General features: G+C 45.2%; 5 protein-coding genes and 1 pseudogene across 5 annotated transcripts in view; 3 read left to right on the forward strand and 3 right to left on the reverse strand.

Annotated features, from left to right (window-relative positions):
• Positions 1-14,022: 14,022 nt before the first annotated feature.
• On the forward strand, positions 14,023-15,512 carry LOC124704786 (annotated as a pseudogene).
• Positions 15,513-15,995: 483 nt separating this feature from the next.
• On the reverse strand, positions 15,996-19,550 carry LOC124685011 (39S ribosomal protein L47, mitochondrial). Its single transcript, XM_047219282.1, has 3 exons — positions 19,379-19,550; positions 18,262-18,419; positions 15,996-16,273 (listed from the first exon to the last, which is right to left on the reverse strand). The coding sequence occupies exons 1-3, from the start codon at positions 19,548-19,550 to the stop codon at positions 16,166-16,168; spliced, it is 438 nt and encodes a 145-aa protein (XP_047075238.1). The 3' UTR covers positions 15,996-16,165.
• Positions 19,551-20,478: 928 nt separating this feature from the next.
• On the reverse strand, positions 20,479-26,803 carry LOC124704802 (nucleolar protein 10). Its single transcript, XM_047237018.1, has 16 exons — positions 26,656-26,803; positions 26,443-26,541; positions 25,863-25,954; positions 25,106-25,206; positions 24,554-24,644; positions 24,181-24,239; positions 23,974-24,094; positions 23,799-23,867; positions 23,229-23,281; positions 22,660-22,768; positions 22,385-22,555; positions 22,142-22,300; positions 21,776-21,868; positions 21,502-21,684; positions 21,169-21,350; positions 20,479-21,016 (listed from the first exon to the last, which is right to left on the reverse strand). The coding sequence occupies exons 1-16, from the start codon at positions 26,801-26,803 to the stop codon at positions 20,479-20,481; spliced, it is 2,268 nt and encodes a 755-aa protein (XP_047092974.1).
• Positions 26,804-38,559: 11,756 nt separating this feature from the next.
• LOC124685010 (LIMR family protein Os06g0128200) lies at positions 38,560-42,783 on the forward strand. Its single transcript, XM_047219281.1, has 14 exons — positions 38,560-38,931; positions 39,043-39,128; positions 39,755-39,873; positions 39,981-40,091; positions 40,303-40,401; positions 40,541-40,663; positions 40,948-41,010; positions 41,089-41,153; positions 41,242-41,351; positions 41,458-41,572; positions 41,658-41,723; positions 42,038-42,148; positions 42,280-42,346; positions 42,436-42,783. Exons 1-14 carry the CDS (start codon positions 38,582-38,584, stop codon positions 42,481-42,483), a joined length of 1,533 nt encoding a protein of 510 aa, XP_047075237.1. The 5' UTR covers positions 38,560-38,581; the 3' UTR covers positions 42,484-42,783.
• A 2,276-nt stretch (positions 42,784-45,059) lies between these two features.
• LOC124685009 (protein DWARF AND LOW-TILLERING-like) lies at positions 45,060-46,916 on the reverse strand. The gene has a single exon (XM_047219280.1). It carries the CDS (start codon positions 46,914-46,916, stop codon positions 45,060-45,062), a length of 1,857 nt encoding a protein of 618 aa, XP_047075236.1.
• A 3,978-nt stretch (positions 46,917-50,894) lies between these two features.
• LOC124704818 (BTB/POZ and MATH domain-containing protein 1-like) overlaps positions 50,895-52,000 on the forward strand; it is a 6,212-nt gene continuing 5,106 nt past the window's right edge. Inside the window, exon 1 of the mRNA XM_047237019.1 lies at positions 50,895-51,994. Coding sequence (XP_047092975.1) covers positions 50,895-51,994 — 1,100 coding nt within the window. The remainder of the gene's footprint in view (positions 51,995-52,000) is intronic.

Here is a 52,000-nt window from a genome sequence, read left to right on the forward strand (position 1 = left end):
TGAAAGGATCTCCACAACTGACTGCTTCCTGCAGCGTGCCTTCGGTAGACCCGGCTACACAATGTGCAAGTCCAAGTGCACTAAACTGAGTATATGCTAGTACTGAATCACAGAAACACCACACGTGATGCTGTTCCATGGGGTGTCATACAGCGGAAAGTTCCTGCAATTATTATCCTACATTGCCACCATAAAAATGTTGTATCGGTAATAATGAGAAGTACACGCTATCATATACACTCTTAGACTGACAGCAAGGACGGAGCATCCGTTTTTTTTTTCGAATCAATACTTGCATTACTCAAAGAATATCAGAGATTACAAAATCTTGGTAAGTGTATGCTAATCCACCCGGATCAGAAAAATGCCACACTTCCGTATGCCTGTTTAACCTAGTATAATTGGCCATAAAATTACTACTAGTATTCCAAATTCTCTTAATATGAGTAAAGAAAATTTGACGATTCTTCAGCAAAGATTTAATATCTTCGACCAGAGTCGTATAGACTGACTGGTCCATGTCTTTATTCCCTAGCATTTTGACTATCGCCAAACAGTCCGTCTCCAAGATCAAGGGTTGGTTACACCACTGCATCGCCAAGGATAAACCCTCCCTTAGAGTGCTTAGTTCAGCTTCAAGTGCATCTATACAGTTAGGAGCATCCATTCGTCAGCTCTCAATTCCAGAAGGTTTGATTGAACATTGTGCAAACAAACAACTGTATTGGTTTCCGTGGTTATTGATCAGGGGTCATTAATGTCATTTGCGAAATCATCACATATACCCAAAGGATAGTAGCTGGTCTTAAACATTTTCTTGGGGAGACAAGGTATAACAATAGGGAAGCAAGTTTCTTTCTAGATGCTAGTGCTCATCGGCTTAGTGACCTTAAAGCGGGCTTGAGTTGATCAGATGGCATTGATCATCCGCTTCATCTCCGCAGTCCTCGTATCAAGACGTGCTTTATTAGGCATATGCAGTTCATTACCTGAAATTACGTGGGGAGGCAATGAATGTCTTATTCCCTCCACCCCGGTTCATAGGACCTGCACGCATCACTAGATTGTTAATTTGATCAACATGATATAAACTATGTAACACAAAATTATATTATTAGAAAGTAGAACATCTGAATTGTGTAATGACATATAGTTTGTAATATATATCTTGTATTACGGCGGTGAAATTTACAACCTAGGTATCCGTGTATAACCTATAAACCGGATGGAGGTAGTAATAATCCTTTCCTTATTGCAGCCTAAGAAAATTAAACAAAAAATTGGCATGCCGATAATACGTTGGGGAAGGGGTACTCCCGATCCCGAGTTTTGAACTAGCCCACAAAAGAGGAGTGTTTTATAAGTTTCAGAAAATTTTGAGATACATAATGCACGTACATATAGCGTTGATACTTATATGTATGTGTATCAATTTTCAGTGAAAACAATGTATGTGTGCGGCCTCTAGAAAAAAGATAAATATGCAACTTGCGCACTAAAATCCTTTAACTTAGACTGTTCAACTATTCCTTTGTTTACATCCGTGGAAAAAAGATCTCCGGCATTTTAAAATAGTAATGCAACAAAAAAAAGTGATTATGTAATAAAAAAAATCATGAAAGAATGTTACAAACATGCAAAAATATTCGCATCATTTTGAAAATGTAATGCAACAAAAGTTTTTATGCAACAATTTTCTTTGCTCGGCATCAATTTTCTTTGCTCGCAGCAAAAACGTTGGTTATGGAAAATTCACAAAACAAATGCCAATGTTTTTATCACCTCACGAGAACCTTTGAAACATTTAGCAAAAGTTTGTAGCAAGGCTAAGAATCTTTGCAGCATCTTGATTATGTATTCACAACAAAACCACACGAGTGTGGGGAAAGTCAGGCAAACATACTCAGCATCAAAAATAGAAAACTTACTAACATCGTACAGTCATCCATGGCGGCTCCTATTTCGTCGATTTAGCGTCGTTGGTCACGAATCTGGCTCGCCACGCTAGATCGATCCAGCGACCTCGAGCATGTTCCCATTGATCTACAGTATTCCTAGGCTTGGCACGGTTGGAGGTCTCAGATCTAGGTCCCCACCATGACCACGGCCATGGCCATGGTTGTGCTTGACTTGTGGATTATGGAGGAGACGGGCGAGGAGTGTAAGGGTGGTGGGGTGGTGAAAAGCAGTGGAAGGGTCAGCAGTGGCCGCCGGTGGGCAGGAAAGAGAGCGTGCGAGAACATAAATGACGTGAATGGTGTAGAGAGACGCGAGCGGACGAGGCGACCGGTCACATCGTGCAATCGGTTGCCCAAGTGAAAGTGTTTTCCATAAGTGACATAATAGTAGCATCCATTCTAAATCCAAACTCCCCTTTCAATAAATCTTAATGCAAGATACACTAATCATTTGATGATTCACCAACTCCCGTATAATTGTACTATTGCATGAATACCTAAGACATGCATTTGAATTGTAGCTAGCTAAGGAGCATGCAAACCATAACTAAAGGGGATAAACGCTGAGACATAATTGTAGCTAGCTAAGGAGCATGCAAACCTTAACTAAAGAGGATAACCGCTAAGACATAATTCATTATATAACATGTTATTTGACCATCTCGAATCACATGCAATACCTACGATAAGAGGATATTATCAACCATTGTGTATGCCCCAACCCTTCATAGTCAACTCTTTCACGCGTACGGTTTTTTTAAAGAAACTTCACGCGTACGGTTTCTGTACCTGGCTCTTGTGGCTTCTTTTTCTTTTTGACATAATGCTCTTGTAGCTACTAGCATTACTACCTCCATACCGGATTATATGCCTATTACGCATTTGGAGAAAAACTTCAACTACAAATTTGGTCAACAAAATATGAGATATATGATACAAAAATTATACTATTGGATTCATATTCAAAAGAAGTTTCCAATAGTATAATTTTTATGATACATATTTCATATTTTGTTGACTAAATTAGTAGTTGAAGTTTTTCTCGAAATAGGTAATAGGCCTATAATCCGGTATGGAGGTAGTAGTTAAACAACACCGACTTGTTAGTTATGGACAAGAGAAGTTACCATATCATGAAATGGTTTCAGATGCTATATAACTTCTCCTATAATTGAACAACCACGATAAGTTCAAAGGGATAGATATACTCCCGTCGAGTCTCTCTCTCCAATTCTTCATATATCTCATCTAATTTACGATCTTGTTGCTATATATATCAAGGAGTTTATTTGATAACATAATATGCATAATTGAGCAGGATAAAGCTGGCGAGCATTCGACATATAATGTTTTTTCGATAAAGGGAATATATTAATATCAAAAAGATACCAATTACACCCAGCCTCTGCAACAACGCACCACCCTAATGGCACTACGGATGCACACGGCCAAAAAAAAGGAAAAGAAAACTAAGAAATAAAAGTTTCGCTGCAGTATCTCGGGCCTAACAACAACAATACATCCACCGCCAAGACAACACCTGAAATACAGACTCTACAAAAACGACGTCTCCAAGAAGGGAACAGTGCACTAACACCGTCGTCGTCCAATCAAAGATCTTAGGTTTTCACCCTGAAGATAGTCCCCGCTCTCAAAACAATGCCTCCAACAAGGTCATTGCCAGGCACAACCGAGTTAAGGCCGGACCTTGGGTTTTCACCCTGAAAGGTAGGACTCGAACTTCACCTGTGTTGTCGCTCCCACTTTCATACCGCTTGCTGTGAAGCCCGGAACACCAAGCAAGTCTCTCAACAGCGCGTAGACTTGAACCTCCCTTAGCTAGTACTCCCCTCCGGCCTTCATGAAATTCTCTTCTTCCGACTTTCATCATGGATCCATAGTCACTTGATGTCAACATAGAAAAAGAGCTTCGCGTTGCTCCCTCCAGAACCAATCGGTCGGAATAAAAGCATGGGTGCGCACGACCGAATACCATCGATCCAAGCAAACTCCGGGCAAAAAGCATTATTACATTCACCGGCGGAGCCTTCCGGAACTCAACACACCGGCCGGATCACGAGTCCGGGCCTCCGGTAGGTCTTCCTCTTCACGCGAGAGAGGCCCTAGAACCGCCAACGTATCTATAATTTCTGATATTCCATGCTAGTTTTATGACAATACCTACATGTTTTGCTCACACTTTATAATGATTTTATGCATTTTCCGGAACTAACCTATTAACAAGATGCCGAGGTGCCGGTTCCTGTTTTCTGCTGTTTTTGGTTCCAGAAAGGCTGTTCGGGCAATATTCTCGGAATTCGACGAAACAAAAGCCAAACATCTTATTTCACCGAGACGGACCGGAACACCGAAGGGGAGCCGGAGAGAAGACCCGGGGGACCCACACCATAAGGTGGCGCGGGTGGCCCCCCGGCCGCGCCCGGATGTGGGGAGGAGCCCCCGGCTCCCCGACTCCGCCTCTTCGCCTATAAAATCCCTCGCGACCTAAAAACCCTACAACAATTGACGAAACTCCAGAAAGGGACGCCGCCGCCATCGCGAAACTCCGTTTCGGGGGACAGAAGTCTACTGTTCCGGCACGCCGTCGGGACGGGGAATTGCCCCGGAGTCATCTCCATCGACACCACCGCCATCTTCATCGCCGCTGCTGACTCCCATGATGAGGAGGGAGTAGTTCTCCCCCGAGGCTGAGGGCTCTACCGGTAGCTATGTGGTTTATCTCTCTCTCCCATGGTGTGATCTTTATGTGATCATGAGCTTTGTATCACTATTAATCTACGTGCTACTCTAGTGATGTTATTAAAGTAGTTTATTCCTCCTCCATGATGTAATGTTGACAGTGTGTGCATCATGTAGTACTTGGCGTAGGTTATGATTGTAATCTCTTGTAGATTATGAAGTTAACTATTACTATGATAGTATTGATGCGATCTATTCCCCCTTTCATAGCTATTGTTGACAGTGTATATGATATGTTAGTACTCGGTCTAAATTGCAACGGTCTATTATGCACTCTAGAGGTTACTCTAATAAGAACTCCGGATGTTGTGGAGCTTGTTTACTCCGGCTTGAGGTGTGCTTTTGTAGCCCTACACAATGAATGGTGTTGGTTATCCAACAAGAGAGTGTAGAAAGTAGCATTTATTTATTCAGTTATGTGATCAATGTTGAGAGTGTCCACTAGTGAAAGTATGATCCCTAGGCCTTGCTTCTAAGCATTGAAACACCGTTTCCAACAAGTTCTGTTACATGTTTGCTTGCTGCCATATTTATTTCAGATTACAATTGCTACTTATAATCATCCATATTACTTGTATTTCACTATCTCTTCGCCGAACTAGTGCACCTATACATCTGACAAGTGTATTAGGTATATTGGGGACACAAGAGACTTCTTGTATCGTAATTGCAGGGTTGCTTGAGAGGGATATCTCTGACCTCTACCTCCCTGAGTTCGATAAACCTTGGGTGATTCACTTAAGGGAAACTTGCTGCTGTTCTACAAACCTCTGCTCTTGGAGGCCCAACACTCGTCTACAGGAATAGAAGCGTGCGTAGACATCAAGCTATTTTCACGCGCCGTTCGTTGGGGAGGTAAGGTAAAAGGTATTCACATCCTCCGACTACTAAGCTATTTCCTAGCACTGTTGCCGGTGTGTGAGTGCTCGAAGCTATTTCCTTTAGAACCTGCAATTGCATCTTTTTGTTTCTTGTTTTTATTTTTCACTAGTTAGGCATAATGGAAAACAATAGTGAGCTTTTTAATCTATTTCCTGAAATAAGACATGAATTATGTGATGCGAAAATTAAAAAACCTATGGAACCTTATTTGCATGCTAGTAGCAATGTTATTAGTATGAACGCAATTACTGCTAATGCTATGGAGAAGTCTAATCTTGGGGAAGCTACTTTTTATGATCTTTTTAGCTTCCCATCTTTAGGGGAGAAAATTTGCTCTGATAATACTTTATCTCCCATATGCGATAACTCTAATGATGCTTGTGATATTTTAAATCCACCTACTGAAAGTATTCCTTTCAAGATACCCATGAAAATTATTGAACGTGTTATGGATAACCGCTATGAAGGGGATGGAACTGTTCATCATGGAGATCATTTCTTGTTTCTACATGAATTATGCGGGTTATTCAAGTGTGCGAGTATTTCTATGGATGAAGTTAGGAAGAAATTATTCTCTATGTCATTGTACGGTAAAGCGGCGCATTGGTATAAACTGCTGAAGGATGGGCATTCTCTTGATTGGAAGGATATTGTGCCTCTATTTTATTCTAAATTCTATCCTCCAAGTGAAATTCACAAAGACCGAAACCGCATATATAATTTATGGCCTCATGATGGAGAGAGTATTGCCCAAGCATTGGAGAGATTGAAGTCTTTAATGCTCAAATGCCCCATTCATGAGCTTCCTGGTAATATCATCATTGATAATTTCTATGCAAGACTTTCTTTTCAAGATAAAACCTTGCTGGATACTGCTTGTTCTGGATCATTCACACACAACAAAGAAGAGTTTAAATGGGACCTTCTTGATCGGATTCGGGAGAATACTGAAGGATGGGAGAACGACAAAGGTAGAGAGTCAGGTATAAATTATGATTATGAATGCATTGAAACTTTTATGGATACTGATAAATTTCTAAATATGAGTGCTACTTATGGTCTTGACTCTCAAGTTGTTGCAAATCTTTATAAAGCTTTTGCCTCTCATTTTGAATTGCCTAGGAAGAATTTTGATAAGTATCATGAACCTTTTAAAGACAGTTGCATGAAGGATGAAACTGTTATTAATGATTGCAATGAACATGTTCAAACTTCTAAAAATGCTATTTCCTATAAGCATGTTAATTTTTGTGGAGTTCATAGACCTTGTGAAAAGAATAAAACTGAAGAAGAATATTGTATCCATCACAGGAATGAAAAAACTAGAAAGTGGTCTAGGGCTCTAGATGATCTTGGTGAAAAAGTTTGTGCCCTCCATCCTTTTATTTGTGAACTTTGCCATAGAGTGGGTCATTTTAATTTTCAATGCTCCTCCAATGATAATTCGAACCTTATGAGTGCTCCAAATTTGTATTGTGATGATGAAATCACTCCTAATCAACATGATGAACTTACTTTATTTTTGGTGTGTGAAGAGTTATTGAGAAAAACTTCTTTGGTGGATATGAGTGCTCTTGATATTAATAGTGACTTGCATGGGTATCTTTCTTATTGCATTGATAATTGCCACACAAATACTTACATACAAAATATTTTAGAAGATGACACTTTGCCCAAATATGATAGGACCGCTGTGTGTTTCGAACTTATTAATGAAAAGGAGGAATCCTCCCAAGTTTCTTCTATTGTTTCTGGAAATAAATCAGGTTATGTGGAGAAGCCTCCCTTCAAGCCTCTTCCTCCTAAAGAAGGGGACGAGGAGAAGGAGAAGAAGAAGAAGAAGGGAACGAAGAAGAAGAAGAAGAAGAAGAAGAAGAAGAAGAAGAAGAGGGGGAATAAAAAGAAAGAGGTAACGGCATATCCTCGCGTGTATGAGATAACGATAGGTAACCATAAGTATGTTGCTCCTAATGATTATTATGATAATGAATCTGAGTACAATGATCTTCCTATGCCCTTTACCTACATTAGTGATCATGATTTGAAAGAGCACACTACTTTTGATATTGAAAATCTCTGGGAAACTAATTCTGAAAATGATGATGTTAATAATTGACATAGTATTAGTACTATCCATGCTTCTTCCCATAATGATATAGAAAGCTCTAAGCTTGGGGATGAGGTGTTTGAAAATCCTTTTGCTACTGATGATTATATGTTTGACACATCTCCTTCTAGTAACAATGATGGTATGGTTACAGATGAACATACTGTGGAAGATAACTATTCTATTTCTTATGATGACACTATGCCTCCAATCTTTGAAAATTATTATAAAGAATGCTATGACACAGGTTATAATTATCCTTATGAAACTTGTAATAGTTATGTTGGGATTGCCAAAAGTCATTCCCTTAGTATGCAACTTGTTTACCATGTTCAAATTCTTGATAATGATCCTGCTTTCAATTATTATTAATGAGAAGAGTTTTTCTTATGCCAAAATTAATGATACTTTTATGCATACGAACCATGATAAGAATGTTTTAAGTGATGGGTATATTGTGGATTTCATCAATGATGCTACTGAAAGTTATTATGAGAGAGGGAAACATGGTTATATGCATCTTAATAATATTAAGTTTCCCCTCTTTATGTTGAGAATCTTGAAGTTACTCGTGTTTTATCTTCCTATGCTTGTCACTTTGCTCCTCATGAATTTATTTGTGTACAAGATTCCTATGCATAGGAAGCGGGTTAGGCTTAAATTTGTTTCACACTTGCTTTTTGATGCTCTCTTTGCTTCAACTCTCATCCTTATATGAGCATCATTAAAATTACCGAGCCCATCTTAATGGCTATAAAGAAAGCACTTCTTGGGAGATAACCCATGTTTTATTTTGCTACTTGTTTTGTTGTGTCTTGGAAATTGTTACTACTGTAGCAACATCTCCTTATCTTTACTTTATTGCATTGTTGTGCCAAGTAAAGTCTCTAATAGTAAAGTTGATACTAGATTTGGATTGTTGCGTAGAAACAGATTTCTACCTGTCACGAATTTGAGTAGATCTATCTGTAGAAGAATCAAAAAAAATCTGCCAATTTACATGCGTGATCCTCAGATATGTACGCAACTTTTATTAGTTTTGATCTTTTTCATCTGAGCCTGTTAAGTGCCTCTAAAAAATTCGTCTTTACTGGATCTGTCTGTTTTGACAGATTCTGCCTTTTATTTCGCATTGCCTCTTTTGCTATGTTGAATGGATTTCTTTGTTCCATTAACTTTCAGTAGCTTTGGGCAATGTCCGAAGTGTTAAGAATGATTATGTCACCTCTGAATATGTGAATTTTTGATTATGCACTAACCCTCTAATGAGTTTGTTTTGAGTTTGGTGTGGAGGAAGTTTTCAAGGATCAAGAGAGGAGGATGATATACTATGATCAAGAAGAGTGAAAAGTCTAAGCTTGGGGATGCCCTCGTGGTTCATCCCTGCATATTTCAAGAAGACTCAAGCATCTAAGCTTGGGGATGCCCAAGGCATCCCCTTCTTCATCGATAACTTATCGGGTCACCTCTAGTGAAACTATATTTTTATTTCGTCACATCTTATGTACTTTATTTGGAGCGTCTGTGTGCTTTTATTTTCGTTTTGTTATTTTCATTCTCTGAATAAATTCATGCTTATGTGGGAGAGAGACATGCTCCGCTTTTTCATTTGAACACTTGTGTTCTTAGTTTTACTTTTAATGTTCATGGCGAAAGTTAAAAGCTGCTTGCATTTATTGCTATTTGGTTGGAAACGAGAAAATGCTTCATGTGGTAAATGGTATATGTCTTGAATAATTTGATACTTGGCAATTGTTTTGCTCAAATAGATCATGTTTAAGATCTTGCATCATGTACTTTGCACCTATTAATGAAGAACTACCATAGAGCTTGTTAAAATTTGGTTTGCATGATTGGTCTCTCTAAAGTCTAGATATTTTCTGGTGAAGTGTTTGAACAACAAGGAAGATAGTGTAGAGTCTTATAATGCTTGCAATATGTTCTTATGTAAGTTTTGTTGTACCGGTTCATACTTGTGTTTGCTTCAAACAACCTTGCTAGCCAAAGCCTTGTACTGAGAGGAAATACTTCTCGTGCATCCAAAACCTTGAGCCAAAACCTATGCCATTTGTGTCCACCATACCTACCTACTATGTGGTATTTCTCTGCCATTCCAAAGTAAATTACTTGAGTGCTACCTTTAAAATTTCATTCCTTGTCTTTGCAATATATAGCTCATGGGAAAATAGCCTTAAAAACTATTGTGGTAAAGAATATGTAGCTTATGTATCTTATTTCTTATAAGTTGCTTGTTGAGCGGTAACCATGTTTCTGGGGACGCCATCAATTATTACACCTTTGTTGAATATCATGTGAGTTGCTATGCATGTTCGTCTTGTCTGAAGTAAGGGTGATTTATCATGATCAAATGGTTTGAGTATGCATATTGTTAGAGAAGAACATTGGGCCGCTAACTAAAGCCATGTATCATGGTGGAAGTTTCAGTTTGGACATTAATCCTCAATCTCTTATGAGAATATTATCTGTTGTTGAATGCTTATGCATTAAAGAGGAGTCCATTATCTGTTTTCTATGTTGTCCCGGTATGGATGTCCTTAGTTGAGATCTATCAAAAACGAGAAATCAAATGCGATCTATCTCCTTGGACCTTTGTACAGGCGGCATAGAGGTATCCCTTTGTGACACTTTGTTGAAACATATGTAATGCAATGATAATCCATGGAAATCCAAGCTAATTAGGACAAGGTGCGAGCACTATTGGTATTCTATGCATGAGGCTTGCAACTTATAGGATGTCTTATGCATAGCACATATGAATTATTACTACCGTTGACAAAATTGTTTCTATGTTTTCAAAATAAAAGCTCTGGCACAAAAATAGTAATCCATGCTTCCCTCTGTGAAGGGTCTTTCTTTTACTTTATGTTGAGTCAGTTTACCTACTTCTTTCCATCTTAGAAGCAAACACTTGTGTCAACTGTGTGCATTGATTCCTACATACTTGCTTATTTGCACTCATCATATTACTTTGTGTTGACAATTATCCATGAGATATACATGTTGAAGTTGAAAGCAATTGTTGAAACTTAAATCTTCCTTTGTGTTGCTTCAAACCTTCTACTAAGAATTTATTGCTTTATGAGTTAACTCCTATGCAAGTCTTATTGATGCTTGTCTTGAAAGTACTATTCATGAAAAATCTTTGCTATATGATTCAGTTGTTTAGTCATTGTCTTTACCATTGCTTTGAATCACTTCATTCATCTCATATGCTTTACAATAGTATTGATTAAGATTATGATAGTAGCATGTCACTTCAGAAATTATCCTTGTTATCGTTTACCTACTCGAGGGCGAGTAGGAACTAAGCTTGGGGATGCTTGATACGTCTCCAACGTATCTATAATTTCTGATGTTCTATACTAGTTTTATGACAATACCTACATGTTTTGCTCACACTTTATAATGATTTTATGCATTTTCCGGAACTAACCTATTAACAAGATGCCGAGGTGCCAGTTCCTGTTTTCTGCTGTTTTTGGTTCCAGAAAGGCTGTTCGGGCAATATTCTCGGAATTCGACGAAACAAAAGCCAAACATCTTATTTCACCGAGACGGACCAGAACACCGAAGGGGAGCCGGAGAGGAGACCCAGGGGACCCGCACCATAAGGCGGCGCGGGTGGCCCCCTGGTCGCGCCCAGATGTGGGGAGGGAGCCCCCTGGTTCCTCCGACTCCGCCTCTTCGCCTATAAAATCCCTCGCGACCTAAAAACCCTACAACAATTGACGAAACTCCAGAAAGACTCCAGGTACGCTGCCGCCATCGCGAAACTCCGTTTCGGGGGACAGAAATCTCTGTTCCGGCACGCCGCCGGGACGGGGAATTGCCCCCGGAGTCATCTCCATCGACACCACCGCCATCTTCATCGCCGCTGCTGACTCCCATGATGAGGAGGGAGTAGTTCTCCCCCGAGGCTGAGGGCTCTACCGGTAGCTATGTGGTTCATCTCTCTCCCCCATGGTGTGATCTTTATGTAATCATCAGCTTTGTATCACTATTAATCTATGTGCTACTCTAGTGATGTTATTAAAGTAGTCTATTCCTCCTCCATGATGTAATGTTGACAGTGTGTGCATCATGTAGTACTTGGCGTAGGTTATGATTGTAATCTCTTGTAGATTATGAAGTTAACTATTACTATGATAGTATTGATGCGATCTATTCCCCCTTTCATAGCTATTATTGACAGTGTGTATGCTATGTTAGTACTCGGTCTAAATTGCAACGGTCTATTATGCACTCTAGAGGTTACTCTAATATGAACTCCGGATGTTGTGGAGCTTGTTTACTCCGGCTTGAGGTGTGCTTTTGTAGCCCTACACAATGAATGGTGTTTGTTATCCAACAAGAGAGTGTAGAAAGTAGCATTTATTTATTCAGTTATGTGATCAATGTTGAGAGTGTCCACTAGTGAAAGTATGATCCCTAGGCCTTGTTTCTAAGCATTGAAACACCGTTTTCAACAAGTTCTGTTACATGTTTGCTTGCTGTCATATTTATTTCAGATTACAATTGCTACTTATAATCATCCATATTACTTGTATTTCACTATCTCTTCGCCGAACTAGTGCACCTATACATCTGACAAGTGTATTAGGTGTGTTGGGGACACAAGAGACTTCTTGTATCGTAATTGCAGGGTTGCTTGAGAGGGATATCTCTGACCTCTACCTCCCTGAGTTCGATAAACCTTGGGTGATTCACTTAAGGGAAACTTGCTGCTGTTCTACAAACCTCTGCTCTTGGAGGCCCAACACTGTCTACAGGAATAGAAGTGTGCGTAGACATCAGTGACCATCCCGAGCTGGCCACTCCAACCCTCCACCGACGACACCGTCGCCGGCTTCCATGTTTCTCCATCACGCCGCCAGAACGCGGTGATAGATCGATAGATCCACCACCACCAACCGCAGGCCGACCCTCTCCGGCGAAGAAGAGGGCCACCTCCACCGTCGTACCCAAGGCTGCTGCCCCGGGCGACCTCATGTCGCGGAAGAAGTCCGAGATCGCCTCCACTCACCGGCGAGAGGCGGAGGGGGAGGGGATGGCGCAGGCCATGGGCCTGGCCGCCGCCCACAACCAGCCCCTGCCGGTGTGCTGCGGGGGAGAGCCTACGGGAGGAGGGGGTCCGCAGCGCAGAGCCGCCGCCGCCCATCACCCGCGCCGGCCGATCCGCCGTATGCGTCGAGGAGGAGATCCCGTCCGCCGTCCCCCACGTCGACGAGGAACGGCTCCCGCCGCCGCCACGCCCCGTGGGTCTTTGCCCCGACGGCGCTATCGGCGGCGGTTAGGGTTGGGGTGGGGGTCGGGAGAGGAGAGGGGTCTGCTGGGATCTAAACTTTCTGAGCATATGCCCAAGACTGTTCGACATATAATGTAGTGCATATTTCTGTTGAATCGCAGATACGACGACATCTTGCAGAGGGCTTTGCTCCCCATTTCAAGAAAAAAAGATACGACGACATCTTTTTTTTTTGTTTCAGAAACTAACGTGTATACGATAAGTAGACTGCCAGAAGCAAGGCAAGAATTAATAATTAGTTAAACCGTAGATTAGGTCTTACTTGGCCCTTGCATGCTCTCAGTGTCACAGTTGACATGATCCAGCGGCCAGTGTGCAAAGTCAGAGCGTATCGACTCCGCGGCGCTTGGCTGTCCCGCTGGCCGCTGCAGAAGTTGCAAGTAGCAAACTGAAACCGTATATATGGTCCTCGGCTAAAGACATTGTGGATCCCACTATCGTATGCTCTACTGGTCACCGCAACGAAACAATCAAAAAAAAATCTTGAATTGTAAAACAATCATTTAGCCGGGACAACACGGGGCAAGTTCATTGATTGAGTTACTAAATCAAGAAGCTAACCCGGCCTCTGTCAATTGATGGCCATAGCAGGACGAATTCTCCTTATACCTGTCAAACGGTATGTATAATTGCTTAAAGTATCTCTAAAGCTAAGCTCTCCGTTCATTAAAAACAGAGTTGCCGAGATTTTGTTTTGCGCACGCATCCTGTGATGTGGGAACAAGAGTGCATATTCTGATCCTTGGTCCATCCCACGGGCCGATGGTGGAGGAGATTCGGCAACGAATCGGTTCCTCCCTCCCTGTCGACCCAGTTGCTTAATCCCAGCTGCAGTGCCAATGTTTCACAATGTCACCACCCTGATGGCCTGCAAATGCGTCAACTTATAAATACCTCACCGATGCACAAGATTGAAAAGCATAAACCCCATCCCGATTACATTGCAAGCAAAGATCTCTCTGAAGTAGCTCAAGAAAGGAGAGGGAAATATGGCGGAGATAGAGGCAGTCCGTGGAGGTGGAGCGGCGGTAGCGAGAGCACAAGGAAATGGCGAGGTGGCCGCCGATGGACGTGGAGACGCGGCAGCGCCGGCGAGCAGGTTTAAGCTTAAGGTGGACAATGAGAACAAGGCCAAGACCTTCTGGCTCTTCTCAGTCGCTAACCCGCACATGCGCACCTTCCACCTCTCGTGGATCTCCTTCTTCACCTGCTTCGTCTCCACCTTCGCCGCGGCGCCCTTGGTGCCCATCATACGCGACAACCTTGGCCTCGTCAAGGCCGACATCGGGAATGCCGGGGTGGCGTCCGTCTCGGGCTCCATCTTCTCAAGGCTCGCCATGGGAGCCGTGTGCGACCTGCTCGGCCCACGCTACGGATGTGCCTTCCTCATCATGCTCACCACGCCCACCGTTTTCTGCATGTCGCTCATCGACGACGCGGCAGGGTACATCACCGTTCGCTTCCTCATCGGCTTCTCCCTCGCCACGTCCGTGTCGTGCCAGTACTGTATGAGCACCATGTTCAACAGCAAGATCATCGGCACCGTCAACAGGTTGGTGGCGGGTTGGGGTAATATGGGTGGCGGAGCCACACAACTCATCATGCCTCTCGTCTTCCAAGCCATCAAAAAATGTGGCGCCACACCTTTCGTTGCATGGCGCATCGCCTACTTTGTGCCTGGGATGAAGCACATCGTGATGGATCTGGCTGTGCTCATATTTGGGCAAGATCTCCCCGACGGCAACCTCAAGGTTGTCCATAAGGAGGAAAACGTAAAGACGGACAAGTTTTCCAAGGTCTTATGGGGAGCTGTCACCAACTACTGGACATGGGTTTTTGTCCTCCTCTATGGCTACTGCATGGGGGTCGAGCTCACTACTGACAATGTCATCGCCGAGTACTACTTCGACCATTTCCACCTAGACCTCCGCACCGCCGGCATCATTGCTGCCTCCTTTGGCATGGCCAACATCGTGGCTCGCCCCTTTGGTGGCTACCTCTCTGACCTTGGTTACAGATACTTCGGTATGCGAGCCCGCCTATGGAACATTTGGATCCTCCAAACCGTCGGTGGTGCATTTTGTGTCTGGCTCGGTCGTGCCTCCACCCTCCCAGCCTCTATCACCGCCATGGTTCTCTTCTCTGTTTGTGCCCAGGCTGTGTGTGGTGCCATCTTTGGTGTCGCCCCCTTCGTCTCCCGGCGGTCTCTTGGCATCCTCTCCGGGTTGACTGGCGCCGGCGGAAATTTTGGCGCGGGGCTCACATAGTTGCTCTTCTTCACGTCATCGCGATACTCAACCGGCACTGGGCTGCAATACATGGGCATCATGATCATGTGTTGCACGCTCCCTATCGCACTTGTGCACTTCCCACAGTGGGGCTCCATGTTCTTCCCGGCCAACGACAATACCACCTGTACCTCGCCGGCCAAAAGTTCGCCGAGAACTCTACATCGGAGCGTGGCAGGCGCAACGCATAAGACCGGTGTGTCAGGTACAGAGCGCGTATATATACACATTGTATGTATATACACTGCCTGTAACATCTGCGAGTAAAAGCTTATACGAGTATACGTTTCTGGTACTCCAATGTAAAGCTTTCTTATTGTGAAAGCACAAACTTTTGTCTTTTTTAATTTGTTTGCCTCACAAGAAATGTTTATGTTTGTGTGCATACGCCGGTGTCTGTGTTGTCTTCTGACTGCTGCAGCACAATACCTTCGGTAATCGGTAGACCCGGCTACACGATGATGAAGTCCAAGTACACTAAACTAATACAAAGTACTGCATAAGTGCACCCTGCTGACTCACAGAAACATCAAGCGTTTGTGAAGAAGCCCCTCATCGTGCAGGCGTGCACGAAACCGACAGCAGTAGAAACCAAGTCTAAAGCACTTGATTTGCAAAGGCTCAAACCAACACTATGGCCATGCATCTTTGTATCGTGCAACCAAACATCGCGGTTATTCGATCAGAAGTCATTAATGTCTGTTTGCAAAATAGCCATGCGTACCCGAAGGATAGTAGTTGGTCTTATACATCTTCTTGGGGAGAGATACAACACAAGGGAAGCAAATTCTTTCTAGACGCTAGTTGCCGCTCGGGTTTATGATTGTAAGCGTGCATGAGTTGATCAGAGGGCATTGATCATCCGTTTCATCTCCGCGGTCCTCCTTGGATCAGGATCTGCTATGGCCCGCTCGGTCAAGACATGCTTGATTCGGCACATCGATCTCTTCACCTGAAATTAAGCAAGAGGGATTGAGTCAAGCGCTGCTTGAGGAACAGAGACTTTAAGAACAAAAACTTTGGCACATTGGTGAGAAAATTTATGGCGTCTTGATACTTGACAAGAACAAAGTGGAAGGAAATGTTAACTACTCCCTCCGTTCCTTTTTAATTGACTCAAATTTAGTACAAAGTTGTACTAAATCTGAGTCAATTAAAAAAGAACGGAGGGAGTATAAAGCATGAAATAAACTTATGGCGTCTTGATACTTGACAAGTACAAAAGATATTCGTTTGGCTGTTTCTGGTTGATAGATTAAACACCCGTGATATGATGGAAAGAAGACAGTGGACGTTAGATTCGGGAGTAAACTGTGTTATGTGCAATCAAGCTCAAAGAGAAACATGTCATCATCTATTTTTTAACTGCGATTTTGCCCTTAAGTGTTGGAGAAAGGTTGGCATTGTGTGGGACTCGAGTCAAGGTTATCTGGATATGTTTGAGCGGGCCAAGCAGAATTATTCAGCTCCAAGTTTTATGAAGTTGCCACTACTGCTTTGTGGGGGATTTGGAAATCTTTGAGAAAGTTCAGCCATCAATGCAGGCTTGGAGGATGGTTTTTAAGAAAGATCTATCTCTAATTGTTCACCGGGTTAAGCCACGGCATAAGCAAGCACTGTCTGAATGGATAGCTTCTAGTGTCTCGCAAAAAAAAAAAAAAAAAAAAAAAAAGCTACCTAGTTTCTTTTTTACTTTTCGCCCTCTCACCGAATATGTCAATTTCCCCTATACTCATTCCCTCATTTAATTGAAAATTATACCATAGGGGTTTCCCCTACGGTTTCCTAGTCAAAAAAAAAAGCAGGAAATATCTCCAGAACTGAAAAGATCAGCAAAACATTGCTTTGACTACCTGTTCACGCTTTTTTTCCATTATGTATTCACTGGTAATTACTAAAAATAAAACTACAGAAAAATAATGTTAAATAAAGTGACTAAATTTTGCTATGTTGAAACGCACCAGCACATTACCCTTTTGGACATTTAAGAAAACTAAGGTACTTTGTGCAAGATGCCCACAGTTTCATAAAATCTTGGAAGCAACACAAAATTAACATTAAATAAAGTGGCTAGATTAAGCTATGTTGAACCCCACCACCGCATCATCCTTTTGGGCATATAAGAGAACTAAGGTACTTTGCACAACATGCCCATGGTTTCATAAAATTGTGGAAGCTACACAAAATAGCTTTAAATAAATTGGCTAAACTGTGATATGTTAAACCCCACCAGCACATCATCCTTTTGGGCATTTAAGAAACTATAAGGTGCATTGCACAAGATGCCCACGATTTCATAAAATTGGGAAAGCTACACAAAAATAACTTAAATTAAGTGGCTGAACTATGCTATGTTGAACCCCTCCAGCACATTGTCATTTTGGGCATTTAAGAAAACTAAAGGAACTTTGCACAAGATGCCCACAGTTTCATAAAATTGGTTTCAGGCATGTTCATACCGCTTAATTTACAGAAGCAGGTAGATTAACAGCATTTCATTGTAGTAACAAATAATTTCTATAATTTAATTTATCATAAAAGCCTGAACACACAAACATTAGGTGCACACTGCAGTGTATCTGGTTACATGGTTGTTTGTCAGAATAAAGGACATTCAAGGACAAAAAAATTAATTAGAGTAAAAAAAACAACACAACTAAGTTCAATCACTACTAAAACTGCTACCAATTAGCATAAATGCAAGATCACAGTGAGATGTCAGGGTTCAGAAATGCAACATTTTGATATGGACTGGATAGCTTACCATCGACAGATTGGATGAGCCAACATCTCTCACAGAGTAAGATGATATAGTTGTTTGATCAAATCAAATTTTGTTGCGACATGGAAGTGGCCACGCAAACTGAGAACCAAAATAGTGCTACTATGTAGTAAACATTACTCGCTCTAGAATGGTGTTTGACGTTGCAATAGATATACCTTGGAAATGCGCTCTGGGTTCGGAAAATGCATGTTCTCCGAATTCAGCATCTGGCGTTGAGACATAAGCATGTTCTTTTCCTTGAGAAGGACATACCATAGCTTGTGAAGGTCGTCCCAGGATTTTAGGCGTAATTCAGCAGCCTTCCAACCACGACCTACGAAGCATTATGAAACAAAAAAAACACTGATAAGCTTTCTTAACAAGGATGGTCTGCAACTTCATTTGCTAACAGAAGCAAATTCTGTACAAACAAAATGCAGATCCCTATTGCTAAGATGGGATCTTACATACACACCAACATGCCTACGATAAAATCCACTGCAAAATACCAAACATGGTATGGAAACATAGCATATGTACATCTGAATATTTCCATGTCGCAGCCAAAGAAACTCAAACAAAAGGCTGGCATGCTTCAATGGCAGGCATCGCTTTTAAGCAAGCAGTGGTCTATAATTAATAATTGACTAATTCTGAAGTAAACAGAGCTCAGCTGCTGCTATGAAATTTCTCACGAACCATGAACTTCTAGTATGTCTATATGTGCGCATTGCAGGAAGAACAAGATCGCGTACACATCCATCCAGTACCAGTTTGAACAGACAGATGTGGCTGCTGGTTCAAGAAAATGCTTAGACAGACTAGTGATACAGATACAGGTACACATTACAGGCCGAGCTCGGGGCCTCATTATCCTCTCCGACCAACAAAGTGGGCATGTTTTACCGTGGGTCTAGTGCCTGCTTTGATAGAGGGTATATGTACATCACTGTTTCTACACACGGGGGGCTTGCACAGACCAGACTAAAGATCCTGATACAAAATTGTGTGGCGTCATTAGTTCCTCAAGGAACAACACGCTGGCACAACATTCCACAGAGCAGAGCAAAATGCACTGCTCGTTATTTCGGCCAATCTTAACGAATATCAGGAGGGGCACTCCAAACTCTACATCTACAGTACCTTGGAACAGAAATCGGGTTGGGTCTCAGACCCATCTGCATCACAACTAAGACCAAGACTTTGCGCCAACTCATCGAAGATCCGCGAAGCACAGCCTAGGCAGACTATATGGAAGTCGGGGTGGGCGAGCGAGCGAGAGATTGGGTATACCGTAGTGGGGACGGGCCTGGTCGTCTGCGGCGCTCCGCTCGACCTCGAAGAACTCCTCGAGGGGGTTCTGCGCCTTCCGCACCACCGACGTCGAGGCGGCGGCGCCCCCTTCGGACGCGGCTGCCGCGGAGGAGAAGAGCCGCCTCCCGAGCGCCCTCGACAGGGAAAGCATCGCGGCGGCGGCGACGACCTGCAGCACAGCGGATCAGGGGGGCGGCACGGATTCGAGGGGAGGGCAGGTCAGTGAGATACCGGCGGCGGCGGCGGCGGCGAGTGATCCGGGGAGGGGACGGGGGAGAAGGGTTTAGATGCGAAAAGGTTTTGGGCGACGAAATGTGGTGTGTTCTATGGACCATATGAGAGCCTAACAGTAACAGTCTGGGCCCGTTCCTTTTTGTTCTTTTTTACTTAAGATTAAGAGACTATCGTGTAGAATTTTCGCATGAATGTTTTCATTGGGACAACCAATCTCGTCAGTAAATTTAACTACTACTACAAAACAGGTAAATTCTCGCGCTCCAACAAACATTAGTGCCAAAGCACAGCATGTCAAATAAAAAAATTTAAGAGCTTTCATGTACACCTGCTGATAACGGTTTTGTGAGTCTTGCTGGAATTCATAATACGCAGAACTCAGAATATGAACATAGAAAAGTCTGGCATGGTATCATATCTCTCTCTCTCTCTCTCTCGCTCTCTCTCTCTCTCTCTCTCTCTCTCTCTCTCTTTATTCGGAAGTTTACATGTGACTGCAGGTTAAAACATATGCTCATTGAGAAGCCATGAAAATCCACAAGGAAAAAAATCTGTCAAAATTTCACACAGCCAAAATTTGAAGCCATTGTCTTTTCTCCGTAAAGCAAGATGCAGATTACAGCGATTATCAGGGAACTACATGTGTGTATCAGGGGGGCCTGTTGAATTTGACCTCAAGATTGATATAGATCTCACCGCCCTGGTGTTTTCCCCATATAAGATTTTACAGCCACCTGTGAGTGAACTCCCAGCGAAATATTCGTCGTCGTAAAGTTCCAGCAGCCCTGGGAGAGAAGCAAATGGGCAAGCACGGTGGTGTCCTCTGCCATGAAACCAGAGGATGCTCAGTCCCTTCCCCTTCCTCTGCTCCTGCCCCTACCCCTGCCCCTGCTCATACCCCTGCCTCTGCCTCCCCCTCCGCCTCTGCCTCCAAATTCGCTTGCACCTCCGCCTCCAAACTCGCCTCTGCCGCCACCTCTGCCTCCGCCTCCTCTGCCACGACCGCCTCCGCCTCTTCTACCGCGGTCGCCTCCTCTGCCGCGACCACCTCCGCCGCCACCTCTGCCACGGCTTCCACCAAACAAATAGAACTCGGCCTTGCCCTGCTTCAACCCCAGGGATTGCACGCTTCTCCTCTTGTTACCTGTAGCCTCTTCTTCGCTGTGTTCATCTTCTTCGTCGTTGCGCCTTCTTGAGCTTCTAGCGATGAACGAGATTTCTCGTGAGCCACCAGGTCCGTACTTCACCTTATCAAGTGCACGGGAGTTCTGTTGCCTTTCCAGTGCAGCTACCCTATCTCCAAGGGGCCGAGCTTCCTCACCGCCAAGGGAGACACTGTTCAAGAACGCTTCAGCATGGCGATCATCCTTGACTTCGTACAACCTGAAAGGTGGAAAGCAATTAGCACATTTCTGAAGCGTCACCAGAATAGCATATTCAGCAAATGAGAGTATAACACGCATGTCCGCACAAGCAAAACAGGAAATGCTAACGTCAAATATGCAGTCCACCCGAACCAAAATAACAGATCTCACCTTATACGCTTCGAATTATGAATGTCATTGTCACTGTCAGACTCATCAGAAGAACCAGCATCTTGTTCGTCTTCGTCCTCACTGACACTATCAAAATGTTCCTCAATTAGAGGAGGCTCCGCTGTAGCCACTTGAGGATGGAGTGCTTGGTATTCTCTTGAGGTTACATCGACTTCGTAGGCCTGCCAATAAGACCAATGAGATTAGAAAGTCAGACAGGAGACATGGTTTTGAAAAAGAATTTGAACATGTGATATTGTCATGGTTTTGAAAATGAACGTGTGGATTAGAGAAATTTAATTCAAAAAACAAGTTGGAAACTGGAATGCGTACCTTATTTTTAAACATTTCATCGAAACGCGGATCTGTCAATAGTGACTTGGTCAATTCTAATCTTCTTTTCTTCTTCCTGGTGCTAGATTTATCAACATTATCCACATCAGCATCCAATTCCTCTTCCTCTGCAAGTATATTGTCAAACATTTGCCGGTTAACCTTTGGTATTTTGACAACTTGCTGCATGAGAGAAAAAAAAGACACTCATTAGGGGAAGAATCAGACAGATTGGTAGATGTAATAGAGATAAGGAACAAATGAGCAAATGTACCGTTATACGAGATTTCCTTTGCGCATCTAGTTTCTTTTTCTTCATCTCTTTTTGAAGAGTCTCATAATCCATAATATCAAGTTTAGCCCGTTGCTGAAAACAAATACATATCTTAGTAAAGAGCATGTATGAAGTGTTCATTTGTTCAACCCAACCAACACACAGATAGATATAAGAAGACCAAATTCATGTTAAACTATACCATCACATACCTAATACATAGAAATTACATTAAAAACAAAGTAGCATTTGTACAAAATATAAGTGTCTTCCGGTTGAAAATTCAGGTGGGTAGTTGACCTCAACCCTTACTGAACTACTCAAATAAATTGCAGCAGCATAAATGATGAACAGAAAAGAAATTACCTTCTTATATAGATCGTAGCGTATGACATATCCATGTAAATGTGCTCTGACAGCATCACTGTTTTTGTACTCAGAGAGACCCAATCGTTCCATCTCTTCTTCAGTCAAAAACTTGTAATCGTCATATAATGTGTTTTCTTGTTTCTCTTCCATCTCCTCCTGTTTGAGGAATCAACAAAAAGAAATGTTAAGGTAAGGATTTACTGTACTAGTTAAAAAACCAATTGGGGAAAAATCACTCACAGTTAGGTTATCAAGATGGGAGCACCACTTTGGAGCAGGGCCAAGTGCAGGAATAAAGTGGGCAGGTATCTGGCTGTTGTCCAGGGCTAATAGCATTAAACCACTATTCGGGAAGATGCAAACATCATTGATAGAACCATTATCAGGTTCGACGCTAGTCATGTTATTTCCCTAAAAAGGAAATAGTATACCAGGTCATCATCTAACCAATAAGTCAAAGGTGTCCATGAAAAAATGAGTCAACACTTCTCAAAGAAGGACGAAAATGAACTCACTGTATTAGGATCCCAAACCCGTACTATATGCTTATCAGCAGTTATCAATTTAGGTTCAGTAGAATTAAGTGACTGGTGCCATTTGATATTTAAAATTGGGCTGCCATACCTGTAAAAATAAAAATAACGGTTACATGCTTACTGAAAAGTACAATATCTAACAGAAGACATATCAGCTATTTTTATTAAAGTTAGAATTTAGTCAACCTTGATCTCCCTCTATCTAAAGCTTACTCTATGTGGAGCTGCAAAATTCAGATAAACGCAGAAAACAGTTTTAAAAGGCATAGACGTGTATTTATATTAGCTCCATGTGGAGTCGCTCCTTATGTATGACCAGGATAACATGATATTAGAACTTTAGAAGTAATCTGTCCCATTTGGAATGAAGAGTCCCACATGAATCTCGTCAGAAACACATGTAGTAAGAGTGGATGTTTTATTACCCTAAAATTCGATAGAATTCACACATTTCTAATGGAATCTAAAGAATGTAGCTTAAATGGCTGAAACCGAACATGAATAACAAGAAGAAAATATCTTCCCTTAATAAAAGATACAGAGCTTACATGTGATCCTTGACTCGCAGAGGAGAAGACATGCGTATATCATATACCGATACCTGCAAATATTAAAACATGGCTGAAGTGTAAGGAATAAAACAAGCTAAATAATAAATTGAATGTCATAATTTGTAGGAGTTGGATTATCAGCATTATTAATTCGCTGGACAGGATGATCCTGTCATCCGGCCAATGAGTACACAACAAAATCAGCAAAACATCACATTACTCCAGAAAAAAACAACCAAAGATGTTGTAACCACGCCTGTAAAGTAGCAACAAGATGATCGATGGCAGATCATTGTTTTTTGAAATAAAAAAGAAGACATACCAAGTAGCCTACAATTTGAACAAATGTTACATATGTTTATTTAGCACACAAATTTAAGACAAAGTAAACTACATGAATCATTGTACCGCTGGAAATAATGTCAGATTTACTATGCATTGCAACACAGTGGCATCCCTGCTTGTCAGTTCTGACATTGTGATGGTGGAGGGAATAGTATAAAGTTGCAAAGTTCTATAAATTAGCAGAGAAAATCAAACAAAAACATAGCAGAGGATGAACCAAACCTTTCCTATGCTGCTCCCTACTGCAATAAGGTACCCTTGATTTTCATCGAATTGCAAAGATGTGACCTCCTGCAGTTTTCAAGCATAAGAATCCCCAAAAATTATGTCAAGAAATTGCAGTATTACACTATTTAGTGTACTATTACTAGCAAGTTGCTGATAAGGCACAAGATACCTGATCAATATCTTCAGAAGAAGAAGTTGTATCAATTCTGCCAACAGAAGACTTTCTCCTCATATCAAAGCACTCAACTGCACCGTCCTCACCACCACAAGCAACAAGCCCATGGATCATACTGGGAGTACCACCAAAGACAATGATAGGTCAACAATACTCAATAAGAATGTCACTCCAAAGACATAGACCCATTAAAAGAACTACCTCCGTGTAACAACATTTATTGCTGGTGATTGGGTAGAAAGAGATGCGAGGAATCGTCCCTGCAAAACTTACACTTTAAAAATGTGTGCATGTTTATTCTAGAAAGTCTGGAAGCTACAAGAAAAGGCATCACTGTGGCTCTACGCACTAGTCACAGACTGACTAAAAAGATTAGTACATTTAAGGATACTGCCATTAACCAAACTAATAGTGTGTGACATAGCTATAGCGACGTTCCCAGAATTTGCTCATCTTCATTTAATAGTAATTCTATACTAGCAGTGTCACGCAAACTATGCAAGACAGTGAGAGACTACCTGTAACCAAATAACTAATATACCCATGAATGAACACTTAAGAACACATATCTGACCTGCTCTAAGTTGATTCTATATAGATCTGGTGATGAAGCAGCACATAGCAAGTCACAAGACCAGCAATCGTAGGCCAAGTCCCTTCCCATTCTGTCATTAAGGACAATAGCAACATGTAAAAATAATATTTGGACAAGCAAGGATTACATAAACACTGTTGCTAATTTGCTATTGTATAACTGGCATCTAACACAGAACTTTATTAAACAAACAACACGAGAACAGATACGCAATGTACTAAAATTAAGACAGAATAATTTATTTATAATAGAAAAGGTAAAAAAAATCAGTTGGAGGTTTGATCGTTAATTCTTAATTAATAAAACGTAAATAGCTATAAACATACAAATAACCAAAATACAAAATTTATATTATGTAAGCACAAGTTTCCAAAACTACTGGTGGATAAACCTTGATGAGCTTAACTCAAAAGTTACAAATGACTAGTAACTGAAAGAGGGATTACTAATACATGTGTAACTAAAAAGGATATATATAGATCTCAAAAGCACTAAGAAAAACAGAAACATTAGATAACAAGACAATCTAACCTTGGAATTCTCACGCTATAGTGACTTCCATACTTTGCATGCAAGCATACAGAACGATCAGCACACAAGAATGCGAGTTTTGAGTAGTCATCACCAAGGACCTAAAGAAAAATGCAATCTAGCTTGTTACATGGAAAACATTAAAGCAGGTCAATTCAGAGACAGAAAGAAAGACACTGAGGCTAGCCTCCAGTAACACAGTAGGGAAAGTATTTAAGTAGTAAATAAAATCAACTCTGGTGACAGTACAACAACCCACGTATCTCCCCAAGTTATTCAATACTTTCCCTCTGGACAGTAGAAGTCACCCTCTATACAGACGTCAATACCCACTTGTAGTGGTGAAATGGAGGAAAAGCATTTGCTTAGAGCCTTAGAGGATGTCCCACTAGTAAAATGTATTGGGAATATACATACTCAGATTGTATGAGAAAAGCTAAAGACAGATAAATAATACACCCTCTGTTCCATAATTTTCTTGTCCTAATTTGGATGTATCTAGACATATTTTGTGCATAGATACGTCCGAATCTGCGACTAGAATTATGGAACGGAGGGAGTAATTTGAGTAAGGTGTAAAGCACTTGATATCTAGCTATGCAACAAATTATAAGGTGTTGTAACCAATGGAGTATAATGGTTTGGTTAAGCAGCCAAATAGACCTGTCTTATAGAGTAACATAAAGATCTGTGACCTCTATTTTCTAGAATGGAAGTATTGAAAGACTGCAGTAATAGAAAAGACAAATATGAGTACCTCGAAATCCACAATTTCTGAAATCATGTGCCTCTCGAACTTCATTGACAGTTCCTTCAACTCAAAGACTTTCATCTGTGGGGGGTAAATACCTGGAAAATGATAATAAATGTAAGAATACCACTAACTCGGAGCATCTGAAAAATCTGGCTAAAATGATTCTATTGATACTCTAACCAAAGCATGAACATGAACCCAGCAGTATAAATTTCTAGAGGTGCATTCCGTGGATCATTTCCTTAACAGCTTATCACGAGATGGTGGCCATTCACAGCTAGAATCGCACTGCACTGCATTATCAGGAGCGAGCAGGTTTAACTCTTCCACCTTATCGTTCATCGTTGCTTGACTATAGTAGGCAGCACTCTTCCGAGTGGCGCAAGGATCAAAGCTCAGTTACAGGTGTGGATTGGGTGTTGGGAGGCATGACTCGTAAATATACCTAAGGACAATCTATGTCGAGCTGGCCACTCATTCCTTGAGTGTTCGGTGAACCAATGTGCTACCTTCCATTACAGCTATATTCCGTTCGCACGTTTTTTTCATATTACACAAACCGAAACAAGTAACACTTGCATACCTGATGCGATGACATACTGGCCGTCGGGGGTGACCTTGATCCTGGTGGTGGCGGTCTCGAACCTGAGGTCATGGATCAGCTCCAGCCTCCGCTGGTACTCTACAGCCAAAGAAACAGCAACAGCAACAGCGCCGATTAAACAAACCAGTAAACCAGCTACAGTACATCCGCAGGGAAACAAGAAAAAACGGGGGAGCCGAATCGGGCTCGTGCCTGCGTCCTTGCGGAGGGAGCGCTTCTTCTTGGCGAGGACCCAGGGCGCGACGTAGTTCTTGCCGGTGACGGAGTAGAGCTTGACCCCGTTGATGGAGGTGGACTTGAGCGTGCCCACGCCCCCGCCGCCGCCGCCCTTCGCGGCCATACTCGCGAGCCTGCCACGCACGCGCGGGCTCGTTCGTCGACGGCGCCGGTAGCGGCGAGCGCTAGGGTTTTGGGAGCTTTGTGGAGGGAAGGAGGAAGACGGCGGCTCGGGTGGTTGCCGCGCCGGGTATAGAGCAGGGGAGATGGCGTCCTCGTGGAAATTTTCGGACCGTTGGATTAGGTTTCGGGTTTTCTCCGCCGTTGGATCTGCACTGGATCTTTTCTTTGGGCTTGGCCGTGGCTGCGGACTGGCAGCCAAAAGCCCATAATAGGTTTGGCACGTCCGGCCTTGCGCGAATCCCTGCACCATTTGGCCATTTGTTCCTCGAAATCTGATAACGGAGGCCTTGCTTCCTGTTTTACTCACGACTCACAAAAAACACATTCATCTAGTAAAAAAACAAAATCACAGTTAACACCACTTCTTCTGCTAAAAATAACCATTTCATAATCAAGATTCACCGCTTCTTCGTGGCGTTGGGCTTGGGGATACCTAGCTTGGATTGGAAGCGACGCTGTAAGTAATTCCCAGTAGGCAAAGCATCCGAAACGAAGACCCGCTTTAGCCAATCCTTACCTCTAAACTACTCCTAGTCCTACCTTAGCCAGGCCTTTTGTCATCGGACGGAGAGAGACGGACTGACGGCAAAATAAGAGAGTCTAATTTATATTGTTCCAGATGGAAGAAAAAAAATTCCCGCGATGTACTCTTGCTGTTACAGCTGTTCGGGATCATGCCGGTCAATGCTATTCTAGTACAGTACAAGTAGATGCGGCTGCTGCGGGGCTCCCTACACTTGCATTTGCATATGCTTGCCTGTCATCTGAATCGGACAAGGAGCATTGGACATTCCACCACCCATGGGAAGAGCTATGCACCTCTACCTGCCTCTGCTAACTGCCCCTGTCTACATTGCCTTTGACAGGTCACGGATGTGGTTTCTAGTCTAGAGAAATCCACATGCGACGGTATGTGGCCGTTGCACTTTCGGGTCTTGTGAGAAAAATCCCAACTAAGAGAATGGACGTGAGAGATGTGATGCAAACCAAACTGAGGTGATAAAATTCCTTTTAAATCATGAGATCCAAGAACGAAGCTTTTGAAGACGCAGTGCACCCTAGTAAGTAAGGAACAAGATGGATACAAAAGTTAAACAAGCACTGATTGCATGCATGTTTTCTTTGATTCACTACTAACTACTAGACCATGCAGTCAGCAACGCGAACTGGTCAGAGATTTACCCGCATGCGGGAGTACACAACTTGGCAATGACCGGATCGGAGGGAGGAGGGTATATGGTTTTGCCAATTTGTGGGCGGGTCTTGATCTTTCTTATTTGAGGAGAGCTCCCGGTGGGTTTTGTTTCTTTCTATTTTCCAGCTAACGTAGACTTAAATATAGGATTTCCTAATACACTGGGTGGCCAAGAGCCACCTGATCTGATCTCTTGCGCACTATTGCCTATGCTTGCTGCTCGCTCAGTGTCAGTAGAAGGGAAGAAAAGATGGTCACTCTTAGTGTTATATATATCAGCTTAGGTAGAAACTAGAAACAGAGTTCCTACATGGACAGTTGATTTCCATACCAATTTTAGGCTATGTTTGGAAGCTAAATTTTCTTAAAGAACTCGGTATTGCAATACTACAGTTTCAATTGCCCTAGGCACCAAAATAATAGATTTAGTTTGTTTCTTGGTTTTGGAAAAAATAAGTCTGGACCTCTTTTTTGCAAAATGCAAAATTAGTTCGAACTTTCTTTCTAGCAACTACGGTATTATTATGATGCATTAAAAGTAATTTGCTACCAAACGCACCCTTAACTTTTTTAACTTGTGATCATTGTCGATCGCACATATAATGCTACCAAAACCTCTCTACATTGGGCACCTCCGCGTTGTACTTCCACACGAATTTAGCATGCTGTGATAGTCTCAACCTTTGCGTGTAGAAACTAATGTGCATTCATCAAGTGTCGATGTATGCATGACAATTCTCCATATCTGAAGAACCTCGTCAAATAATTCATCAAAGTCAACATTTGTAAGGCTCGCGACTTGGTCAATGGGTTTATCTTCATGAGGTCCTACAACATCTATGTTTCGGGCCCTGCTGGCGTTCTTGGGTTTGTACCTAGCTCGCTTCATATTCATGGTGAGTATTCTCCAATGGCAACCTTATATACTATTTCTCCCGTTGTTGTGGTCTAATATAGAGCATTCATATATCCCTGATTTTATAATTGTAGCTATCGATCCCTCGAGAGTATTCTTGACAAATTAAACCGTATACATACTTGCCTACATCTTTTTTTTCTATCTCTTTCCTACCCTCTAGTTGCGGAGTTTTGACAAAATTTATATCTATGTAAGGAGTAGTTTACCACATTTTACCACTTGGTTTTGGTAGGTTCTTAACTTGTTTTATTGTTTTCTTTAAATCAATTGACAAGACACATGCATCTATTCGAATATCTTTTTTTTAAAAAAAATGGGTGTATATTACTTAAGAAAGAGAGTTACAATAGTTCAACACGGACTGGTTCCTCCACATAGGGTCGAACCAAACCCAGTAACAAACCCCCACAACTAGATGATCTACTGAAACTAGCAATAGAATGAGCCACACGATTCACAGTTCTGTTGACCTTGCAGAAATGTACACCGTGTAGATCTTGAGATATGTTTTTAACTTCTTGGATGATGCAAGCAATCTGGGATTTAGTCTTTTCTCTAGTACTAGTTAAAGTGCCCGTGCGTTGCCACGGGAAAATAAGACATGAAGATAGTTGATTTTTAAATACCCCACACATTTCCCCTCTCCCACGTATAATCGTCCAAAGACCAGCATGCCCTATTTCTATCTGTTTTTAATCTTTTTCACTCTATCATGTATCTCATTCTCTCTTGTTCAGTTTAGGAACTACCCATCATTTTATCCATCTTTGGAGAAGACAATTAATGAACAATTTCAATACGTAAGCATAGTCAATAATAAGAAATGTTTTGTTGACCCTAAGTCCAAAGTTGTTCTAAAAAGTGTAAGAATCTTGAACAAGAATGCTAAACGCAAGCAACAAGAAATATACATTAAAAATTAACAAAAAGGTATTATATAACATATACAAAACTATATTAACACTTTTTTGAATAAAATATAGTATTTCTTAAGAATATTCTATCACTATTCCTTGTTTACTTCCTCTCTAAGTGTCCATTTGAAGGCCCATGCATTGCCGGGCTCTCAATTCTATTTTTTACATGCTATTGTTCTCTGACCGTATCTCCCTTCATGTATTATTTCTTCACACATATTTAAAGTCCTAGATGGTGGATTGCAGTTTAAGACTTACTTTAACGGGAAGAATTTAAGAGCCTAGTCCTAGTTTAACAAAAGGAAGCCTTTTACATTTTGATTGCAACAAATATGAATCAAGAAAAAATATGGCATAAATTTTAGCTAAAAAGACAAACATCTGAATCAACAAGTGTGCAAGGTAAATCTGAATCAACATTTATATAAATGTTGGTTGTAATGATGCTGATTAATCAATATCTTAAAAGAAATAAAATCTTTCAACGGAAAATCAATGTGGATAATTGTACGTGGCAATGCTCCACTCATAACTTAATATACATGCTTGTGGACGGCCAAAAAATCCCCTTACAATATTGTTGTTGGTTGTGTTTTATTTCTAAGTCTAGCAAAACTGGAGGACTTAAACAAAACATCACTTCTCAGGACACCTGAATGTTTCTCTGTAGTGAAGCATGTAGTGAAGCAGCCTTGGTAAAAGAAGGGCGTAATGGTCACCTCTGACATAGCCACATCAACAACCACTCAGCTGTCTTCCCACTCCTTTTCCCCAGGCAATAGCTATGGCCGACTTCTTCAGCCACCGCCACCTGTAGCTCGACAGGGAGCAGAAGCGATATTCAGCGCAGCAGAGTCGCGTGGGTGACTACATACAAGCCTAAGGGCATCTCCAGCGCCGCGACGCATTTCGGACGTCTAAATTGTCCGCGGGTGTCCGTTTCCGTCGCTAGGCGGACGCCAAAATGACGCGAGGGGCGAAATGTCCGTTTGCATCGGGGGCTACCTCCAGCGGTCCGACGCATTTTGGATATGCAAGTGTTTTTTTTTGTGCTACTTCTTTTCATTTTTGTTGAATGAGCAAGTTTAAACGTGAAAAAAGTAGTACTCAATGTTGTCATGTTGCTCCAATCGAATAGATTAAAGCCTAAACAATTCACCGGATACTTGAATCGGATAGGTTCAAACATATTTAACATACAAAGAAGAGCAAATTTAAAAACATATAAAATAAAACTAATTTTTGGCCTTCTTGTTAGAAGGCCCTGCCTCGTCGTCCAAACTCCTGCGCCTCTTGCTTGTCACCTCCTCGTCGGAAGAGGAACCGGAGGACGACGCGCCCGTCGAGGAGTTGAAACAGGAAGAAATGTCATCTTCCTCGTCGTCGTCGGTGAACGGACGACGACGACGCGCCGCCTACGCCAGCGCCCTTACCCGGGCCCTGGACTTTTTCCTTGCCGCCGCCTTGTCGTCCGCCGCCTCCTGCGCCTCCAACCGGGCGAACTTGGTGTCAGAGTCCTCCTCCTCCTGCCCCTCCTCCTCGTCCTCGGCGTCGCTGCCAGCGCCGTCTTCATCCTCCTCCTGGCCTTCGCTGGCATTGCCGCCTCCGTCCTCCTCCTCCTCACTCGGCGTGGAGGCAGGGTCACTGGGCGTGGAGCCCGGATCGCTTGGCGTCGCAGGGGATTCCCACCAATGCAGAAATCCGGGCGACTTGCCCTCGCTCTCTGAGTCGGACGGCAGCGTGTAGTCGCTCATGGCGTGCCGGTGTTGGAGAAGAAGAAGAGGAAGGAGTGGTTCAACTTGAATTACCGTAGACGCAAGGGTTATAATCTGCGGGGATTAACGACGACGCGTATAACAAAGAGGCCGTCGGTTGCTCTTCCGCGGTGGTTCAGCGCTCCATTGCAGCGGTTGGCGGGTTGATCGGCGCGGTTGCCACACCGGCGGTTGACATTCGCGCGCTTGCTATGAATTCGAGGCCGATCGAACCTAGGTCGCTGCCATGAGGGCCCGTGGGGAAGCGAGCTGGCGCTAGGCGCAGCGTCCGCGAAGACGCAAACCTGGCGCATATTTGCGTCGCGTTTGCGTTGCCGCAGACGCGCCGGACACAATGCGTCGCCCGCTGGAGGTGGTGACAAACGCATTTCCGGTCCACGCGGACGCAAACGGTTGCTTAGCGTCCGTTTGGGTCGCCCCGTTGGAGATGCCCTAACATAAAGTTTGGATAGTTCAGGACTGCAAAGCAGTTGGCTACAGGATGAAAGTTGTTTTTTGGCGAATGAACGAAGAGTGTTGTGGGCTTCTTTTGCGAAACAGATGGCTACGGAACATGTGACATTCTGACCAATTAACTATATGAAACCTGCATCCTCGGAAATAAATAGAAATTTTGTTACAGATGCTTAGAGTCAAACTTAAGTACAATTCATTTTAGGAAGTAAAAAAGACACAAAACAATCCATATCTATCTTTGCAAGCTCATAGCGTCCGGTAGGTACAATGGGCTAAACTTGATGCCTCTACATATAACAATTATGGGACTGCCTGCAAAAATGACATGATTCCAAGTGCATTTTCTGATCGAGTACTCAGGATTCTCATGTGGATTAGTTTTTGTTGGTCGGCAATATGATTTGCCCTTACCTCTGCCACCACTTACAGTTCCAATTTCCACTCGTCAGGATATCTTTGTCTGAACCATGGGGAATAATTAGTTGCAGGGTATCTTTATCCAAATTCAGTTACATATTATGAATGCACATTTATCCAAGTGAATGACTCCCCACAACAAAGTTGACCTACAGAAAATAAATTAATACTAAATATAATTATTCCTTAATTTAAAGAAAAAGTATGATTAAGTCCGCTACCCTCAAGTTCTTGTCTGACTCCATCAGGTCCTTGACGGAGCTCCATAGGGACCTCAAGGGCCTAGTGCTCTGACAATATCTCTGAACAATCGAGCAGGTACTCCAGCAAGAACTTTCTCAGGAACATGTGATGGTAGATTGTGTTGCGCACTCTTGCCTGCCGAAACTGCACATTCAAAATCATAACCAATAACTTCTTCAGTAGAAGAACAGACCGGTAAGACAGGAACTTTCATGGCAATAAATCTGAGGTTACCTTGAGAAATGTCTGCGTGTATGACTCAGAAATCTCCGTGCGGATCTGGTTTGCACGGTCGTGCTTCTGCCGCAGGTCTCTTTGCACCAACTCCGTCACCCTGAGCTTGGTGACTGACAGCGTTGGCAGCACCACATCTCCTCGTGGCAAAAAGATTAAATATTTTTGCAAGAAAACAACAGATCTTCTAGGCATAATTTTAGAAGTCTTGTAGAGCTAATACTAAGTGCAGCGTGAACATTAACATTTCTGAAATCATACAATTGAGCACGATCAAATAGGGAAATATGCCCACGCTACATACTAAGCTAGTTATTTCTATAAAACACAAGTTAGCGAAATATGCCCATGTTAATATTGAAGTATGTTTGATAAAACACAAGTTATTTCTACATCTTTTAATCAGTACAGTGTAAATGAGCATATTACTATGTAACTTCCATCTACAACAATCAACAAAATGAGCATCAAGACATGATGATTAATTTTGATAAGGAAAGTTTGATCCCATCTGATGAATGCATTTCCTCGTGAAAGAAGAGACCAAGTTTCAAACAGTCTAATATTTTGCAAAGTAACATCGGTTACATAGAAACAAAAATATCAGGTAGTATCTTTTCTCCATCTAATGAATAAAGGAGAAAGAGAACTAATGTTCAGAAATCTAATGTTGTGCATGAATATATCAAAAAAATCGTAGAAGTATTAATCAAAGACGTGGGGGCGGCTACCACAGACAGAGATTTACACAACACATGCATCACTGGAGCAGTTGAATTTCAGAATGCAGGTGTGGTGGGGTGGCGAGGAGAACGCAACGGAGCAGGATGGTTGGGGCGGCAGTGGAGCAGGAGGCACTCGGCGCCCTCGAATGATGTGGGGGCAAAATTTACCAAATGGAATCACCGGTTTGTCAATGGGAACGATGGTTTCTTTTTCTACCTGATTAGAGCAAGCATAAACATTCGGTTCATGTCACAGTAGATCCTTTCAAGTTGGAGCTATCAAAAAAACATTTTTTTCTTACTCGTACGAACGAATGAGTCAAAAGTGCAGTAAACAAAAGTCCATGTCCCAAATGTATGCACCATATCAGATGAGCTCATTTTGTACCAAGGAACCCATCAGTGCACCCCTTACTCGTAGCCAAGGGACGTTATTTGTAAAGACAAACCTCAAAAAGTTGAGTTCCAACTACACAGACAATCATCTTAAATAACAGGAAATTAATTCTCGGTAATCAATGTTAAGGGGTACATACATATCTAGAATTTATGCACCAGTTGATATGTGTACTTACTGCTCTCCTGTTTAGTCAAAACAGTATAAGATCTGGAGTTCTCATCCTCTAACTTCACTATCTATCTTCTCACCTACAAGGACATCAGACAATCACTACTGCATAAGGTTCATGACAATCCTAAGTACGATGGCAGCAAGCTTTATGAGTACAACAAGGTAGGAAACTAAGAATAATGAAGTGATACAAATGGTTCTAAAAATATAACCAAAAACGACAAACAGGAGCATCAATCCGGCAATCAAACACAGCAAGCAATCTTCATACTACTAATTGCAGAACAAAGGAAACTTATAAGATTTCCAGATATTTTTTGTCAATACACCATTATGTACTATTGTCGTACTCATATAGCAATCTTCAAACAGGAGCATCAATCCGGCAATCAAACGCACTATTGTCGTATTCCTTGGAGGGGCTATGCACCATTCTGTACTCGTTCCGCCATATGGTTGTTCGGTATAAGAAGGCATGCACCCACAAGAAACTGGCACGACGCCGGCCGGCCGCAGGAGTTGAAGAAGACGGCAAGATGAGGCGGCCCTGCTCGTCCTAAGGTCCGTTCGTCCTTAGGCCCCCTCCTATATTGCCAACGTCAACTCGGGTTGCCGGATCTGGCGAGGTGCGGCACCTCTGCCGTCCACCGCTCGATCCACTGTTGAGGAATTGAAGAGGTGGAGGTTGCATTTGAGATAGTCTGCAGAGGAAGGGAGGCGCGGCCTGGATTTAGAGGCCAAGTCCAACCCCACTACTGGAACATCCCCGTCGACAAATTTGCGAATGGTATGATGGTGTTTAGCAGAAGAATAGATCAAGAAGAGAGATGGGCACTACCTGGATCGCGAGGGAAGAATGGAGGAAGAAGGAATGTTGGAGGAACAGTGGCCTGCCATCGCGGTCGTCCCCGTCCGGCTCCATCCCTGGCAGGGGCGGCGGCGGTGAAGGGGCACAGGCAGGGGATGTGCTGGTATTGGGGATCCAGGGCGCAGTGGAGATAGGAATCGAGGGCTGAGATAGGGTTTGGATTTGCTCGGGGACCAAGCAGAGAGACAGCTGAACGAGCAAAAGGAGTAGGTGGATTTCGTTGGGCTTTGGCCCATGTGCGCGAGCGCGCGGCGAACGAGTGGAACGAAACCAGACGACCAAAGGGTGGTTGTAGTGGTAGAATAGGGAACATGTTCGTCCTTTTTAAGTAGTGTAGATAGTGTAGATAAACAACTCATGTAGAACAACGAAGCAATCTGTTTCAAGTTGAATTGGTTTGGCATACAAAGGTAAAACTGCTTTGACTCCCTCAAGACACGCCAACGCTTCCACAATTTCTGCATAAGCACACCTTTCAATCACACCCCAAGCACATATGATCACGACATCCTGCTCATCACGAATCACAGCTCCCCAAGTCCCGCTATTTTCATCAGCCGAGAAACTTGCATCCACGTTTAGCTTGGTCCAACCCGAATCTGGTTTTATCCAAGGTACACATGTTTCTTTCTTTTGGAATTGCTTCCCTTTGTCAACGGATACAATAGCACTCTTACCTTTGTCACTCGCATCAGTGAGAAGTGCACCATTTCGCTGAAACGAGATCAAGTAAGCTTGTAGAAAAGAAGCAGATTGCTCGCACATTTGCCATCCCCAAAAATAGAGTTATTCCGAATGTGCCAAGTTCTCCACCAAAGAAGGAGGAATTTCGCAATCATGCCTTCATTGCATTGGCTTAGAAGAACAAGAACCCAATTAGAGCCTAAGAAATAGAACTTACCGTCAGAGGGCAGCGACCATGGATTTTTTTAGGCGCATTCTAAGTGCCTTAGCTTTTTGGGCATGTTACCATCGCATGATGAGCTGATTTCGGTTCCATTCTACAGATTGCGGTGTCCGTTCAGACTCTTTGCTGGTGTATGGTACAAGTAGCCACATGTTTAACAAGAATGCCACAATTCCAGAGTAAGTTATGATACTTAAAAGAGTCCAACATAATAATCGGATGATATTTTAGAAAATTCCGACGTAATATGATAGTACTACATGCCGAAGGTGGCCTCCGGATCATCCTACTCGCAACAATATCGTACAAGCGAGTGGGACCCACTAGTCTGATAAGTTTTCATCACATATTTTCCATTTTTTCCATTCCTACTATCCAATGTAGCCCTAGGTTTTCCTGTTTCTTTTTTGCATTTTTTTTGGTGAAGTCACCAAGACTTACTGTGAAAGTTGAATATTTCTACTAATGACAAACATAACTACGACTGAGATTGAAGATTCGTGTAGGCGGGCAAGGTGCGGCAAGCCGCTCTTTCTTACCTAGTAATTCACATGTCACTACGGGAGAGCTTGTCGTTGCCGTGCAAGCAAATTGGATGGCAAAGGGTGTTATTTGCACGGCAAAGCCGTTGTCATGCGGTGCCACACGGCAATGTCTGGCTCGGCAACGCCATCATTGCCGAGCGCCTCGCCAAAATTGTACGGCAACGTCTTTGTCGTGCGTTCCTCCCTTTGTCGTGCGCCCATCCCATTTGCCATGCAACCTCTCATTGCCGTGTACCTAGTACCTCTGTCGTGCGCTTTGGTTCTATTGCACGGCAAAGAGCTTCAAGCAAATTAAAAAAATAACGCACCGACACTAGCGAGACGCCGATGCTGCCGGTGCCGAGGCCATACGCTGCTAGTCACGCCATGTCGCCGTGCCGCAGGGTGCTCGCCGCTCGCCACCGCGGCCATTCGCTCTCCGCCATGTCACTGCGACGACGTGCGCTCGCTCTCCGCCTCGTGCTCGCCACCGCGGCCACTCGTCGCGCCGTCGTGCACTCGTTCTCTGTCATGTCGCCGCGCCGCTGTGCACTCGTTCTCTGTCATGTCGCCACGCCGGTCGAGGAGAAGAGCACGCACAGACGGAGCACCGGCGGTAGCTGGCTCGTCGACGTCGACTGATGGTTCGGGGGCCGGCGGGGACAGGCAAGGAAGAAGCGTCATGCTGCTGGAGCTGCTCTCCGGGCGGTCGCCGGAACAGGCGTCGCCCTCCGGTTCCTCGGCGTCGTTCTCGGGGCCTAGCGCCGCTGAGGGACAGAAGGCGCAGGCGCCGGAGATCATGAGGTGGCCGCTGTCGGAGCACGGGGCCAGCTCTGGGATGCCGGCGCGCGCAAGGAGGTGGTTACTGGCGTTCCACATCGCTCTCAGTGCGTGTAGGTGAGAGCTAGGAGGAATTGGGGTGTGTGGTGGGCGTGGGCGCGGGTATAATGGGTGGGCATCAATGATATGGTTGGTGTGGGTCATGGGGCCAGGTGATACGTGGGGTAGACCACGTCAGCAATCCGCATGCATATTTTTTCAATACTTTGCCGTGCGTGAGGTTGAGGCGCACGGCAAAGCCCCGCCGTGCCGTGTGATCCCTTTGCCGTGTGCCTTTCTGACTTTTGCCGTGGTTTTATTCTTCGCCATGCGCTGAATTATGGCTTTGCCGTGTCAACCTTCTTTGCCGTGCGTCGTCCGTAGTTTTTCCGTGTAATGTTCTTTGCCGTGCGCCCCATTTTGTTGATACACGGCAAAGACATCTTTGCCGCATGGCAAAGGCGGGTCGCATAGCAAAGACTTTTTTCCCCGTAGTGTGTACAACATGCTGAACATGGTGCTGGATCATCCCACTCGCAACAATATCGTACAAGCGAGTGGGACCCATTTGTATGATAAGGATTTTTTTCCATTCATACTATCCAATGCAGCCCTAGGTTTTTATGTTTCTTTTTGCAGTTTTTTTGTGTGGGTGAACTCGCCAAGACTTGAACCGGAAGCTATCCAGTTCCACCAAACGCCGGACCCCTCCACCAATCCCAAGCAGCTATCAAAGCCAGACAAAACCACCAGTCTTGCCACGGCGACGAGCCTGAGGACAGCGAGCGACCCCGCACCGCTGTACCACGCGAAACCGTCACAATTTTCAAACCCCAACCAAACAAAACAAAGCCAACCCAAAACCACCCAACCCGAGCCCAGCCGGCCGCCCAATGCCAGCCTAGTCCAGCCACGCCGCCCACCTTCTCCCTTTCCCTTTCCCCCCTTCCTCGGCGACGTCAACCCGCCCAAATCCCCGCCGCCGCCCCGCAGATCCCGCCCGCCGCCGCCCTCCCCGCCGCCGCCGCCGCACCCAGCAGCTCCCCCACCCAAACCCTAGCCCCCTCCTCCACGCGCGCGCGCGGGCGGGCGGGGAGATCTGACCTGACCTGACCTGGCCTGACCCCGGCAGGCGGGCGGGCCGCCGCGATGGGGGACTTCAACCTGGCGCTGGTGATCGTGGCCGTCGTCGTCAGCGTCCTCGTGCTGCTCGTCAGCGTCTACCTGCTCGTCAACTACCAGCACCCCGACGACGCCAACCAGGCCTACTTCCCCAAGCTCGTCGTCGTGCTCGGCATCACCGTCGCCGTCCTCTCCATCCTCATGCTCCCCGCCGACGTCGCCAACCGCCAGGCCTGCCGCAGGGCCGTCTACAACGGGGCCTGCTCCCTCACGCTGCCCATGAAGACGCTCTGGCTCCTCATCTACATCGTCGACGCCGTCCTCGTCTTCCTCGTCATCCCATTCGCCATGTTCTACTACGAGGGCGACCAGGACAAGTAATTCGTTCGAACTCCATCTGCCAGAGCTCGCGAGCTCCCTTGCTTGCTTACTTGCTTCATAAATCCTCCTGTGCTTCGCTGATTGGATCCATCTTCTGCTGCCTTCAGGTCCGTCGGCAAGAGGCTCAAGACCGCCCTCATCTGGGTCGTCGCCTCCGCGGTGGTATGCGGCCTCATCCTCGGAATCCTATACGGTGCGTGCGCGCGGATCGCCCGCCCTCGTCTTCTGCCTGCCTCCATTTCTCATGCTCAATCCGTAATCAAACCGATTTGAGCTTGGAATGTCGCCCTGGGTCACATAAACCTTCAGGCGGCTGCAAGTGTTGCCTTGCATTTTGGTCTACATAAATTGGAGCCTCAAGCTTTTTCACGTTTACCCCCAGGAGCAGCCAATGCTCTATTGCCAGATCTGAGACCGAGTTCATGTTGTTATTCATTTCCGGGTTCATACGGACCTGTGTGTATCTATCTAGTGTTGCCCGGTTAGACCTCTGGATCATCTACGTCACCATTTGTTTTCTAGTCCTAGGTTGCAGCTTATACATTTGGACTGTGGTTAGTCTTAACCTAGGAAACATAGAAACCAACGTATAATTTTTTCCTCCTCATGTTTGCCATGCCATCTATGTTCATTCCTCACATGTATCAAATACTGTGAAGTTTACTTAGGAGGCCTGCACATGATAGTATATTTATAGGCGATTTCGTTTGAATGTCATATCCTTCATGTTTGTACCTGCACGGAATGAATTGTACCTCCACTGATTGTTCCTTGATGTCTAGACTTTATCTGACTGCACTCTCACTTTTGTCGCTTCAGCGGTTATTGGCAAGGTGGACTTCACTGTCAGGCATCTCTCTTCATCAGTTCAGGCATTTCCAAGCCAGTTCAGTGGATTCTCAAGTAACCAACCTTGCATAGCTCCGTTGACCCGCCAGGTTCACCCGCTGATGGAACTATGCTTTCCTGTGTTTCACTTCATGCAGCTCATCATTTCTTAACTTTTATTTGGTGGCTAAGCTGCTTTATCGTTTGTTTTCGTCAGTGTTCAGCTAATACTGCACCTGCTAACTCTCAAACGACTTGGACGATGCGTGCTACATTCCCTGAATATGTGGTTGCCCTTACAACCATTGTTGGATCTGTACTCTTCACTGTGAGTTTTACTACTTCAACCTTCGCAATTAGCTTTATCGCTGTTTTTTGTAGAACTAGCATGGCTATAGGTAAATTTCGTTTATGTCCTGGACAAAGCTGTATGGGAGACAATTTTATGCATGTATTCCAGTATCCAACTGCTACATCCAATCATGCTGCTCTATTTCTGGCTTGGTGTCTGTTAATAACTCTGTTTATTTATTTTATAGATATTTGGTGGTGTCGGCATTGCTTGCCTCCCATTGAGCCTTATATTCTCGTTTGTCCGGCGTCCAAAAGCTGTCATTACACGCTCGCAATATATAAAGGTGCGTATGTTCTTATATGCTTTATTTCAGTAATGAAGACTGTTTGCGCCTACTGATCAGAGCCAAAGTTTCTACTGCATGTAATTATTTTGTGATTTGGATATCGGTCTGATCTTGACGTTGAATATGTTTCCCTCAGGAAGCAACTGAATTGGGTAAGAAGGCCAAGGAATTGAAGAAGGCAGCTGAAGCCCTTCACCAAGAAGAGAGGAGTGGGAGCAAGGGCAGAAAATGGCGCAAAAATGTGAAGGCTGTCGAGAAGGTATGCCTGTCCTCCAAATGGCATGATATTTCTTGAAGCTCTAGCTGTATTTATTCTGTGAACAAACTTATCTTAGAGGATTATGTGGAGTAGGACGACAATGCATTTTATAATATTACGTGGATGAGCTTTTTCCATTGAACCGGTGCCCATATTTGCATGCTATGTACCATTTGATTTGTATGTATTCGCATGAAGCATTCCCTCTTCAATATGTTGTTTCATATTTCTGTGATGTTCTGTTCGGTTATTGTAATTAACATATTTGCTCTTTTAATCATCAGGAGTTATTACTTCTGGAAAATGACATGAATGCTCTAGAAGAGATGTATCCTCAAGGAGAAAAGGTAATTGCACGCGAATTCCCATATTTGTTCTTTTTTATTGTTGTCAGTTGCTCTGTCTTGACATCCATTATGGTGCAGGCTGAAGCTACCTGGGCTTTTACAGTTCTTGCTTACCTCGGAAAACTCGTATTCGGTGTTGTTGGGTAAGTGTAAATATATCTCTGAAATTTACTTCTGTTCTGTAGAACTTATTTGCAAGTGCAGTTGTCTGACAGTTTCTTATGCTCTTAGGTTAATTATATCTATTGCTTGGGTTGCACATATTGTCATATACTTGTTGATTGATCCTCCTCTATCTTCTTTCCTGAATGAGATCTTCATAAAGCTGGATGATGTTTGGGGTACATTTCTGATCCTTGACAATGTTTTAATTTATCCTCTTTATAAAAATAAACTGACAATCTAAAAAAAGAATAAACTGACTTTTTTTTTTGTTCTTTGTACAAGGTCTGCTTGGGACTGCTGCCTTTGCATTCTTCTGCTTCTATCTTCTCATCGCAGTGATTGCTGGGGAAATGATGCTTGGCCTGAAATTAGTTTTCATCACCATTCACCCAATGAAGTAGTTGATCCATTCCATGCCACTCTTTTCTTCACAGTCCATTTTTTTTTCTGGTATTCACTAACAGCCATTTAACTTATTTCAGATGGGGAGGAACGTTAATGAATTCGTTCCTGTTCAATGTTGGACTCATCCTACTTTGTTCCATCAGGTATGGTACCCATGTCTTCTTTTAGAAGTGCGTTGACGCATTGTATTGTATAAGTTCAGAGGAAATGTATGGCTATATGCCTACATGTCAGGACTGTAGTTTCTGTTATTTGTTGGTGATAATGCAAACTCGGAATGCACATCCTAGCAACCATGTAGTACTGACATAGCTTTTGGGCCTATGTTCTGTTATATTAGATGAATAATGACCTCTGCATGAACCTGAGTTTTGTTGGTTTCATCAAGTATGTTTTCCACCTTTTATTGTTCTTTAGAAGTCCTCTCAATTGAATTTCCATGATTGTCTTTATGCAGTGTGATTCAGTTCTGCGCAACAGCTTTTGCGTATTACGCACAAGCAACTGCTGCTCAGGAGATCTTTGGCCACACACTTCAGTCTCTGCGTGGAATTAAGTATCTCTACAAGTAAGTCTAACTAGCATGAAGTCAGTAGAATTATCAGCCTGCATTTCTTGCTTGAATAGTTGAATCTATATCTTTGTAGATACCAGAGTCTCTTTGAATACATACTTGATTTTGAACATTCGAATATGCAGGTACAATGTCTTCCAGTACGGCTTTGTTGCTCTTGCCATACTCACGCTGTTCTACTATGCAATTTTTGTAAGTCTTTTCATTCGAAGTACTCAGCTAGATCTGAACAAATTCAGTCAAAGTTTAGCTTGCTTAATTTAACGAGAATCTTTCTCCAGGGATGGCGAAAGAGGAAACCGACAGGAAGGTTCCAACTCTCAAATTAGTTTTGGTTTGCTCTGCGCAAAGCCTGACGGATTCATATTTGTTCCTGAGTGATAGTTTGGTTAGCGATGTATATGATCTTGCAAACCGCTTTCTTGAAAAGCTTGGGAGTTTCCATCGGTGTAAATTAGCGACCATCAAAATCTCTGGAGATGAAAGCGCCCACGGACACGGATGTTAAAGTAGAAGAACCCGGTTTCCTTTGTAATGTACACATTCCTCGCCTTGGTTCTGTTCTGTATTATTGTTTTGTAATCAATCGGCTGATGTTATTCTTGAGGTTGATGGTTCCTGTGACTGGAGATCTTCTGTATGCCTCTTTGTTGTTCGTTTGCTGGGTTGGTACCGAGTTGCGATAGTTCAGTTCTTTTCGTTTGTATGTGCTGTACCATACTGTGATTACCACATGCATTTGCAGATTGTATCAAGGACGTCTTCTCCTGATCATCTCATGGCGTTTTTTTCTTTTGTCTCGGATTTGTTTATCTGATTACTCACAATGTTGAAGTTACAATGAAAAACTTCATTTGTCATGAGAAATGCTGATATGCTAGCACAAACTAGTGAAACGAAGAAGAAAGGAAATGACAAGAAAGTCAGAGGAAAGTGATGTAGGAGGTTAGCTATTTGTTATTTGCCCTGCTGTTTGCTTGGTAGTTATCCTGATTGTGTTATTAAGATCATATGGTACAGTTAAATAATAAATCATATAAGCTTGATAATACTTTCTTATTATTTGGCTAAATATATATGTACATCTAGCGAGTTTTTTCAGTTGATAAATTGATACATGTTGGGAAAAGAAAGTACTCCGTAGAATGAATGATGTGGGCGGCTCATTCTATACACTTAAACACACACGGAGGGTTTGCCAATGTGACACACACTGCTATCTAGTTATGTAATTTTTTGCAGACCATTTGCAGTACAAAAAGTGTGATTTCCAAAATGTTCAGAAAATGGCGAACGCCGATGAATTTTCGCCACTCTTGCTGCTATTCTTGTTGTCATATTTATCTTGAGTATATATGGATGTTAGAGAAGGTTTCCAGTCCTTGAATCCATCTTGCGCAAGAGTGATTCTATGCATCGGAAAGTGACCGATCTAGGGCTCAGATGAACAAATTCGGAAACCGGCCAGGAGCTGCCAATTGATTGTGGCACTTTCCTTGAATTACTACAGAGCTAGTGAAAAGAACATAGGTATCAAACGCTATGGTTGGTACAAGCCAGCAGATGAGTTTGTCAAACTAAACATCGATGATGCGTTCTCTGTAGAAAATTATACGGGAGCTATGGGTGTTGTCATTAGGGATGATGGTGGTATGTTCGTAGCAGGTACCGCATGTCGCAGATGCAGCCATGGCCCAAGCCATAGCCCTTCGAGATGGTTTCCTCCTTGCAAGACAACTTGGATGCAATAGGATTGAGGTCAACAGCTATTTGGAGGTTGTTGACACAATGCAAAACGGAGGAAACTCTAGCCACCGTCTATGAAGAATGCTCTTTTCTAGCTCAATATTTTACTCATGTTAAATTTGATCATTGTTCTAGGAAATCAATACTGTAGCTCATACTTTGGCTTGTAATGCGGAGGGACCTCAGTCAATAGTTTGGCATGAGGATCCGCCTAATTTTCTTTTGAGCCTTTTGGCAAATGATGTAAGCTTGTTCAGTAATTACTAAAGTTGCTGTGGTGGTTTTCCCTAAAAAAAAAAGTATCATACTCCGTAGAATGAATGATGTGGGTGGCTCATTCTATACACTTAAACACACACGGAGGGTTTGCCAATGTGACACACTGATATATAGTTATGCAATTTTTTGCAGACCGAAAAGTGTGATTTCCAAAATGTTCAAAAAATGGCGAATGCCGATGAGTTTTCGCCACTCTTGCCGCTATTCTTGCTGTCATATTTATCTTGAGTATTGCTGATAGCTTCAGAAATAAGTTGTAACAGGCTGCCATTTTACATATCAATTGCCAGAATGCAATCTGAGATTGAAAATCAAGAATGAAGTCATCAACCAAAATGATGAATTTCTTCATTTTTATATGTCTGAATTCTGGATGAGTCCTGCACACACACGAATTCGCTACAGCTACATGGAATGCACTAATACAAGGTAATTAAACAAATTCAGAAAACAGAATGAAACGTCCCATCTAACTCACACATTTCAGCTGATACAAAAGAACATGAAGGATGGATGAAATAGTCTTCTGATTCAATTTCATTTCTGACTCTGAACAAAGATTACAAGTTACATATAATGGCTGAAAAGAATGTAATGTAATATTATGCTGTGAAATGTCCCTGCTTCTTCTACATTGCAGCTGGTTCAAGCAGCCAAAAGAATAAAGAATTATTACATAACTAATAACAATTGAATATTTTTCTCCTATCATGTAAAATAAAAGAGAAAAGCTACATTTTCTATGCTTCTTCTACTTCTTCCGATGATGAATGAATGTGTAAAAGAATGGTCAGTTTGTATTATGGACTAATTGAATGAATCATTAGCAGCAAAAGAACCACTGAAAAAGATCAGTTCTTTCTTCTTCTTCACTTCCTGTTCAGCTCTGCAGAGACTGTGACGCCGTGGTGGACGCGGACACCGTCGTGCTACCTCCTGCGCCGTCGCCGGCCGGCGTCCATGCACTCACGGTGTAGAGCGGCTGGTCCAGCCACCGGAGCGTGAGCCCCTCGCCGTCGCCTTGTGGGTGCACGCCGTAATTGCCCGGCGCGAACATCCTCGCGATCATCCGCCCCTGCATCGCCTCACGGTCGCCGATACCGGCGTTCTGGAACCCGCCGTCCTCCATGCGCCGCCGCCACCCATCGAAGCTCTCGTGCCGTTCGGACCGGTCAGGGCCCTCGAACGCCACCGCGTTGCGGATCTCCCGCGCGAACATCTCCTCCGCCCTGGCCCTGGCCGCGCTGGCGGGCGGCAGGCCGGCCGCGCCCACCGCGTCGAACGCCGCGGCGTAGTGCCGCAGCGCGCGCGCGAACCGCGCCTCCCACCGCCCGGCATTGAGCCCGGCCGCCTCGTGCTCGCCGAGGAGGAGGACGGCGGCGCCAGTGCTGCGCACGAGCCCGAAGAAGTCGGACATGGCGCCGCCGGTCTCGTCGCGGAGCAGGCGGTGCGCGGCGAGAATGCAGTTAACGGCCACGCGCTCCCCGCGCTTGACGTGGAGCATCCACAGGCGCACGTCCTCAAGCCGGTCGACCACGGCGTGGAACTCGAAAGCGAGCCCCAGCGCGGCGGCCACGCACGCGAGCCGCGCGCCGGTGTCCTGCAGCTCCTGCCTCGACGCGCCGACGCCGGTGATCCGCACGTGCGACGGCGGCTCCGGACGCCGCGCCGCGAGGCTCTGCAGCAGGCTCGGCCACTGGAGCCCCTGCTTGATGTCGAAGTCGATGACGTGGACGCGGTCGTGGCCGTCGAACGCGCGGAGGAGGCGCTCGTTGAGCGTGAAGTGGAGGAACCGCGGGATCGGGGTGACGCTGTTGAGCACCCGCAGCGCCATGGCGTCGTCGTCGTCGTGGAAGGCGCCGTCGGTGAGCTCGCGCGGCGGGGTGACGTCGAACACGTGCGGCCACATGTGCGCCGCGCGGAGCGCGAGCGCCTCGGCGAAGTACGCGGCCACGCGGTGCAGCGGCGTGGGCCCCGACGGCGAGGCCGTCTCGCCGAGCCGCGCGAGGAAGTAGTTTGCGGCGTCGTAGTTGCAGACGGCCAGGGATTCAGCGCACGACGTGAGCGCGCCCACAAGCTCCAGCGCTTGGCTCTCCGCCTCCGGCACGACGCTCCTCGCGATGGCGGGCTCAAGAACCGGCGGCATCGCCGACGAGCCACCGTCCGTGCCCGACGAAGACGACGAATGGGACGACGGCGACTTGCTGTACTCCTCCTGCTTGGCCGGGGCCAGGGAGGACGACGGCCCCGCGACCGCCATGCCGTGGGGGAACGCCGCGGCGCTCGGCACAAGAAAGACCTTCTGCTCCTCCGCCTCCTCTCCTCCTTCTCCGGCGGCCGCTTGCATCATGGCGTCCCCTGCAGTGGATTGATGGAACCATACCTCGTCGCCGTCGCCACCCATCACCCTCGTCCGCTTGGCGCGAACGACGGGGCCATACTCCCCCTCCTCCTCCTCCTCCTCGTGCTGGCGCTTAACGGCTCTGCTACTCCTCATGTCCCAGCCGCCGTCGCCGACGCCGGGCTCCGGCTTGGCGCCCCAGGACACGGCCTGGGAGACCGGCGACGCCGGGTGAGGCCGGAAGGAGCAGGTGCCGTTGCCTCCCCTGCCTTCGCCGCGCGGGACGGTGGCGGCGGTGCCGGTGTCGCCGCGGCCGCCCCGCTTGGAGAATCCGCATGGCAGGCGCTGCGCTGTGCTCATCTGATGCCTGGACGAGAACGAGCAGCCTGCCAACATCCCTGAGACAAGCGTCACCAGCGAATGCAGCGGTGTAGTCTCTTCTTCTTCCTCCTCTGCTGATCACACTCTGCTCTCTCACTCTCTAGTGTTTCTCTCTCTCTCTCTGGTATGTGGTCAGTGAGGTGGAGTGTACGAATGGATTTCGATGAAGAAAACGAAGAGGAGTTGGTAAAAAACAGAGGAATGTTGGTTCTTGGAAAGAATTTGTCAGTTCCCTTTGGGCAAACGAAAACGAGAGAAGAAAGTAAACCGAAAAGAAAGAATGTAATGTTTGTGTATGCTGCTGTATATGCAGGAAAGAATTTTAGTGGTGGTGGTTTTGGACTCTGCAGAATGCCTGCTTAGTACAAAAGAATCAACGAATCGTTAGGGAGGAACAAAGAATGGCCTAAAAGAACATCTACAAAGAAGAAGAAGAAGAAGATCAGATGCTGCCGGGGATGCTCACTCTCTGCAGAGCTCGCACCGCCCCCAACACCTCCATTGTTTTCTTTGTCAAGAAGAGATCAGCAGCAAACCAAAGAACCAAAGAAGAAGAAGAAGAAATCCTAGAAATAAGAGGTCCTAAGATGCGATGCAGATGGGATTGGATGGGTGTTCTTGCTCTTCTCCCTCACTATCCTACAGCTGCTACCAGTGTTCTTACCTCACCATCGACGATCCTCTCGCTCTCTCTACCCTATCTCTCTCCCTCACGGTGGGTGGCTCTGTTCTGACTGACGATCTCACCTCCCTCTCTACTACCTATGGAGGAAGAAGAAGAAGCCCGGGCAAAAAGAAACGGTCTCGGCAGTCGGCGGGAACCCCGAGGCGCCGCGCTGGGCCGTCGGATGGGGAACGGACGGTGCAGACGATGTGACCGTTGCCTCGCTTTGGGGTCAATGTGACCGTTGAGTCGCTGCCAGCGTGGGGCCGCGGCGTCAGGCGGCCCGTCAGGTGCGCCTCACGTGACCCGTTTCCTACCGTTGGGCTCCCACCGCGTGGGGCCCGCGTCCCACGGACGGACGCGATCGCGTGGGTCGTACGCCACGGACGGACGCGGTCGCCGACATGTCACGCCACGTAGGACGCGCACGCGTGCCGTGTGTGTTCCATTGAATGCCGTGGCACACGCTGACAAGATGTGTGTCTGGCTAGGTACAGTACGGGAAGCAAGTGCTGGCGTTTGGCTCGCTCTACGGCCGTAATACGTGTCCACGCTGGATGCTGAACCTCGCTCTACCTTCACCAAATCCCCTCAAATCTCTATAAAACCCTAATACTCAATCCACTAGATAACGGTAGTGTAGAAGATTCAGAAAAACACACTAAAAAGGTGGATGTAAGTAGAGAAAATCGGGGTTAAACTAACCAATGCACTATAATCAAACACACTTGTACTGGTAAGTGGTGACATAGGACTTGGTGGGATAATCCCCACAAAAATTCTACTACTTCCTTCGTTGCCTTCTAATTAACTATGATTTAATATAAGTTATACTAAATTAGAGTTAATTAGAAATGGAGGAAGTAACAAACAAATACCTTAGATTCCTCTAGCAAATACGGCAAACCGCAAACCCCAAATCCGTTTATTCAGGGCGCCCCAACGCGGATTTGGGGCGCAGTTCAGATACAACATAAATAAACTGCAAATTTAAAATTTGATTCCCGCCAGGGATTGTTCATACAAGGGAAGTTCAACAACGGAGCCTAGTGCTCCGCTCATCTACGTCGATGTCGCCGCCACGGCGAACAAAATGCAGTAAAACAAACCTACCGGAGCTACGTGCCGCGGCGGCGGAGCCGACAGCCTACTCACTGTCGAGCTCGATGTAGACCTCGTCCTGCGCCACCTGCTCGCGGCGCCACTCCCGCTCCTTCTCGGCGTAACGCGCAGACTTCTCCACGACGAGCTTCGTTACCGTGCCGAGGGCCGCCTCGGGACGAAGTTGCGCAGCTTGAGCGCGTCCTGCGCCTCCTTCTCCAGCCTCGCCGTGATGGCAGCGATGTCCTCGTCCTCCGCGTAGTCGGCGGGGTCGAATCACGGCGGTAGGGGCGGCCCGCTCGAGTTCGAGTCCTCCGAGAAGGCGAGGCGAGGCGATGCGGCGCCGGGGCGCTGGAGGTCGCGTGGCGCGCTGGAGCTGGACGCCTCCATGTCGTGGGAGATCGACCGGCGCAGCGGCGGAGCCCGCGACCTCGAAGCCTCGAGGTCGCGGTGGTACTGCGACTCCCGCCGCTCGAAGGCGCGCGGCGGCCTGAGCCCCTGGTGCAGCCACCGGTACGATCAACGGATACGGGCGGCGTCGGAGGTCCGCCGCTGCCGCTCGATCTCCGCGGCACTGAGCTTGCGCTTGCCGGCGGAGCCACCGCCTCCCACTCTACCTCCCCCGCGTCCTCCCCGACCTCCGCCGGACACCATCTCGCCGGGATTTGTCGTTGGCGCGCGCTAATTGCACGTCGAAGATGGGTGGAATTGTCGTCGGTGGCAGGCGGAGAGGCGGAGGAGCGGATGGGGTTTGGCCACCATCCGCCTCGCCGACCGCTATATATGCGGGCAAAATGACGATTTGGGTTGCGGTCCGGATCCCATATCCGGTCCGGACCACCGATACGGGGTCCGATCTGGCCCAAATTTGCTCCGAAAACCGCATATCAACCCGCCCCGCGTTTGCGAGGCCGATATGCCGTATCTGCTAGAGATGCTTTTAGAGGTACTGCTCATGCGTTGTAAAACTCGCCGTCATACTAGCCGCATGCTTACCTATCCTTGCTAAGTTTCTCGTGTTGGTCTCAATATAAATAGTGTGATATATCATCCTTGATGTCTGCACTAATCTTTGTGTTCCTCTGCCTACGGTATGGTATCCTGCCCACCCCAAACATATCTTTAGCTGTGAACTAAACTAAAAAAAGAGAGTAGAGGTGCTACTTGAGATTTTAGAGGAAACTGATCCGCTCATGTAATTCTCTCGGGGTTTGAGATGCCCAATCTTTGAAGGGCTTTCAAGACTTTCAAGAAGATGACGGAGTTCTTGATTTTGATTAACTTCCGTGTGACACGTCTCTGGAGAACTAAAGCCAAACAAACTACTCAGTTTTTTATAAGTATATAGATTATACATGTACATTAAAGTTTGAGCCTTATGTGGTCCAGAAAAGATAAATAAAGGAACCAAGTTTTTTCAGATAAAGGGGATATATCGATATTAAGAAGCCATTATATAACACAATTCCAGCAAACATATATAAAATTGGCTCTCTCGACTCTTTTTAAAAGACTTTTGTTTGACCCCTACAAAATCATGCTCAAGCTAGGATATAGGCGTCGAGGACCTCAACATCGTCAATTCTAGGAGTGTGGCTGCACAACAATACCACATTGAACAAGGTGATGGCCTGACCTGTGGACGTCTGAATAACCGACACAATGTGGGACTTCTAGTTTCTCTGGTGCTTCTCCTTCAAAACTTCTACATAAATTGTAGAAGCTTGTTCTGGGGAAGAGGTGTGGTGGAGTGAATCAGCGGGAATTTTTGCGGACTGCATCGACACGGTTGTCTCAATTGGAAATGTTTCTTTTAAACATTGTCTGATGGATGCAAATAAATCGGCTCATGTAATAGCTAGTGAGTGTTTTAGTAGTAAACTGTCTAGTAGTTGGGAGGTTGATCCTCCGAGTTTTCTTTTAGAAACACTTTTGAACGATATAATCCCTGTGTGATTTCAATAAAATGTCACAGAAAAATGTTCCCTTTGTAAACGTCTACTAGGAAATAATGTCTGGCAAGGTGTCAATTGATTGATTGTAGCCCAAGTAACGACTCTGTTTGGGTTGCATACGTACCAGAGCCCAGAGATATCACGATGTCATATATTGAGGCGTTGTTGAAGTAGCCATAAACAACACGGGCGCCCTGATTTGACCTACATATAAATGCACCACCTGTAAACGTCTGCAAGCCTCCATCGATCGTCCACCCTCCCGTTGGCATCATGTCGACGTCCGCGCTCTTGTCCGCCCTGCGCGTCGGCGGCCGGCAGAAGATCACCGCCTCCACCTTGGGCGCGAGGGCGCAGGCGACCGGCTCCCACGTCTTCAGGATCCACAGGTTCACGCAGGTCAGGGAGAAGGTGGCCAATGGCACGGCCGTCGAGTCAGGCAAGTTCGGCGTCGGCGGCCACGACTGGCGTATCAAGTGCTACCCAAACGGCGACGCAGAAGAGAACCAGGGCTGCATCTCCCTCTTTCTCCGGCACGCCAGCCACGCCAAGAACGGCGACGCCACGGCGGGGTACAAGCTGAGCATACTCGACAAGTCGTGGAAGCCGTCGCATACTGAGTCCATAGATGAACGCCGCTTCACGGACAATGGTTGGGGCTGGAGCAAATTCATGAAACTCGAAGATCTGGACAAGGAGAAGCACCTCCAGGACGACTGCCTGTCCGTCCTCTGCGACGTCACCGTCGACACGGGGCTGCGCACCGAGGACTACACGGACGAGGTCGCCACGGCTGCGGCGGAGGAACTCACCAAGGCGCCACCGCCGTTCCCCGTGCATGGCATCGCGGAAGCCATCTGGAACAGGCAGGAACCGGACGTGAAGATCGAGGTCGGCGACGGGCAGACGCTCGCCGCGCACAGATGGGTGCTCGAGGCCGGATCCCCCGTCTTCAAGGTGGATCTCGCTCTAGCCTCCAACGACACCGTCGCTGAGCTACGCGTCGGCGACATGGACGCCGACGTGTGCAAGGCGCTGCTCCGGTTCATGTACACCAACTCGCCGCCGCCGGAGCTCGAGCCGATGGCGGAGCGGCTCCTCGTCGCGGCGGACAGGTACGAGCTGGAGGAGCTTAAGCTCGCCTGCGAGGAGGCGCTGTGCAAGAACATCGACACGAGCTCCGTGGCCGCCACGCTGGCGCTGGCCGAGCGTCATGGTTGCACCGTGCTGAGGAAGGCGGGCATGCGGTTCCTCTCTTCTCCCGGCAACCTGGATGTGGTCTTGGCGTCGTCCGATGGTCTTGAGAAGCTCAAGACTGGCTGCCCATCTGCTCTGCTGGAGCTCCTCGAGAAGAATAGGCCGCTAGATGAGCAGTTACT

This window comes from Lolium rigidum, chromosome 1 (genome assembly GCF_022539505.1).
Source record: "Lolium rigidum isolate FL_2022 chromosome 1, APGP_CSIRO_Lrig_0.1, whole genome shotgun sequence".
Lineage (NCBI taxonomy): Eukaryota > Viridiplantae > Streptophyta > Magnoliopsida > Poales > Poaceae > Lolium > Lolium rigidum.

Excerpts from the sequence above, each read along its gene's own strand:
- LOC124685011 (XM_047219282.1), bottom strand. The coding sequence starts at position 19,550 with ATGCTTTCCCTGTCGAGGGCGCTCGGGAGGCGGCTCTTCTCCTCCGCG. Across the intron at positions 18,420-19,378 it reads CCAGGCCCGTCCCCACTACG|GTCGTGGTTGGAAGGCTGCT; the intron begins GTATACCCAATC and ends AATGCTTCGTAG. Across the intron at positions 16,274-18,261 it reads ACCCAGAGCGCATTTCCAAG|GTGAAGAGATCGATGTGCCG; the intron begins GTATATCTATTG and ends GCTTAATTTCAG.
- LOC124704802 (XM_047237018.1), bottom strand. The coding sequence starts at position 26,803 with ATGGCCGCGAAGGGCGGCGGCGGCGGGGGCGTGGGCACGCTCAAGTCC. Across the intron at positions 24,095-24,180 it reads ATAAATGTTGTTACACGGAG|TATGATCCATGGGCTTGTTG; the intron begins GTAGTTCTTTTA and ends TGGTACTCCCAG. Across the intron at positions 23,282-23,798 it reads TAGGGAGCAGCATAGGAAAG|GTATCGGTATATGATATACG; the intron begins GTTTGGTTCATC and ends TAATATTTGCAG.
- LOC124685010 (XM_047219281.1), top strand. The coding sequence starts at position 38,582 with ATGGGGGACTTCAACCTGGCGCTGGTGATCGTGGCCGTCGTCGTCAGC. Across the intron at positions 41,352-41,457 it reads AAAGCTGGATGATGTTTGGG|GTCTGCTTGGGACTGCTGCC; the intron begins GTACATTTCTGA and ends TCTTTGTACAAG. Across the intron at positions 42,347-42,435 it reads TGTTCTACTATGCAATTTTT|GGATGGCGAAAGAGGAAACC; the intron begins GTAAGTCTTTTC and ends ATCTTTCTCCAG.
- LOC124685009 (XM_047219280.1), bottom strand. The coding sequence starts at position 46,916 with ATGTTGGCAGGCTGCTCGTTCTCGTCCAGGCATCAGATGAGCACAGCG.